We start from the raw sequence: 72,089 nt of genomic DNA, 5'->3' as shown, positions 1-72,089 counted from the left end.
ATTCATGCATCTATGTGCAACACTTTCTCTATCACACATCGTTCATACACTGGCGGCACAGCCATCAGGGATACTTTGGAGTATAATATATTGTATTAATAATGAATGACTACTCATATAATAGTGCAGTGATAACTACTGAGTGCTTATCTAAAACATAATGGTGACTACAGTGTACTCAAGTAATAATATAGCAGTGACAGTTGAACCCTTGTGTACTAACGTAGTAATGACTATTGACGACTCAGGTAATAATGTAGTAATGACAACTGAGTACACCTGTAATGACAAAGTAAGTACTACTGAGTAATCATGTCAGACAATACAGCAATGATGACTGATGACTACTCATGTAATAGTGCAGCGATGACTACTTCATACTCATTTAATAACACAGTAAAGACTACTGAGTACCCATGTCATAATGTGGTAATAACTATTTAGTACTCATGGATCAAAATGTCAACATGTTGTCGGGCGTTGTGGTGGGTGTGACTCCATCACAAGAGGATCGCTAGAGTCATGATGTGCACAGTGTGTGCAAAATAAAACAGAGCTGTGAGTAATCACAATTTGCTGCATGTGGTCCAGTTGGAGTCGCAATGTTTGATTTCGGTGTCAAAACACATTAAAGTGAGTGACAGTAAACAAGAATGCCTGGGCACTTTATTCTAATAAGTGATGTGTGAAAGCGCTGGGTGCATTGTAAATGACTGAATGGTGCAGGCGAGCTGATGAGCTAATTGTGATGGAGGGGAGGGCTGATGGTTTTAGATGGGAGGCTCAAGAAAAATAAGTGCTAAGGGACTTTGGATAATAGCCACTGTACGATGGAGCTGCATTTCTTTGGGTCCCATGTGGTCCAGACTCCCGTCACACCCAACCACACAGAAACACTGCACATTATGCATTATCTCTCCTATAGCTACAACTTTTTACTCGCTAACACTTTTATTCATTAAACCAGCAGCGTCACACAGATGGCTGCAAAAATATCTGACAACAATGTGAGCGTAGCGATGGGTGTCAACATTCATTAGTCTGGTTGTCAACACTGTTTGCCACCAACTGTCACAAAAAGGTTAGCGTGTGGGTTACAGTGTGTGTGTGCAGAGGAGGGGGATTGGGAAGTTTCAGCATTTGTTCAGAATTTATTGTTGGAGAGGTCAATTTGAACAATTCATTGTTACATTCAAACATCATTCAGAGGCTGTGGCTCAGGGGGTAGAGCGGGTCATCCTCTAACCAGAAAACTGGCAGTTTACCAATTCCTTATGCCGAAGTGTCCTTGGGCAAGATACTGACTAGACACAATATCTATCTTATTTAGACACATCATTTGGTATAAACAATGTCAGGGTGATGTCGTTATCAAATGGCATGAATGAAATAAAACACCCTCAACATCAGTACAAATCTGGAAATTAATGTACATATTTATTGTAGTGGAAAAATAACTAAGTGTGGTTGAAACCTAGTTGAAAAGTACGTTTTTGCAGACCTGTCTAAATACATATATAATCTGTCTAAATACTTTTATGACCTGAACTGTTTATGATCTGAACTTTTATGACCTGAAACCTTTATGACCTTTTTATCACTTATTTACTCTCCAAAGAACTGAATTTATGTCTGCTACAGAACCAGTCTGAACTGGCTCAGAGAGACAACCTTAGTTCTCCTATATAAGATCCTTGCATTTGACTGCATCTTCACTCTCAGATCCCTGTGACTCTCTGTGTTGATCCTTTCTGCAGAAAGCCTCTATTAAAATACACAAAGACAAATTTGGTGTTCTAGCCTCTAGTATTTTCAGATTTCCATCACATTATTCATTCAAATTTTTAAAAAATCTAGATTTATCACAAAATCCAACACAGTTAGCCCAAGGGCCCCCTAAAAAGACATTTTGCAAATGTGTTTGGTAGAATGCACCACTAAAGCACAGTTTAAGTGAAATGATAAGGGCCCATGATATATTTTCTTAAACACTAAATGTTACAAGACATTTCTATTAGTTTCAGAATTCCCTGCAGCATGAGCCATTTTTTTTTTGTTGTTTAGTTTTTACAAAACACTTGTTATTTTCTTGTTATTAAAATGTTATTTTCTGTTGTTGCTATGGACACCAGTGATAATAGTCAAAGGTTGTGTTTGTTTTCAAATGCAGAAATAAGACAGAGATTTGAAAAAAATTAAAAAAAGATTTGAAGATATTTGACTCAAACATTCCGAATGGCACTTCAACCTGTTTTAATAAAACTTCAAATAAGATGTCAATTGCGGAACACATGTGAGCTCCATATGAAAGAGCTGAATCAAACAGATTAGAAACAAAAATATATTCTTTAGTTTAATGTGAAATTAAAGGGGACCTGCTAAGTTCATTTTCAGTTCTCTGACACTCCACAAGAGCAGAGTCTAACGATTCACAGGTAAAGTAAATAGTCCTTATTCATCCCACACTGCTTGTTATGCAGCCGCTCAGTTAAGCCGAACACCTGGAAGCCTGCCGAGGAGCTGCGCACCTAGAGATTGTGAGCATCGTCCCTAGCAAACCATAAAACTAAGTAACTAAAACTAATTAACATAACATGATTAAATGGAAATAAAAACTTGTCAAATCCACCCATACAATTTTGTGCCTGAATCTACTTTGGTATGCGAGTGTGTAAAACATATGCATCCACAGCAACAAAGATTAAATCAGGATGTAAATATTACACCTGCTTATTGTGGTTACAACAGTGTTACATAAATATGGATTCTGGTGTTTTAATCACTGTGTGTGTATTTTTTTCTATGCAATTGTAAATAGTTGTATGTGTGAGAAATGTATTTGTTAAAGTGAAAACGTCTGCTGTCACAAAACAAAAGCAAATGTCGCAAGTAAAATGTTATTCTGCTGTCATGAAATATGTATTGTGTGCATATTGTTTGAATGCTGAAGAACATTAAATCACCTTAGAAAATAAGGATCATCATTATATTACTTATTTAATCTCAGATTGATTTTTTGTTTAAGAAAATACCCTAGAAAATGTGTAGAAATCGAATGGGAGATGTTTTATATACTTACCTGCACTGTTAAAGTGATTTTTCAGTGAGATAGTTAGTTATTATACCCATCAGTAATAGAGAACAGCAACATTTTTTTTTTTTACAAATAAAATCTTGTCTTGTCTTCATTTTGATCGCACCACAGTGTCAGTCCTCCCACGTTACACACTGCTTAAAGTACTGCATCATGATGGTTGCTACAAAAGCATAAGGATGCATACGCTTGGCGTGTGCTTTTATGAAGCAATATCTTGGCCTTTTATGGCTTTAAAGAAATATGTGCAATTTAAAGAGTTCCCATGTCGAGGCCGTTAGGGTAACCTTAATTAGTTAGGGTAACCTTAATTAGCAGCAGAGGCAAAAAGGAGCTGATGTGAAACACAATAAGGCAGAGCAGGCAAATGTATGTGGAGCAGTCAGAGGTCAAAATGAGACTCCTGGGTCCGTCTTCCTTCTTCTCGCTCTCGGTGATTTTTCTTTTTTTTGTTGAAATTCTCTTTTTATTATGATTTTACAGGACAGATACAATCATTGAAAATACATATTAATCTATTTCAGCCCCCAGTAATTTTGGTTATAGAATAAAACAATGTCTCACAGATTCTATGGGTAATACAGAGGCATGTGAAAACTTACTGGCCATTTAAACATAATAAAATAAAATGGGAACAAGAACAAAATCAGAACAAGACTGTTGGGGTGTAAGTAAATTATACTCAAAAGGGGGTATGTAATAACAGAAAAAGACGCAAAAATCCACTTTATACAAATGATGGTCATACTGGTTTGACATATATTATCCATCCTTCCATAGTAGGTTTTAATGGTTTTAACCAATTTCCAGTAAAGGCCTTCCTGCTAACAGCACTTAGAAATCCAGTCAATGTGAGGATGGCCACTTTCTCTCAAATGGTCCAATTTTACAGTGATGTTTTGAATGACTAATAAATGTGGAGAACCCAAATTGTTCATATAAAAGTTGTGCATAATTCCTATAAATGAATACACAATTCATATAGAAGCTCTGTATATATCCAGCTCTATGGCTCTTTGTAGAGTCTTATGCTGTGACAGAACCATGAGGCTAACAAGATATAGATAAGTTATTCTGAGAGTTATCCCTGTTTGAGTTGTGAACCCCTTCAATAGTTCAACGTGATATTAGGCAACTGGATACTGTTATATAAGTGTACTTTTTAGATAATAGTTAACAGGAGTTTTTATGGAGATCTATTCCAATTTCCCTGAATAAATGTTATTATAACATGGCACCAAGCTGTCCGTCAAGCTCACACCAGAGTCACCTGATGTCCCCATCCACCCCTTTAGTGGTTGATGTGTCCTCTGTCCCAGCCATGCAAGTCAGCCCTAGGCTAGGGTTGAGGTATTTAAATATATTCAAATGAAATTGAAATGTATTGAGATGAGCAGTTCTGCTGCCTGCGAGCCAAATCACATTGATTGCTCTGTGCATTCATGAAGAGATGTAATTTTTTCCCCCTGCACTCTCCGAGGAGATCTACACAGTCAGACACCTGCCACTGACTTATCGAACAGACTTTCATTATACTTTCTCACACTCTTCCGACAGTTCTGTCTCTGCTGAGATCACACAGACCTCTGAAACACTGATATATGAATGTTAGGATCAACATGGCTGCACATTTTACTGTTTATCATAATCATAATAATGACTTAGATATGGCATGAAGGCAGACAAAGCCAGTGGAAAGATGGGAACTGAGAAAGATCTTCAGTAGACTCCATGAGAGAAGGTGTTTCTGCTTCAGCTGTAAATGTTCAGCTCAAGCATGAACAAGGAAGAATAACTAAAGTAGAAGGTGTGGAGGGAAAGAAAAGGCACTGGAGTTGTGGGGAGAATGAATTACAAACTAGCGTGAATGTTTTCAGCAAAGAAACAACTATGGATGGGGAAACGTATAGAACGTATAGTGTATGATCCTACACTAAAAACAGTTCTTTGAATTTTTCTTGTGTAAATTGGTCTCACATGGTCAGAATGTGGCCAACTGACACAATTTCCCTCTTTTCCTCAATTAATTATTGGCTGTCAAACCAAAACATTTCATTCAAATTGGACTGTGTAAATGAATGTTTGTTCACCATGTACATGTATATGTGGCCATTGTTTCCATATTTAATTGTGTACAAATACAATATCAGTAAATATCAATGTTTTCTTCTTAAGATTTGTTGTATTTATTATTTTACAGAACACACAGAACATAAACAGCAACACAGTAACTAATGTAAATGCCAATAAAAATGAGCCACAATAAAAAACAGCCTATATGAGCCCATCGAAATAAAAAAAGGCTGAAAGTCGCGCCTCAGAAAATAACTGCCTAAAAACTACATTATATCAAACAATAAAAGAGTCTCCAACTGTCTTCTGCACAAACTTAGGTTAGGTGATTGTAACATGTAACACAAGTTATGTGAGGTATCTGTTTAGTAACTAGGGCACTCAGTAGCCCGCAAACCACTGCCAAGTCCCAACAGTCCCGTTATGACACTACATTCAAATTCAATAGATCCACATTTTTTGTTGGATCTGCACCATATTGCACACATATAAATCAGTCCCCTGAGTGAAAAACTTTCTTTCAGACAATTAGCAATTTTTTTGGGTCTTTGATACAAAGTTTATCTCTTGGACTGTGGCGGAGGCCGGTAGCTGAGGTTCAGTGCATACATCAGTCCAAACAGCATAGCAACAGCTAACACATACACATACATGCCTTCAAGAACAATTACGATATGATCGGGATCATCACTTGAAGCATGTCCTCTTAGAATATAAATTCCATAAATTACTGCATCCACGCCCTATGCAAAATAGAAAAATACAATAAGACCCATTAACGAGGCCCAAGACTGTGTGAATAAAAGTGAAAAAAAGCTATCAGTGGTAAAGTTACACAAAGGAAAAGTGGAAAAATGTACTTTTGTTTACAAAGATGTGAACTGTGTGTAAACCATAGCAGTCAACACTTATACTGTGATGCTGAAGTATGAATTTTGACCCCATCTTTAGTCCTGAATGCTATTCGACAATGACAATCCAATCATAGAAAACTCAGTCTGTTCCACTGTCTGAGAAATGTAGTAGATTTGGAAGATGGTCACACAGATACCCTTACCATTGATATCATTTGTTCACTAATATTATTAAGTCTTTTTTTTAAATTTATTTTATCTATGTTTTTTGTGGTGTCTTCTCTAGGGTTGGGCCATATGCAAACATTTTCCAATCTACCAACATTAGCTCAACAACCCCTATATGACGATATATTTGTTCCAATTGTCTGAAAGCTCTCATGCTTAGGGGAGCACGCCAGTATCCACGAATAAAATTATGGAAGAGCTGTGACCCCTTCTTGGATCTCACTTCACTGTCAACTGCCAACATCACACATGTTGTGACTAGGACAGTCTATGAAGGAGATAAAGCACAGACACATAATATACAATCAGGCATATTAGCAATTTGCCAATGTATCAAAGACATTTCTCTGATCAACAATAATCCAAGATGAAACATTTTACATGAGAGAGACACTTTGCTATGAAATCCTCCACCATTGGTGCATTAAGAACAGCTTCATGTCTTTAGTGTGTGAAAGTCTTTAACATCTTTTGTTTAACAACCTCTCCATCGTTCCTCTTCTTTACATCTAAGGGTAGAGCTCTCTGCATGGCTGCAATACTCTCCTTAGACTCTGTTGGTGGGTGTGTTGGGCAAAGAATCCATGCTCTCTTTTCCTTTTTGACTCCAAAGGTTGCACTGCGCCCTCCTGGAAGTTTGTCTTTTAAAGAGGTTGTTGGGGTCCTCTGAGTCAAGGTGTGAATGGCTGGTGATACCTGTAAGTCATAGACCCACCCTGCTGTTGTGTGAATCATTAGGGTCACAGGAGTTGGGTGGTTAAGTGTTGGAGCTTTATGGGGGGAGAACTTAGCATTGTAGGTGGCTGAAAGTTGGTGTCTTAAACCACCTCCTCTCTTAAGTGATGTTTTTTCCAGGTTGACAAAGATAGTTCATTTTACTCCTCTTTCAAACCATCTGTCTTATCTGGACAAAATATGAACATTACCATCTTTAAAAGAGTGATCTGTTTCCCTGAGTGGTAAGTGAACTGCTGAGTCCTGGCCGGAAGAAAGGGCTCTCCTATTCTGTCCTAATCTTTGTGTATAGGATGTTTTGTTTTCCCCATGTATGGGTCCGAGAAATCCTCGTTGCATTGGACTGCTCAGTTTGTGTCTGGCTGTTTCGTCTTTAAGGTGAGCAAGCTACTGCCGTTGTGTGTTGCTGGAATGTAAAGGTATACAGTGTTTAAAAAAAAATAATTATCCTGAGACTCCTGCAACATACAGAACCACAACGTTGTTCCATTTAAGTTGATCTGGTCTGAACAATCTTATAATCAGCTTTTATTTCATTTATTATTTATTTTGAATTCAGTGTATATTTAATAAAGTCTACCCCCCAACACACACACACTCACACATTATTGTACTTCTAGCTTAGTGAGGACAGTCATTGGCATAATGCATTTGCCAGCCCCTTACCCTAACATTAACCATCAGAACTAAATGCCTAACCCTAAAACCAAGTCTGAACTCTCAAACAAGCCTTTCCAAGTATGGACTAGCCAAAATGTCTTCACTTTCCAAAAATGTCTTCATTCCATAAGGTCTATGCTCAAAATGGTCCTCAGAAATATATAGTATATAGTACAAGTACACACAGACACATTTTTTTTTACCATATACCAATTATTTCAATATGCCTTTTCAGTGTCCCTATGTTGGCTGATCCATTCTTGTAATCCACTAGTGGACATGTATCAAGGGGTTCATTGAGTGCCACGTGAGAGAATGTTCTTGTGGGTGATGGGCTGAGTTTGAAGGCTATATAATGCTCGCTCTACCACAGAGCTCTTTGACAATGTAGAATACACTGTTATGTAAAATTGGTCAATTTCAATTTCAATTTCTATTTCTATCATTCCCCTCCTATAGGTTGTCCTTGGTTACCACACACTCTGCAAGGTGAACATCATGTGTGACAGGGAACTTTTGATGGTTTGTGCAATCTCCTCTTTGAGTAAATCTACTGGTAGTGTGGATACAGCTGGAATCTCTAGCTCAGAGTTGCCCAGACACTGAGAGCTTAGATGGTAAGCAATAATTAGCTGATGCTTTGAGACTAATGCGATTGTAGAAGCGCATAGTCCACTTCACAACAACTGGACCAAAGAGCTTAATCATCAGGGGGTAGTGCTCCAAATAATGATGTTTTGGTAGCAGCTTTATGTCAGGGGAAACCTCTTTGTATCTCTGCCTTTGCTCTATCATTTTACTTTCTACAAAGGGCACTGAGTCATCACTATGCACAGGGGCAACAACAAAATATGTAATGTCTTTCAGATCCATGAGAAGAAGCTTGTTTGACAGCGGCCTGATGAAGCTCAGCTTTTCAAACTGAAATTACCAGATGACATAGAATAAGTGAATATCGCTGCTCTTGCCACCTGCAATAATGTTTCAGCAGGAAAATACAGACTACTACATACTCATAACTGCATAAATCCTGCTCCACTTGATTTTTCAGATTTTGTAGACGAGACTCATAGTTTTTTCATAACCATATAATTGACAGGTACATAGAACATAATAGGGATTGAGATCCAGGCAAGTTACCTAATACCCAATATAGGAGCACGCAGCTTGTATGTTTTTCAGGAGGTGTCAAGGGGGTTACAGGTTTCATAGTCATTGGCTTTTCTCCAGCAAGGAAACAATTTTCTTTAAAAAGGGAATCATCTTTGGAGGACTTTGATATGACACTCTAGAATGTCCTCCTGTCTTTGATAGCCCCCATCAACTATGATATCCTGTATACCTAACAGCTGCTGAAGGGACTTCAAAATTGGCACATATTGGAAACTGCAAATATTTTTAGCTTTAAGAATGATGAAAGACTTCTGTCACAATATCAGAAGATAATTGAACAGGTGCAGTAGAAATCGAATGATAGAAATCCCCTGAAAACACATCAACAGCTGTGCTTGGCCCATCGACCAATTGCTCCAACTTACCCGAAGCATCTGCAAATCTTTGCTCTATGACCTTCTGCAAGAAGTATATTGACTGTGTTGAAGGAAATGCAAATCTGACTGCTCTACACACTTGTTTGCTTCCAATTTATTCACAGATGATACCCTAGATAAAACTAATTCTGGTTTAAAATTAACCAATGACTGATGGCAGTGTTTTCATTTTTTGTGTCCCACCTAAAAAACATATGAGCATCTGTCTAATTTATTTTGGGATGTGTACTTGTATAAGAAAAATAATCCCTTTCTGATTCCAAATCACTACAAGCACAAAAGTGCCAACTGAATATTGCACTGTATCACTTTTAGTGATAAAAAAGCAGGGACTTAATGGGTGTCAATTAAACACTTACAGCTGCACATTCTACCATGGAAACTTAGTTACGTGTTTAATTCTCCAATCTGCATTCTCCAACACACAAAATGGTCTGCTGTGCCACCAAAATTCAAATTACATGATAAAAAAAAATCAACTATCACTTCCAAATTAATTGACAGGTCTTTGCATACAAGCACAAACATCAAACATCTAAGGCTAAAGAAGCAAGTCTTTCAATTAAAAGAGGTTCAATTGTAATCAACATTAATATGTATACACAGTCATATTTAAGAGTTTGAATTATATATACTTTTGGAAATGTGCCTCAAAAAGGTACTAAAACAGATGTAGAAGAAACATGAGGTGCGTGTGTGTCAGGGTTTGGTGAGCAGGTGGACCCAAATGCAGGAGTGAGGAAGATCAAATCTACAAAACTAAAATTATTCAAAACAAATACAAAGGAAAGGCAGGCAGAGAAGGAAACAAACAAGCGAAAATCAAACAGTTCAGGGAAAGACAAAGCAGGGTAAGGAACACGAAGCAGGCAGAGACGCAGACAAAGCATAAAACTCAACAAAGACTAATGCTCCATTCACACCGAATGCGGAGTGAATTTTTGTGACGCCCTAAACACTTGATCCGCGTAATGGGATCATTTGTGTTCATTCGTGTTAATCCTGTGAATCGCCCTGAACGCAAGAAAAAACCCAACCGGTGAGTATTAGCCGGTTCTTGTCCGGAAGAGAGGAGGACGACTGGCTGGAGCAACCCCAGTTGCTGTGTTGTACATGTGGAAACACAGGGAGAAGCCAGCGGAAGAGAAGAGAGGAGAAGTACTGCCTGAAGGGACAGCAGCGTTGTACGTGGGTCCTCAAGCCCGTCTGGAAGAGCTCACAGCTCTGGTATTTCACTGGCTCCCCTAGGAGCTGTGTCTGGATGACTGTCATTTCCAGCACTACCTGAGGCTGACCAGTGACCAGTTTGATCACCCTCCACGCTCTGGTTGGTGCCAGGACTGAGTCCGGTGAGTTACATTGACAGGGCTGATTGGCTGCCGCAAGAAAATTTTTTGCCCAAATTCGAATATTTGAACGCATCTGTTGGACACGATAGAAGCAAAATTCACATCATTGACGGTGCGTCAAGCGAGCCATTCGCAATGCCCGGGGAGAGACGCGATACTTGCTCCTAATCTCTTATTTGCATTGACTTTGTATGTAATCTTGGACAGGACAAAAGCAGGAAATAAAGCTAGAGACACACAATTTCAAAATAAAACAGGTATACCACCAAACAAAACACAAATCAAACACTCCTTCACAAAGACAGACAGGGGAAAACAGACGGGAGGGGGAGAGCCCACAGAGCACACTGGGAAACTGAGGCTGAAAGCCAGAACCATGAGAGTTACATTCCAGAACAATGCCTGCATTACAGCTCATGCCAAACCATCTCGCAGTCCATCTTCCCCTCAATCGTGAACAAGACCACAAGACAGTTAAACTGCTTCACTTGGGGCAGCAACTCACCCCGAACCTGGAGAGACAAAAAGCTGGCTCTGATCCATTTTCCAATGTTGCCTTTTTAAGTTTAATGGAGAGTTATGGTGCACATTTTGACCAACCTCGGCTCCACACTAAATATTTCATCATGGATAACATGTCTGACTTTGCAGGTGAGAACCCAGCTTGCAATTTCTCCTCACAAAATAACTGAAAGAAAGTGTGGCATAATAATAATGTCCGACTGTCACATGTGTGTTTAATTTTTATCGAAAACGAATTGCTGATGAACCTAAAAGCAAAGGATCAGTTGCATGATACACTACTTCATCCAAAAGGACAGTTGGACGGACTTTTCAAGTAATGCAATTATCAACAGTTAAGTTATTTAAAATCTTATAGGCTGCTGTGCCAACTGGTTTAAATCTATCTGACCGTTTTTTTTCAATTGAATTAAATTTGTTAATTTGTTTAGCGTCAAATCATAACACACATTATGTCAAGGCACTGTAAGATTTAGACCTTCTAAAGAAGTTCCAGACCGGTTGGGGTGAGCACATATAAATAGGGAAGAGATGAGAGGTGGGTGGAAAACAGGGACGAGAAGGGGAGTGTTAATGATTGCAGCACCGGTTTATAATAATACAGTGGAAACCACTAATACTGATCATGGATATAGTAATCAACAGTTTATATGGATCAAAAAGCAGAATCGTTCCTATAAAAATGCTGTTTAAATAATTTGGTTATAGTGATGAGGTAATCCACTTGCAGTGTTAAGTTTTGGTCTTTTCATCCATGTTTGGACAGGAAAAAGTAATTTTTTACAGCTTTTACTGGCTCTGTCAGTAATGTACTGCTCCTCTCTGTGTCTCTATCACTCGCGCTGTGCACTGCCAACCGAATCGAGCCAAACCGAATCGAGCGCCCTGCCATTTCCTCCGGCTCTCCATACATTGGCGAAGTTTGCAAATTCTGTTGTTTAACTTAATTTGAGTTTACACGTGTCGGATGACACTCTTTGTGTGTGTGTCAGTGAGAGAGAGGAAGGGAGCGAGCGGCAGGCTGATGAATGTGCAGCTATGAAGAAAGATTTGACTTATTAAGAAATGTATCAATCATTATGTGTTGATCAGTGTTGATACTGTGGCATCATTTTAAACAACTCAACGTTTAACCTGTGACGAGTCAGAGACTTCAGCTGAGTCTGTGTCGGTGTGAGATAGACAGAGAGAGAGAGAGAGAGAAGTGAGCAGCAGAGTCAGTGTGTGTGTGTTGGTGAACGTGCATATGCAAGTGTTCAATGTTACCTTTCCTTGAAGTTCTTTTTGTTTCACAGGTGGACTCATCAAAGGTTACTTTTGCAGTAGTAAAGGACACAGTAAGCTAGACTGGGTGATTGTTTTTTCCCTGCCAAAGGAAGCAAGGGTCAAGGGGCCAGGTTCACTTGTGCTGTACAGTATAAACAGTAGGCTACACAATCGATGTATTCCACTGGGCAAAATAGAATGATTCAGAAAGTAGAAGTGGAAATTATCACTGAGAACTGAGAGTGAAAGAGTGCAGCATCATTTTGTGGCTATAATTCAAAAAGCAGAATTATAACAAATTGTTTAGAGGATAATAATACAGTATATCATCCTCCTCTTAGCTTCTTTGTATGTTTGATGCTATTGTAACTCAGGTATGACACTAGTAATTTGGCAGCATTGTGTGGAACCCAACTGAGATCCAATGTTGCCTCATAATGATTAAAAAAAGGGGTTCATCTTTTATATTGGTTAATGAATCTTTGTGCTCTTTTGGGAGCCTTTCATCGACCCTAACATTCAACTAGTTGTAAACACATAGATACCAACAAGTTTAAAGCGGGAACAGTAAATATGCCATTTGCTTGTAAGGAGGTCCATTTTTTCTTTTACACACTTTGGAGATGAAACTTAGTGAAAGGAAGCAGACGATGTGGTATCAGCACTTTAAAACAAACCAAGTCAATGCTGCACAGTCATTTCAATGAGTTAAACTTCAAGTTATGTGTTTGTGGTCTTGTTGTCTGTATGGCTTCATAGAGTTTGCCTGCCTAACCAATCGTAAATAGTTTCCTGCCCAACAGCTTAACTAACTGTTAGCTGTAGAAAGAAAGCTGCCAGGTGCAGACATTACCAAGGATTCATCAGACAATCACTACACTAGACCAGTTATATGAAAAGTACATGGCATTACCTCACACAGGCCAAGCCAGTACACTTACTTCATCTGTCCCAATCTGACAAGATGTATCAATTCTCACTATGCAGGGCTGAAAGTTTAATCAAACTACATCTTACCCAGACTTTTGTTTTAAACCTTGTAAACACTTTCTTTCACTGCAGAGGACCAGAGCAAAGGGTTTGAGAGCCACCAGGGACAACTGCTGTGGATGTAGTGTCTTTCACATCATCGCGTCTTTTTATTCATTGACTCGCTGAACTCTATGATCCATAGACATCAAAAGACACGTGGTGTCTCCCCTTGTGATACTCTGACTTGCCTCAACTGCAAATCAACCTTTTGCCTTTGGTCATATTTTTAGTCAGTGACTCCCCTGCTCAGCTGGACCGAGGTCAACTGACTGACTTTGGCAGTCAAGACCATCCCACTACTGGGCCATGAAAAGCTCCCTGGCCACCTGGCTGCATTTTCAAGATGATAATCTTCTGCACTGTCCTATTATTGGCAGAGTATATTGAAAAGGAACCTGCTGTGATTTCACTGTTCACTTAGTTGGTAAATGATATTGAACTGCATTAACTTGAGTCAATGCTATAATCTCAGTGATTGTTTAATTTTAAATCAAAGCAGGGACACACACACAATCCAAACATTCACAGGAAGTGAATCAAAAAGACCAAATCTCCCTAACATGGGTTGAACGTGGCTCATAATACCACCCCAGTGTTTCAACCCGTCTGTAACTTTGCAAGGTCAATGCTGACAAAGAGTCAACCATTTGGGACCTCTATGTCATGAAACATATTACAGTTAACAGCCTCTAACCAAGTGTGGTTACCCCATTTCCATTAGCTGCCACCCATGACTGGAAATCTGTGACATTTACCCCTCTCACTTTCAAATCTCTGCTGATCGAGGTCAGCGTCACACATCTTGCATTGTATATTCTATTAATTTGCCAAGCCTTGGTGCAATGGATAAGACTTTGGAGTAAGGTCTGTAAATGTTTTTGTGGGCAAGCTGCTCCAAATGATTTTCCCCCAGTGGGATTAGTTCAGTTGTTAGAATTGCAATAATAAATAAAATTCCCTGCACACAATAGCAACACCACTGCTATGTACAATTGCAACATGGCTTCGGGTTTTTCACGAGAGCCATTTTCCAACTAAAATGGAGTGAGTTCGAACTGATGGAGCTACCATCATGGTCCTCCACCACTCTGATGTCCTCTTCATTGGATTCTGAAGGGGAAAAGGTCCCCACTTCAAAAGAGCCCTCAGTGACATCGCTGCCTTTCGAATCTGTGTTTCACTTCATTTGTTTTGGCCTGATGATGTCAGTAACTGACAATGTCTGTCTCACACTGACACGTACATCACTACAGCCTTGTTAGTCGTTGCATCCTTATACAGTGAAAACCAGATATAGTGATCATGGATATCGTGATCAACCATTTATATGGATCGAAAAGTTTGGGAGAGGATCGTGTTTAAATAATTTGGTTGTAGTGATCAAGTAGTCCTCTTACAGTGTTCATTTTGGTTCTTTTCATACATGTTTGGTTTTAACTGGCTCTGTCAGTAATTTACTGCTCCTCTCGTTGTCTCTCGTTGCGACTTTACATGTGTCTCCTATGACACTGTTTGTGTGTGTGTGTGTGTGTGTGTGTGTGTGTGTGTGTGTGTGTGTGTGTGTCGGTGTGTCGGTGCTATGAAGTAAGATTTTAAGTAAAGTGTTGATCATTATGTGGTGATCAGTGTTGATATTGTGGCGGTCATTTCAAACAAATCAACGTTTAAACTGTAGCGGTTCGGAGACATCAGCTGAGTTGGTGTGTGTGTCTCTGTGTGTGTCTACCAGTCAGCGCAAGAGAGAGAGAGAGAGAGAGAGAGAGAGAGAGAGAGAGAGAGAGAGAGAAACATGAGCAGCAGGGTCAGTGTGTGTACGTGTGCGCATACGCAAGTGCCCAACATGATAGTGTTCCTAAAACCTTTCCCTCATTCTGGGACCATACTGAAGCAGCACAATTTGGTCCTAGTAACCAATCGCTTATAGTGATCAATTTGGCCAGGGACAAACATGATCACTATAGGTGGTTTCCACTGTAACAAACAGCAAAAACTAAAAAACACAAAAAAAACTAAAAACATTCCCTCATCCAGCTTATTATTAGCGAGATCTATGCATATAAAACATCTTTCAAAGCATCTTTTTTTTTCATCTCATGCCCTTAGTTCACACATTTTTTGTTGTCATTAAAATGTTCCCTCCAAATTCATGCGCCAAAGAGAGACAGTGTGTTTGTGTGAGCGAGTGAGTTACTTTAAAAATATATATTTTAACACATTTTTAAGGATTAGTTTGTCCAAGAAGCTAAAACAACCTCTCGCTAAGTCATTTTCGGGTGACTCAAACAACTGACCAAGACACTGCACCTTAGTGAAAATAAATAAAATGTTTGCAACCTCAGAAATGAACTTTTGAGCAAGTTTATTTAACTGAATTTCAAATAAATGAAATGAAATGCTGTACAAGCGTTAGACATTGTACACACCAGGTGCCTTTATGTAGCCTGATAATTGTACTATAATTGACTAGTAACCTATAACCTTCATTGTCAGGATTGGTAAGCACACTTTATAGTGTAAAGAAGTATTTAATTAATAGCACGCATTAAGTCTACAGGGAGATTAGTGTGAAATCATATAATATTGACAGTCTGGCAGGGTGCAATTTGGATGTAAGGAGGCAGATCACGGCTCCGGTGGGCTCTGGTCCAATTTACTCCTTGTTTCAATGTAGAGGGAAGCACACAACATGCAGATTATTTACTGTTATGAGTAAGGGACTCAGTGTTACACACAGCTTCAGTGTCAATCCAACAGCTGCTCACCTCATAGTTGACCAATTCATCGATTGGCTGATATTCCGACAAGGGTGTTCTTTTGTGCCCCAAGGCAGCAAACAGACCAGATCCTTTAAATATGAAAAGTAGTGAACCATACTGGTTGACCTATAATTTTTTACTTCTAAATTCAGACAGAACTAAAGTTATTATATTTGCCTTTAAACACCTCTGAGAAACATTGTCTGGCCAAATAGTTACCTTGAAGGGCATAGCCTTAGCCCCCAGCTGGATAAAACAATTCTCCTTCCTCCACATCTACACTATTATCAAAAATAAAATACTGTTAAGCCCTCATATAGCTTTATACTGTAAATACAGATTAATTACCATTTTTTCATTAAAAAAGCATTTTAGCACTGTCCAAAGATCACCCAGAATCCTGCTGGCCCATTGACCCAAACTGTTTTGGTGGATGGAGTGTTTTCATCAAAGATTTGTGAAATATATTACGCATATTAGCTACGGCTTTATTGGCTTAAAATATGTTTTTTCATTTTCCTCACTTGTTTTGCAGTGTGTATTTCCTGTTTGTTACTTTTCCACCCACCAAATGATATCAGATCAATTAGGGCATGGGCATGTTGATTATGTGGTAAAAACAAATGTATTTATACTTTTACATTTGACCTAACACCCTCAATTATACTGGTTCTGCTGGCTCAACATTGTAAAATTGTGTATTGCATATAAAATAAAGCACTCAAATGCACTTGTGCAGATGTGACAAGGGCTTGTTTCTCATAATTTTGTTGTGGTTGAGTGTCCTTGTGCTTTTTATGGAAAGTGCACACACTCAGTGTTTTTGCCTGTGCATAATTTCTGTGGGACTAAGGATTTCAGCATGGTAATAATCTTTGTGCTAGCCTCTCAAAGCCAGTCTGCAATTACAGCTGTTTACTTGAAACAAATGTAATTTTCCATTAGGCTGAACGGAGGTAATTGATAGTCATCTCCTCTTTGCCAAAATCAACCTGAACTATTCTTATCTGAAATAAAATTCTACAAATGGGCTGTAAGTGGCATCGAGCCATATTATAATTGCAAACCACTCTTGCTTTCTTTGGCACTTGTGCATAAATCACTAGTTAATGTTCGCTTCACAAATTCATCAAATCCTGAACTTATATTAACGCATACTCTGTAGCTGACATGAACTTCGATGGCATTAAACAGTTTCCAAGATTAAATTGCTTGTGTGTGCAATCGTTGTAGATAACTGCTGTGAAAAGCAATATTAGCTTTATCGATTTCTTTTCTGAGCTTTTCAAACTTGGGTTCAGGTGCAAAAAGCTGCACCAACCACAGAGACAGCCCTGTTTATGGAAGTAGGCAATTACATTTTGTCAGTGTCATGCATTCAAATGTGCACAGTCTGCAATGGCTTACAAGACACTACATGACAATAAGTGCAGTAAAGAAATCACAGCCAATACTTCACCTCCAGATATTGTAGACTGATAAAAAAGAGTCCAATCCTTCTCCTTAGACATTACACATGTAAAACATAACTTTGGCATTGATTGTGATTTCAACACATCAAACGTAATGCACCTAGTAGTTATGTTTAAAAATCCATCTCACTGTGTAGCTCCACTGCCACAGTTAAACATTGGTGGCCACACATTGATAGACACCCTGTTATCTGCTTGTATGTGTTGCACTAGCTCTCCTAATGGTAGGAGCAGATGCAGTTTCACGTATTGCATTAGTAAAGTCCTCCAACAGAGACAGAGCAGCCGTCCTTTTTCATGACTGTTTGACATGATTATAGCATGAATAATATCAATATTTCATTAGTTAATTAGTAAACTATCTCTGACAATGAAAATGTTGTATGTATGTATATGATTTAATCTAATGAGGCATCTACCTCTACCTCTGGCCTTAAAGTCTATCTCATATTCAGATTGTATCTGCATATGATTATACCTGATTGCAATTTAAAGCTTGTGTCACCAGTATCTACATTGTGATCCAAGTGAGATCTGATCGCTCTGTCCACTCATATCACCTACTCCTGTCTGGTCTGGTCTTCACGTCATCCACACGTCTTGAATAATGTCCATATTTGAGGACAGCTTCGTGATTTAACTGTGTAATGGCTGCTAGCCACCTGGCTGCTGTTACTAAGCTGGTTAGGAACAATCATGCATGCAAATTACTTGCTCTTTGGTGCCCCCTGCTTTTTTAACATCGATTTAGGAGACTTGGGTAATTCGTGGAGATCCGATGAGTTTTTTCTTCGTGGGGGTATATATATATATATATATATACAGACATGTATATTTCTCTCTCAAATAATCATGAGTGAACTGCATTGAGCAAAAGAAATTGCTGATGGTCTTCACAAGTGACTGACCAAAGCAAGCCTGACCCCCCATCTCTCTCTCTCTCTCTCTCTCTCTCTCTCTGTCTATCTGCTTCTGCGCTTGTGTGTGTCTGTCTGACACAACTGACAAATGTGTAATTACATAATTTAAAAAACAATTACAGTGGATGGGCAGATGGGTAAATGTCATTATGTGCTGGAAAAAAATCGGGGAAATTTCAACTCCAGGAGAACAGCAGGAAAATCCAAAGTATTTGTTCATTTATATCATATACTGTATATGTTTTCTGGCCCATATAATAGAACAGACATTATTCACACACACGTTCCTGACAGAGAACCTCGTAGTTAACTACTCCCCAACACTCTAATTCTGAAAAATATAAACCATAATTTACTAGTTAACATCCCTTATTGATCTGTGTACATTAGATATAATTTAGCAGATCGTCAGATGGTATATTACGCAGTTCTTTCCTACTTCGACGAGCTCTCTCTTTTTTCACCATACATGTGTTTGCATCCCTGACAATATTTCTGCTCACATTCGAGTTGTATGTGGAGTGATAACACAGTTACATTAACACTTGAGTTAAATGTGGTTACAATGCATCCCTGACCGGATTCCGATTCACAAGGTTTCGATACGTTTCGATTTCTGATCAATTCAATATGGGTTCAGTGAGGGATATCTCAGTGTACAATACCAATTTTGCTTGGATATAAAAGGAATTCTCAGAGAACTAAAGCTGGAAACTGTGCAGGAAAACCTCTAACTTGCTGCATTATTAAAAACATTGGATGATATATTGTCCAATAAATTATTGTGATAAATGATATTATTGTCATCATTTTTAAACAATTTTATACCACTGAAATAATGATAATAGTAGAGCACGATCCTGCAAATACACCCTTTCAAAGAGCAATGAATTCTTACGAATTTTCAGTCTGACATTTGAATTAGAATAAAAAATATTATAATATAATATATCGCTCCTGTCACTTTAACACTGAATCCCGGCTGTGTGTTCGTCTTGTGTTGTACTGAGCGCGCACAAAATTTTGACTCACTTTTCATTATTGTTTAAATGCAGCCTCATAAACTCTGGAGTGAATCAAACCAACACTAAGTAAACTTCATGTACTGATCAGGTCCTGATAACTTGGTGTTGATTAGTTAAAGTGAGAGCAGGTCAGCAGGAGAGTGGAGGAGGACACAGGAAACTCCAGCACGGTACAAACCCACCGCTGCTTCTGTCCTGAATGAAGCAGTGGCAGCGGCAGAACGTAGTGGAAACCCTGTACTTTTACTTTTGTTGCCATTGTTCAACAAAGTGGACTTACCGACTGGTTCACGTTAACAGGCTCTGCTCCTCTCATCTCGGCGTTACTGACTCTCTGTGTATGTCAAGTGAGCTAGGGCGGGACCTTGGGGCCTGTGTGTATGTGTGTTTAAACTCCACCTCGCTCCCTGTCTGAGGAGTCTGCGAGCATACACACACACACATTCTCACTCGCTCCTGGTATTTCACGTGATACGATGATTAATTTTTTTTAACGTTGGGCATATTTGCTCTCCAAAAAATAGTGCAAAATGAGACTAAATGGTCGCAATCTGGAGCCATGGTGAAGGATAAATGAGCGGTACAGGGTGGCATGATGACACAAGGGAGTACAACAAAAGGAAAATAGATGAAAAGAATATAAAACTGCCACAAAAATCAATACATCCAAAAGTATGTTGTGCATTTAATGAGATGTAAATTAGTGGTGCGTTAACTTCACACAAGACTAAAGGTACTAGACTGAAGAACACTATTGAGCGGATGGAGCAATGTGTCTCAGTTCAGTAACTTGATGGAGCCATCATCCATCCCACCCTCAAAAAAAGAGGGATAAATAGAGGGAGAGACAGAGACCGAGTGTCACAAGTGGAAAGCAGGAGCACCCAAACGCAGGAGCCAGGTGAAGGTGAAACAACAGAAAATGTCCTTTAGTAATTACTCCCTCCAGACGAGGGGTAGGAACTGGAGCCCTCCGGACAGAATCATGACACAGGATCTCAATTACAAGAGCAAGTAGTCATAGAGGTGAACAGGCCTTTGTGTCAGCAGGTTAATATCCTGTCAGGCATTCGCCAGCATGTGATCCACATCCACCGGTGTATGTGTGCATGTACAGTTCATGCTTTCCCCAGCATACAGGGCCTGAAACAGCTCTATTTACTGGTCATGGCTTTGGTCATTATAAGTTATGCCTTGTACTTAAAAAGTTATTAGTTCAGTTTTAGAAAATGTCTGGTTGAAGGGATTTGCTTTGTGTGCTAATGTATTATTTATCAGGGCTTGTTGATTTCTTACATGAAGATTTGACGTTTCGATGGTATTAAGAAGGGATAAACTTTGCAGCCCCCCAAATAACAGTGCCATAGCCTCGTGTGCTTCATCCTGCAGGACGTGCTTCAAGAATACAAAGCATATTGATTTCAAGCTAGTTTGCAAAAAACCAACTACGTGCACATGTCACAATTTTTCCAACCGTCGCTTTTCTTTTAAATTCACTTTAAGAGTAATGTGGGGACAAATATTTTTTATCTGCATGCTTTAATTTAAAATGAACTACTATTTTGACAACTTCTGTTAAAAGGGCACTATTTTGACCCTTAGTTTTGAAACCACTGAATACATTCAGCATAAATAACCTGGTAAACTCAATCAGTTTCATCTCAACTACAGTAAAAAGACCTCAACAAATAACCATCTTTGATCGTTGATAACAGATATAAACCATAGATTCTATAGTGCAAGTCATTCTTTATGCTTTGAACTCAACACCATCTACCCTGACCTCCTCCTACATTTTTGCAGTGATATATTATTGCCATGCTACCTCCGCCTTTGCAATTAATAGAGGACAGAAGAGAGGACAGCTTTTTGTTTTCCACATTTGCTTTATGGTATGAACTTCCTCTTGGCAACAAAATGTGTTTTCTCTGCTCATTTCATCACTGTAAACAAAAACACATAGATTCCTGTTGGCACATGAAGTTTATACAGAGGATTCTTCCAGCAAAACTCGTACATCCTCGGCTCAAATAAGCTCATATGTTTATGCTTGTATTTGAAAGTTTGCTGCAGCAGTTTGCTGAATTCTGTGGTGACTTGCTATTTATGACAAAAAGACTTTGAGCTTGATTTTGTATATCAGCTGCTGCGCCGAGTATAAATAACCGAGCACTGGCTGATCATAGCCCCAGTTTGTGCCTCTCACAGATAGCTGCCACTGGAAGAACAAGATTTATTTTTCTTCTGCAGCCATAAACACAACACATGAGCCCTGACAATAGTCTACTCATGTTCTATGGTACATGTAAGGGGAAGAATTAACATATGTCCTTTGATTCATAATAAATCCAACACTGTATCATTACATTTATGTAACAATTCAGTTTTTATATATTTTAAGCCACTCATTTGGTCATTTTCTGAAATCATAACTTCTGTGACCTCCAATTATGTTACAGTATAATGGCTGTGTATTGTAACTGGACTGGACCAACACATTAGCTGCTCCAACGGGTCAGGGGTCATGCAAAAAATATTGCAAAGGAACACCAAATTAAAGTGAGCAACAATCCAAGGGAATCCAAAAGAATATATGAAAAAACATCTGTTTTCCTTCTTCAAAAAATACACAGTTTGATGTGTGCTCTCTCATGATAGCACAATCGTTCCCTAACCTTAAAATAGGTGTTTTATGAATGAAACCTACCAAATGTTGGACTATAGACATAACTGATTGGATAATTCACCTAAAAACACCTAAAAACTTTACAGTTCTTAGTTTTAAATTAAGATAATAAAAACATTGTATCTTGTGTTTTGGTAAAGTCCATGCTTTCATCAGTTCAAAGACAAGCATACAAACTATTCCATCAGCAGGACTCAAAAACCTACCATTATCCTACAGAAACCTATTTTTCTTATGTGCAAGAAGCCTTTATTTTGAGGTATGAGTTTTCTACCTGTCAATATTATCTTGCTGTTTTAGAAGTTCTCTCAGCACAGGCAAAATAAACACCTGAAAAGAAAAAAATATGCATATGGTTTCAAAACCAGCACGAAATAGGGTAGCGCCAGCATGCTGAGTCGTAATAAAGCTTGTTTGAATACCTACCGTTCCTGTAATATGCAGCTTGATATCATTCCTCAATCATTTTCAACCTGGGGCTGTTTAGAGGAGAAAGGAGGAGGAAAGGTTGTAATTTGTTTGCGCCTCAGGTTTGAATCCTGCAATTGTATGTCTACGTGTGATTGCCACACATTTCCAACTGTATTTTTTTATCAGCGACTATTGAATTCAGAAAGGTTATCATAAAAGGGGCGAGGGAGAAATATGCAGGGACATAATGGGCTATTTGAATGAAAAAAAGATACATTTCTTTTATGAAGCAGACTGGTAGGGTGCTGTGTGTTTCACAGGACTAAATTACATCAGCCAGCAATGTATATCAGCTGTGAAAGTAACAGCATTAGCAAACAAATCACTACCTAAAAAAAATCCCTGCATTTCCCCCCATTTTGTTTCCATTACCCAGCATTACTTAAGGGAGAGGTAGATGAATAATAGGGAACAGGGACAGTCCAGTGAGATTTAAATGTAAGACTTTCTGACAGTTGCAAAGTTTGGGTAAAAATAGAGAGAAAGTTTGGAGTTTTTGTTGTTCTGCGTACTACCTCTTAACTCCTGTTGGAACACAGTGGAAAACAGAAAATTGGATCTTGACAACCATCTTCTGCTCTGGGGACAAGCGCTGTATGGTGTTGACACGTGTCTCCACATCCCTAATCACTCCAACTCCTGGACTTGATTATTTATGAGGGACAACCAATTGGTGGATGCATTTCTAAGCCATAATTGTGTTTGCCGTTTTAAACTGGTTGCCTGCTAGATTAAATTTAAAAGTCAAATGGTTTTATGTAGCGTAATGTAGGCACGCTAAATAGTTTTGTGTTTACAGTTTCACAGACAGAGCTTCTGAGGCTGTTTGCCAACACTGAAGACTTCTTGAACTTATAATGAAAAAGTATGTTGCAATTTATGTGATTGGCATATAGTTTGTTGGTTTTCGTCTGCCCTGGGAAGATTAAAGGTGCACAGCGTCTTTTGCGACATGCTCCCTTTGTCTTCTTGACCACACAATAAGCCACGGTGAGTAATGGGCCCCAGGCAAATTAAGCAGCTTGATTAACTCTCCAATATACATCGTGTCTTCACAAATGGTGTCTTTCTTTGCTCTAATGGAGTCCCTAAAGAGCTTATGTGGATGACGTTTGTGGTGAGTGTAGCCTAAAGCATAGAGAGGCGGCTGCCACTGAGAGAAAGCTCGGTGGTGAAGATGCCAGACCTGAGATGCAGCTAATGGCTCGGAAGGCAAGCTCGTTTAGTCGTATCTCCAGCTTCCATGCTTAATGATGATTACACTGTCAGTCCTGGTCTTACTGCAGGCATCAGAGCTACACTCAGCATCCTGAGAGGGAGGCGTTGTACGCATCAGATCGCACTCACTTCATGAGCACTGTAAGAAATCAATTGAATAGCTAAGAGCACAAATGTAAAAAAAAACAAAACCCAAAGGGGGATATTAGTGTTGTCAAGCTACAATAACTTAAGTGGTTCAAAGTAGCCGATGCAACAGTAAGGTTGGGACAACTGTTGATACAAACACAAGTAATTTGGCCTATTACTAACTGCTCAAAAGAATATTTTCTTACAACAACACAGTGTGATTTTATACAAACCAAATTGTGATGGGAATTCACCAGAAACATATCAGTATATTGAAATAAGAGAAGGTCAAAGAATCACTGGACTGGCAGGTCTTTGCTTTGTTTTGACGGATCAACACGCATTAGAGAAGCTGTAAACTCACAGCAAAGAGGTGAGTTGCAACAGTGTGAGACTCAGGCCCCACTGTGAATGTTCCCCATGTGTGTTAATGGCTCTCCTCCTATGGAGATGATAAACTGCTCATACAGCCTGTCCATAGAGTACCGTGCTGCTTAATCAATGCAGGCTGGGATAGGCTGTTGCCTGTTGCCTGTTGTCAATATTTTCTACTGCTGTACACAGAATAAAAGGAAATTGTTGTTTTGTTCCCGAAAGAAGACGGATTAAAAGTCTTGTTTTGTCTTTATCTTGATTCCATATCACTAAAAATTACAAATTAAGCCAGAAAGGTTGGACTCGAGCCTACATTTCAACAGTCAAATACAATGTCCTATTTCTTTAGAAATTGCAAGAATTCATTATTTCTGGCTCAATAAGATTTATTACATATTTACACAGTTGTAGTTGCATTCAATCAAGTGGCAATAAACAGCCTCACAGTGACCTAGAAAAATCTGAAGCTCCCAAATGTCTTTCCCATGCTTTCCTCATTCATACGGTTATTGACTGAAATCATCTAGCCCTATCCTGGGCAACCCAGTCTCATCAGAAAACGTACACCACCTACGTTGGTCCACTTGGAAAACGTAGTATTCTCACAATTTGGCCTCTCAGATTGTGAGATACCTACGTTTTTGTCTGCCCATTGTTTTGCATTGGCCTGTGCCCACGTCACGTGACTCTCAAGATCCTGCCTGAAAACGAAAACATGGCGGACATTCCTTGTATTTTCAGATAAAATGTCATTTTATAATATAGTTTGGGCATTAAAATACATTCTGACACCATTTCTAGCGAGAAATATGCTCTTTGCTTCCACAATCTTCAGCCAGTTCATGCTTACGATCTATATTTTATTAGTTATCACGAATATTTTTCAGATCTCGCCAGAAAAATCGTAGTAATGTCACGTTTTTATCGTTGCTATGGTGGTTGCTGTGAACGCTGCCATGCCGTAAACCACGCCGTAGCGTGCTGTTTGAATCATCGTCCGTGCGTCGTGTTCAGTGAGCGTGAACGTTATTCACGTTATTTGATATTAATATTTGATGATAGATTACACCTCTAATTCGAAGGATCTAAGAAGTCCCGCAACTACATTCATACCGAGGCGGGCCCGAGTGCGCATGCGTGAGCGGACCCGTCATCTTGGACGGCTTAGTATAAGTGCACATTTTTACAGTATATATGCCTATTGTGTATTTGATAAATTTGATATGGACTGATGATGAACATTAAGATTATTTTTCGTATATCATTAATACATTTTTTATCTTTACTTTTTTCTTATAACTTTGTATTTGTATTTCTGCTATGTAAAGAGTTGTTTGTACATACTGTTAATCTTCATGTGCTCTGTAATAGCGATGAATAATAACAAATCTGCTGTCTACTTGAATTTTAATTTTTTTATTTTGTATTACTGTATAGAGATGATAGACATACTGTATAAGGCAATATATCAATTATATAATTTATATATAAAATTCAGCAAACAATTCCAGCAGCAAATGGTTTTAGCAGTTCACACAAGGCGTTGGGGTTTGAAGGGTTTTTAATGTACCATACATACAAAACAAATTTGACAACATTCCTAAAATATAAATTAACAGTAAGCTAAAGAAACAGCAAGATAGTCTTTTCAATTAAACAAATACAAATAATAGTAATATTACATTATTAATATATACTGTATATACAGTATATATTGTATATACAGTATATATACTGTATATATATTGACATGCTCTGTTGTAATACATCTATATATCTATCTATATATGTGTATATATATATACATATATATACATAGATATATATATATATATGTATATATATATATATATATATATATAAGTAATATTAACAAAAACTTCTTGAAAAATAAACACTTAACATTGAACCTTTTATGTCACATTTGTGTGTGTGTATGCGTTTTGTGTATATTCATGTTGTGTGTATGTATGTCAACTCCCGGTGTTCTCCTTTGGCACACACTGCAAGCGCCACGTCTTCCCACTGTAATTAACCAAGAATTTTTTTGACATTAGCATTGAATGGAATTCAAAACTTGACAAGGAAGAAGGGCAACGAGACACAGCGAGCTATAAATGCCATATGCATTTAACATGCACACAGTAAGCTGATTAGTGTAAATGACCTGATTATTGTAAGAGTCAATTGTCAAGACAATAGTTTATACTTGTCTTTTTAAAAATATTTTTCAAATAAATAAATAGCACCACATTAGCAGCAACAATTTACATAAAAGTAAAGAAATGCATAATGTTATATAAGAAAAACTAACGATATATAATACTAATTTCTTAATTGTAATATTGCAGTAAACATTAAGTAATTTTAGGGACAATCAAATCCAATTAAGAGACATTGTACATACCACATGGAACAGGGCTCCCGCTCCACCAGTTCCATTACGTTCCCCTGAAACACATTAAAACATGTTTACCATTAAAAGCAAACCTATGGTCAGATGACTTTACAGTTTGAAGTTGTGGTGATTGTAAATCCAGTTAGTATCTCTGTAGTACAACATTTTTTTGTATATTACAACTACATTTTTTGACCTCAAATTACAACAAATAAAACCTTCAACCTTTTGCTTTTCAGTACCTTCTTCACTACTTCATCTACTTTTCATCTACTTCTCTCCTCCAGTGATTGAATGGTTGCTTCTGAAAGAGCAAAACAAGAGTACACTTACTCTCAATCTGACCTCATATATTTTAATATTAGCATTGTTGCACAATTTGATAATCAATTGTCAGTGAACATCCTAATACTCCTACCAGAGCTATGCATTTAGCACATGCATCATGGAGATCATGGGAACCTACTGAAATGCTAAAAACTGGGTGTGTCAATCTAGGCTGCAACAACTAATCGATTAACAGTCGACTTCCACTCCAACAAAAACAATAGTGTTTGGGGTTCCACAGGGTTCCTTCCTGTGCACTTTTAACTTGACATGATTCCTTGGCTTTATCATCAGCAAAATAACATGATTACGTTGACCAGCAACATTTCATCTCATTATCCGCTGATGACTTCAAACCCATTAACTATTCAGCTGGTTGGAAAGAAATAACCACTAGATGGCAGCAAACCTTATTTGGCTTTAGAACAGGGAAAAACAGATCATGCTTATGGGTTTTAAATCATAGACACTAGGGCTGTACAAGATATCTAAAATTACGGTCATCGCACTATCAACATGGGCGATGTACATATCACAAAAGACTGCTTGGACTGCGATAAATGGTGTTCAATGTGCCATGTATTCACGCTCTGCATGTCAATATATTTGGCCAATTAGATGGAGCCCTGCTGCCCTAGATAATAAATTAAAGATATTCAGTTCATTGTGCGCTGCTCTGTCAAATTTCGTACTGCCTCCTTAAAAATTGTTAGTAATCACGCTTGTCCCGGCCAAATTGATGTCTATAAATGGATGATTATATAAAAGAATTGCACAGCTTAATATAGTCCCAGAATCTGAGGGAAAGGTAACGGCGCACAAACACAGACTCCGCTGCTCACTTTTCTCACTTTAGTCGCCTACTACGACATATGTTTGTGAGTCCAAATCCACTAAAAATATGTGAAAAGATAAAAAATCTAAAGAGTAAACATGAATGATGAGCTCAGTTTTAGGGATCATATCCATTCACACACTCAGATATATATATATATATGAATATAATACTCCAATGTATTACCACAATATCACAACTCTAGCAAAACAAAACAAATTTCCATTTACATAATGTAGTGTCATGACAATTGTAGAAACAAAGTTCACAAACATCAGTCATCTTTAGGAAGATTTCAAAGGTTAGTTACTCTGACCTACATGTGTGTATTATTTACTTGTGTAACACTTTAGTAAAAATACGTTATTGTGTTCGTTTTCTAAAAATGTCACCACAACATACCCTGATTCAACATGGCACTGGGAGGCTGCATGGCAGGACTGGTGGAGGGTTGTTTGAGAGGACAAGCGGCCAGTTGGCTGATGGGTGGCTGGTTGGCAGGGATGATGGAGGGTTGGTGAGTGGAGGGATGCTGGTTACTCCAACCTCAATGGAACAAAAACACATTAATATCAGAGTAATGTTTTGTGGTGCATACTAGCATATTCATTATTTTCAATACATATAAATAAAATACATCCATACAACTTAATTTGATCTATGCTTTAAATGTGGTGTTTATGACTTTTGCAGTAGACTGAGCTATATGTTGAGATTTCACATTCAAGTTAGTATACACATACACACTACACTATACTATACATTCCTAGCATTTCACACCAAACTGAAACGTTAGGAACCAATATAAACTCTGCTCCATGGTAATTATTAACAAATGCCTAATACTTTTCAATACTGAAATATTAAAATTCATAATTGCTCGTCCCATACCTGTCCAGGAGCATCAGCTGTTGTGGAGCGTGTCAGGATTCCCGCGATGATGACAATGCCCGCCCCCTACTCTGGTTCTGATTGGCTAACCCCTGACCCTAACTCTGACGGTCCTCATTCCTAAACACCAATACATAGCTCTGGCGCCAATCAGGATTACTAGCCAATCAGAGGGAGAGTAGGGCGGGTGATGACTTCGTCATCCCACAGGCCCCCCCCACCACCACCACCATCCCTAACTTGCAGCCACCCCTCCCCCACACACACTGTGTACATACTCTCTGGACTACTTATGTATTCTCTCACAACAATATTTATACTTGTGTCCATATATTATGTCCATATACTTACACCAATACTCTTCTGCATGATATATTTTGAATACTTCTGAACATTTTTTATGTGTTCATACTGTATGTATCTTAGTGTATTCATTTTCTACTTTCACTACCAATGACATTGACTCTGTATAAATCTATGGTATCCATCTGACTTGATACATATATCTGCATTCAATTTGGGCAAGTGTAGACCTAATTTTCCTTGTGAAACACTTTTCATATCACAGTCTTCCCTTTGATTTTTAACATTGCTACTCCCTTCCCCTAGACCCCAATGCAGCATGGTCCCTGGTTTTCAGGATTACAGTATAGAGTACCTAGTGGGTGCATGTTTTAAGAGGACCCAAATATGAACTACTAAGACGTCACATTGTTTCTCTTGAGCTCATGGAAATGACCTTCACCTTCCACCTACTGTCACCTGAACCATACCGTACTGGGTGTGATTTGAGGTTTTGACTGTTCATACCTGGACTATATCTTCACTCCAAGTGGTGGGACAGCCTCACACTTGGATGTAAACCAATTTTAGAACATATTTGCTTATACTGGAGATCTTTTAAAGTAATGTCCCAGAAATGATTTCTGATAGAAACCCCTGCCTCATTACCGCTTACCAGCTACTGATTGAAGTGAAACATCTATTGCTGTACTGCTGTGTTCATTTCTTTGATGTTAAGAATGTTTCTCATATGACCTTATCAGATTGCATTGTGAAACATCTGGGTCACCTAATTTTAGTGTAAACAAGAGGGTGGACTCTGACTTATGACTGGATGTATTTAGCACTGATACACAAGCTTGATGTTACACATCTTAAACAATATGATATGGGCGCCACTTAGACAACCAGACCTGTGTGCTTTGCTGTGACTATAAATGACTGAAACCTCAGATAAAGAAAGTAATTTTCTGACTTCAGTAGCTGAGGTACTCTCTACAGAATGTAATGTGCCCATTCTACTTCAAATCCATTTGATCCTTTTGTGTTTATTTTGCTTAAAGCAGAGCATTCACTGCTTTAACTCAATCAGCATCTTATCTGCCAATAACATGGTGTAGAAGTGCAAGGAAATCCCAATATGTTATGATCAATGTCATTTATTATGCACAGAAATTACATTAAGGCAGTTGCTGGAAATGATATGATCAACAATTCTCATGCAAAAAAATACAAAAATAGTGTTTGGGAGAGGGGGTTTCAGAGGGAGGGGGCAGCTATGGAGAAGGTTCTGTCACTCCAGGTTTGCTGCTTGGTGTGATGGAGACAGGAGGTTAGCATCAGGAGCGGAGGCTGCAGGAGGGAGTGTGGAGCTGGAGCACAGTGGTACAGCTTCACTTGAGAAGAACTGAAGGACACAAACAAACCATAGTGTTAAATTCTGAAGATGTCCCTCTGATGATTGCTATGCTAAAGCTAACAGCTACCCAACACAAAGCTAAGGCCTTCCTAAGGCTGCCAGGAGTAGCAACAGTAGCAGTGCAGCAACAGAGTTATTCACACATTTACCTAATCACAGCACTCGCAGTTCTTGAGCAGCGAAGAAGTAACTCTCCATGTTTTCCTCTTCAGAGGAGGAGTCATCCAAAGACATTGTTGCTGCCCAGAATATGTCGGACCCACTGCAGCCTGCTGAGCTTGAACTTTGTGCAATCTTCTCTTGAGCACGCAGAGTAGACCCTCATGTCCCGTCTCCGTAAATGCCTCAGTACTGCCTGAGAATATATGATAAAAACAAAACGTTTTAATAGTGCGTTTGTGTGTATGTATATATACACACATACAAGGCTTTTTTTTTACAGAAATCTTTTCCTGAGTTGATGTCTCTGCTTATTGCCATCTAGAATGTGAAACCAAACACTAACATTTTAATGCCTCTGCACAGCCAGTTGCCGGAGGCATAACTGTATGTTTTCGGGTTGTCCATCTGACTATTTGCCTTAAAGTCAAAAGGTCAAGGCCACAATGACCTCATCTTACGGTTTCAGTTGTCGAGGTTACAGTGACATTTATATGAGAAAAGTATGTAGAGATATGTACACAGAAACTGCACTGGTGAGCTGCAAGCAACCGCAGTGCGGTAATTCTAGTTTTGTTTTTTTTATAAATGGGTTAGCTATTTTTACAATCTACAAATAGTAATCAATACATTTTGTCACAGTATGTTACACAAAGAAATTGGCATTAAAGTTGGCATCTTGTTGTCTCACCAGCCTGACGATACAGCTGAAATCTTTGCTGCTTAATGCTCAAATAGAGTCCTCAATGGCGTTCTGCAAGTCATTTTGATTGGTTGGTCCTTGTGAAGAGGAGAATAAAATGAATTAGTGCCAATATCAGTTTACAATCAAACCTTTTTGTGTAGACCTTGTGTAAACAGAGTCAAAGGACATTGTGCAACAATGACATACATTTTTTCCACAGTACCTGTCGTCCACTGCTGAACATCTGACACCCATTACTGGACTGTGTCTTCCTGTAGAGTGGTGATGTTCTCAAGGTCCTTTGCACAGTCTGTCAAAACAAAATCAGAGTTACAAAATGTTAATGCTGCACAACCCTTTGCAGATACGGCTAGTATTTGCACACCACATCGGAGCAAAACAAAACTGCAGTCTGTGAAGCAAGCAGTTTTTGTAGATATAAGGGAAGTGCAAATATTTCTGCACGGAACATATTCAGTCCCTTAAGCAAAAAAACAATGGCCGACAGCAACCTCAACGCCTTCGTCTACTTACAGACTAGTGAGTCTCGTGCTGCTGCTGCCCACTGACCGATACAACATCGCTCTTTTCTAAAACTAATGAAGGCAAATACACACATGTAGACAGAAATAAACAGTATAAATTAAAAAGGTGTAAATATTGCTAACATGATGTTTGATGGGGTCATCATTATACATAACAGAGGAAATCTTTGCACATCTATTTCGTGAGACAGGCGACAGGTGCGTAGGAGAAGGATAAATTCAGAAGGTGGTGGGGTTTTTGTTTTCTACTTTCCAAACATCATTATTCATAAATAAAATTGGTAGGGTACAAGAAAATGCTAGTCGTAAAATAAGGGACAATGTAATATAACTTTACGTGTTTTGTCGTCTCATGGATGTAGTCAACCAAGGAAGACACCTCAGAATCCTTGGCCAGAACAACAAAAAATCAATCAAGTCTCAAACATATAAAAATATATACATATTTACAAATGTACTGTTTATGGCACTCTAAATTTTTTACCCTGGTTGGCTCTTAAAGCCGTATAGTTTACGGATCCCATCCACTGCAAAAGCCAACATGGAGGGTGTGCACGCAGGGCACTGAATGCTGCACCTGAGACAGCCTCTCAACTTCAAATTTGGCATAGGTCTATTCCAGTAATGCATTCTGCATGGTATCCCCACATATCTTAATCTGCTAGAAAAAGACAAAAATCCAACACTATATTATAGTAAATATATGGGAAACATATTGCAAGCAGTCGGTAATTAGTTCCATTTTATACTCACCGACCTAAGACTTTTGTGCGATGTTCAGGCATGCTAACAAAAGCTTGCCGTGACATTCCCAGAGCCGCAATCTTGAGATCCTCATATTTAGTGAACCAATCCACTGCATACAAGGTTTTAAAATTGACTGTTGCTGGCCAGTACCCACTTTCAACTAGATCAGCAATGTCCACTGAAAAAGTCTTTGAGTGTATCGCCCTGAAATTCAAAGACAAAAAGCAATTATTTCAATGCACAAGCAATCTTAAATGACATTACTGCATACATTTTTTCCCCAAAAACATTTAGATTCCTTCCAATCAAATTTACTTGCCTTCCTGTGGAAAAAGTTGTTTTCCCAGTTGAACAATCACAGCAGGGAAGCATGCTTGGTCAAAATCAACCATTCTAGGAAGCAAGGAAAAATAATTTGATGTACTAAATTCCAGTAACATCAACGTTAGTCAGCGGAGGTATTCTTTCAGTGTGCTATTAACTTATATTTCACCCAGCGTACTTTGGGGATTTAATAAAAATTATATTTAGTATATTATATAAAATGGTGTTCGTGGTATGTAACTTAAAAGTACCTCTTTAATGGTAGGAGAATTTCTCTCCCTCATCTTCCTCGATGTATTGGGATGGTGGCAGTGGCTTAAACCCGGCTTCTGTTTCTCTCCAGGTCTCCTTCTCTTTGGGAGAGGCTGCCCTTCCTGTTCCTCATCAAGCAAAACAAACTGTTCGGTCCCAGTTTTTGACGTTGCTGAAACTCCTGTAGCTTCACTTGGATCCTCCTTGATTAAAAACAGAACATACCAATTGTTACTTAAAATGTATCGCATCGCCAAACATCTTGTTTTGAAAACATTATTGTCATATTGCATACTATAAATTAAACCAAATTGATCTGATATTGTGGAGTAATGGTAGACAAATACATCCCTTGTTAATCTAAAGCATTCATAAATCAAAGTTCAAATCATAAACCACCCTTAATTTGAAAGACGAAATCAAACTATCACACTCCAAAAATAGGGAAGCTCTCAAAACTTAGAATGACTGTATAGTGAAGGCCCCACAATGGGCCTTTCACCTGCACCCTACACTGTATCATGTAGAACTATTTTATGGGCTGATTCGTGGTTTCTGTTAGTTTCCTTATACCATTACATTATCTGTTTATGTTTATATTTATATTGTAGGCCCCTCAATGATGAGCTAAGCGTCTGGAACTGGTCTCACCAACCATGTATTCACATCCCAGGTAACACAGGCTACAATGGGCCGTAGCCTGAGTACAAACAATAGAATATTAGCAAATGAATAGCATCCATTGTCTGTATCGACAGACTCCACATTCGCTGTGTCAGCACTCGGACTGTAAACCCAGATCGTTACAATATTTAAAACAAAACAAAATAAACTACTTACCTGACAGAAGGATTATAACATCGTCGTCTTCCAAGCGCTCCATGTTTATGACGTAGCTTTGTGTTAAATGGACCGGAAAGTTAAAAACTTTATTTACGACAGTCACACGACAGGTCCGCTCACGCATGCGCACTCGGGCCCGCCTCGCATGAATGTAGTTGCGGGACTTCTTAGATCCTTCAATTAGAGGTGTAATCTATCATCAAATATTAATATCAAATAACGTGAATAACGTTCACGCTCACTGAACGACGCAACGCACGGACGATGATTCAAACAGCACGCCACGTCGTGGTTTACGGCATGGCAGCGTTCACAGCAACCACCATAGCAACGATAAAACGTGACATTACTACGATTTTTCTGGCGAGATCTGAAAAATATTCGTGATAACTAATAAAATATAGATCGTAAGCATGAACTGGCTGAAGATTGTGGAAGCAAAGAGCATATTTCTCGCTAGAAATGGTGTCAGAATGTATTTTAATGCCCAAACTATATTATAAAATGACATTTTAATCTGAAAATACAAGGAATGTCCGCCATGTTTTCGTGGACGGGATCTTGAGAGTCACGTGACGTGGGCACAGGCCAATGCAAAACAATGGGCAGACAAAAACGTAGGTATCTCACAATCTGAGAGGCCAAATTGTGAGAATACTACGTTTTTCCAAGTGGACCAACGTAGGTGGTGTACGTTTTCTGATGAGACTGGGTTGTCCTGGGTGGTTGTTGATGCCCTTGGTCATAACTCTTTCTTCATTATTTGTTGTTTATGAAGGGAAAAGCAACAATACTGATTAAGCTGGTCTGCAGTGTTGAGTGTATTTCAGTACATCCACAAACAAATCTAGACTCCACAGAGCGGCTGAGCTCATCCTCTAACCAGAAGGTCGGTGGTTTGATCCCAGTCTTCCCCATCTGCATGCCGAAGTGTCCTACGACAAGAGGCTGAACCCCGAATGGCTCCTCATAGAAAAAGAAGGGCTGCCCATAGATGCACTGTATGAATGTGTGTGATGGGTAAATGTAAGATTGTAATGTAAAGCACGTTGAGTGGTCATCAAGACTAGAAAAGCTCTGTATAAATACAAACCATTTACCATTTACATCTAGTAGTGTCACAAAAATTATTAAAGTTTCAACTCTCAAAGTTTTACGTCATTTGAATTAGTTCTTATCTTGATGGACGTCCAAGTGCTCATTAGTCCGGTGAGTTTGGCTTTGATTAATTATGTGATGCTATAGACGCAGGATAAAACATCATGAATGACGGATGAAACTTACTCACGATTAGTCGAGTGCAGTGTTGTGCGTTCAACGAACACGTTCATATTTTCTGTGAACGCTGAACTGAATGGATCAGTTTACAAATGATGAACGTGAGCGCCGTTCACAACGATTTACGACACCGTATTTTAAATCATTATTGTATAGGCCATCACGTGAAATAACTGGAGCGTGCGAAAATGTGTGTGAGTATGTGTGTGTGTGTGTGTGCACTCCCAGACTCCTCAGACTGGGAGCGCACACACACACAGGCCCTGGGGACCCGCCCCCTATCACTGACACACACAATGAGAGGAGCAGAGCCGGTTAAGGGAAACCAGCCGGTAAGTTACTTTGTTGAAGAACAGTGGGATCAAACTGTGAAAGCACAGAGTTTCACTACGGTCCATAGCTGCACAATGATCAGAAGGTTGGTTCGTACCATGCTGGAGTTTCCTGTGTCTCCCTCCACACTCCTGCTGACACAATCGATTAATAACTATATACATGATCGTAAGTTTTTCATCTAAACCACAAACATTTTGGAAACTTGGATGCTTTTGCAATAAAGATTAGGGCATGTGAAATACAAATATTTGTTCAGCCAGGGATTTGCGTGGTAAAGATGGGCAGTAAACAAAATGAAAGTTTCATATATACAAGCAGGGAAAGATAACATTAAAAACTCATTAAACATAGCAAACAGACTAAAGCAAAGAACAGACCCAGAGACATTAGGGAATCAATGGCACAAGTGAATAATGAAAAATAAAAAGAGACAGGTGAAAAGCAATTCACTGTTTTATTAATACTGATTTCAGAAGAAGGAGCTGCTAACGGCCGGGCCACACTGGCTGCGGTTGCGGCCGCTGTCCGTGTGCAGTTCACAGCAGAACAGACAGAGAAAATGATCTTTCACCACAGTTTCCATGTTTATCTGTCGAATATATCACAAACATAAATATTTGCAACACTTCCTGTACTGGTATTTATTTGAATACACAGGACTACTTTTATACAAGGAAATACTGTAGTTATACCAGAAACCTCAGAAAGGCAGTATTTATATCAAAAGTTAACAGAACTTCAGGTGATGGGTAGTGGTCTCTTTTTCTCTCTCTCTCTCTCTCTCTCTCTCTCTCTCTCTCTCTCTCTCTCTCTCTCTCTCTCTCTCTCTCTCTCTCTCTCTCTCTCTCTCACAAACACACACTCACTAACACATTAATGGTCACTTTTAAGGCTAACCCTGCGTAAAAACACACCACTGGCAGTAGCAGCTTCCCTGCAGAACCGCGGCTGAACCGCAGCCATTGTGAACAACTGACAACTGCGACATGCAGAAGAACCGGGCGTTAAGGAGCGTAACAATTCCAAGTTTAGAACGTGCTCTTTCCAAGCATGTGAGGCATTAAGCAAAAGGCAGATTTACCCATCTCTGTTCAGGAAGTTGGCAAGCCTAAGGATAATAGAATAGTAGAATAGAATAGAATATATAATTATTGTTCATCAAGGCAAAAATTTTTCTTCGGCTCACCAAACACAATAGAACAACATAAAAACAAACAAGCAGTTAATAAAACAAATACATGGACAAGGTCATATGATACATAGAAAACTAATCCTCTGATGATTCATTATTTTAGCTACAGAGACAGGACAACTATCAACCAACTTAATAAGTATTGTGGTAACTTTCCCAATAACGTTTTTCAATGTATGTGAAGGCATGTGTGGACAGGCATGTTCTGTTCACTTGTCAGGATGCCAAGGGGCGGGCAGAGGTGACAGGTTGAGATGAAACTGATTTGACTCACTGAATACTGTCTAGATTTTATATTGTTAATGATGGCTGACAAGTTTAGCCTCAACTCATGGATACTATCTTCTCTCACAATGTTCCAGTTTTTCAGATAATGAACAATGAGCTTTGTTTACCTTATTTTATGCAAAATTAGTAGCTCTTACAGAATTTGATACCACTGTGGTGAATTTCTTAAAGAGCACAGTGTAAATATTTGATGCAGTTACCCCCATGCTGTGACAGAGTGAAATCTGGTCGCTAGACAGGTTGTAAACACAACCACTGGGTCCTCATTTGAAAGAAATTAGTAGGTAAAAACTTGTTTCCAAACTGTCAACTTACACCGTGTTTTTAAACTAAAACACCACTGCCGGAAGTAGCGATGAAAGCGGACGTAGCGCCTCCGAGGAGAATATCAGAAGACATTAAGGCGTAAAACATGGTGTAAATGATTGAATATGAATGTCGGGGCTTACAGACACTTGGATGACACCACAGGAGCAGTATGGAGGCATGTTATGTTTTGTTTCTGTTGTTGTATTACGTCTGAAGAAGGGGTCCCATTTACTTCAATTGTATTGGATTCGGCTGCAACACTGTTCAACCCTGAAACTCTAAAAGTGTTTTGTGGACTCAAACACTTCACCCACCCTGACATCGGCTTAGTGGTGGGTGGATAATGAGTGAATTTTCATTTTACGGTGAACTATCCCTTTAAATTAAACACTGACATTCTCATTGTACTCACAGATACTCCTTATATACTTTGGGGATGTTTATTATGAGAATGATCATCTGATCGCTCTGTTTGTAGCAATGTTAACTTTTCCCAGTCATAGTAATTATGGTCAAAATTTCAAAAATTAGGCCTAATTGGTATTGAAGTGGATTTATCCTTTAAATCTAGAATCAACACTCCAACATAGCCTACCACCCATGATGACATCAAAATGTTGTGTTTTCATCAACCTGAACAAAAATTCTGTTCACAGTGTGACACAATATGAAACCAAGGAAAAATGCAAATATTCAGGATTCCCATGGAGGATAATTTGTACTGACCTCCTGACCTTTCCCTCTGGCGTTAGGACCATGGCACAACTACCTGACCAAAGATTCTGATTACAAAACAAAACTGACTAGTGACTAGATGTTGTTTTTATCCAGCCTCTCCATCTTTTCCTCCCACTGTGTCTAGATACTGTAAATATACTGTATCCACAATCAGCGGGGCCACCACGGCTTTGAATTCCCTCCCTTTGTGAGCTTCCGGATTACAGAGCACAAATAATTGCACTAATTTCATCCTAGAGGAAGCCTATTAAAAAACAGAACAAAGGCTGGTGAAAGGATGCCAATTATCAGATGGAAAACTCCTGCTGAAATAAATGGTCTTAATTTGATGCAATTACGAAGTTCATCAGCAAACACAAAAACTGAAATTTGTTTGACTTAAAGGCTCATCAAAGGCCGCTTCACAGCAGTCTGCAACGCCTCCATCATTTTGTCCATTATCCTCGTCATCAACTTAATTTATCCAGAAGCAAACAGATGTCAGCACACATTGTCACACAGAAACACACAGAGAACAATTTCAACGTCTTATTTTCTGATATATCGGACTCAATTTTCTTCGTATCTGCTTTGTTCTAACTTACATCTCATTTCTGTCCCATTTTTTAATTCACCCTTCTCCTTCCTGCTCTTCCTCACTCTTGCCTCCCCTCATCCTCCTCTCCTTGTCACTTCCCTCTCAGCCTCAACCTGGAAATGTATATTTAAGCTATTCGTGAAACTCAAAGCCGGGAAAACTAGCAGCATAACAAGTATTCTGATGAAGAATTAATGTTGCCGCCAGCCTCAGGGCATCAACAGAAGAGCCTTCACTTAAAATCGTTAAAAGCATCAGCGGGATGGGGAGTGAAGTGTGCGGCTGCTTAGGCATACATAGTGCGTCTTTGGTTTTAGGCTCCAGTGAATCTAAGGTGATATCCACAAGTCATTTTTTTTGTATGTCTTCTTCAGTTCTTAACAGCAACAAGTGGCTTCGCGTTACCCAACACTGAGGAGAGTTTCTGTAGGGAGAGCTTCTTGCCCTCTCAGCAGAAGGTAAAAGACAGACACATCAGTCCCATTCCTGTATGGTACAAACAATCAGAAGCAGCAGGCTAGTTGATGCCACAACCTTTCACCCATTTTCTATGAAGCGCAGTACATCACTTGCATGGAGTGTGGCAGGGACAGGAGGGCGAGTGGTAGGTCGGTGGTGTGCTGTGACCTGGAGGAGGCAGAAATGTGAGGCACGTTAACAATCTGGACTGTAATTAATGTAACTAAATGTAGATGCCATGATGTCAATGGTTAAGACACAGCTCTTGTAGACAACAAAGGAAGTTGTTTTGACAAGATGATGGATCCTCTTCGAAGCAGCTGACTGGATGTCATCGGGGGTCAGGGGCCATAATACTTCATCTGTGAGCTAGAGCTGGTGGTTGATCACCTGATTTCAAAAGGGGAATTTGTTTGTCTGTTATTTGAATTCGGTAATGTTCATCAGCCATCTGTGAAAGCACAGTCTATTAGTCTGCAGGACGTTACAGCGTGAGAGGTAGAACTGCTGACGGCTGCTTGCCTGTCTGATCTGCATTTCTCCTTGGGACGTTTCTGCGCTCGTCTGCAGTGTAGAAATTTTAGCAAAAGGTGTGCTAATGCATTTACTCATTACTGTTTCCCTTGATACCTCTAGATCAATCATGATCAATCAAAATACTATTTGTAGAAGGCTTTTCATGGTGTGTAAATAAAGCATGCAGTGTGATTTTAAAGTGCTTTCTGAAACATTATGCTGAGGGATTCTTTTCATATTCTGAGCTAATTTGACACGTTTGTCTCCAATCTAATCAGTGGATTTTGAAATAAACTGATACCACTGTGAAAGTCTTTTGTTGTGTCATTTTCTGCCATTTTCTTTCAAAATCACAAGAGAAGAATCATAATTTCGAATCCACACACATCACCTACACAGGAGCCAGTATCAGATACCACTATACAGAGTTAAGGGTAACTATCTTCTCTGTCTTGATTCTCATCAGATTTACAGAAGTTTAAGCTCTAATGTGTAAATCAAATCGGCAGTCCATGGAAGTCTGCAACAGAGATAAGCCTGAAATCCTTGGAAATAAAACAAAGAAGGAAAGAAAGTTGACGTTAATCAGCTGTGTGACTTGTAATACTGGCCCTGAACACCTCTGAGATGCATTATCTGCTAGTTACGCTGGATGGCATCGCCCTTGCTTCCAGCAGAACCTTCATGAAGTTATCTATGATCCAGATTTGTCCTTTGACTCACAATTAAAACAAATTTCAAGGACTGCCATTTTTCACCTACGTAACATTGCAAAAATCAGGCAGATCCTGTCTTAAAAAGATGCAGAAAATGTTGTCCACGCCTTAATTACCTCAAGACTTGATAATTGAAAATGTCCCTATTCAGCTTCACCAATAAGTTTGTAAAGACTCTGCGGCTTGTCCAAAAAGGTGAAGCGCATGTACTTCTCTTTCCTCCTGTCGCATTTCATCACGTTTATGTCTCATCAGTACATGTTACTGACTTCCCCAGAGTCCTTGTGCTGTATCGTTATAGATCCAGGATCGCTGCTGCAGCCACATCGTGGATCGTGATCATGGATTGTGACTGTGTTGGGGGATCATGGATAGTAGATTATGAATCATGAGTTTGGATCGTGGATTAGGTTTACAGCTAGATTGCTTAGATATACAATATGCCTAATCACATATACTACTGTTACTGGCAATATCGCTAGCATTTCAATAGGCAATACTGCTCCCTTGATCTCTATCAGACTTTTTCTTTTGTATTTTAATCAGCCTTACATATATTGGCACACTATCAAATGTTAGTCATATTTTCAGTGTTGCATATGATTATTACTATAAAGATAACCTTTACAATAACCTTACGGTACACAGCCCGGTGCAGTTGGTTTTAGTCTCCCTATTCCCCTCTCAGCATTGAGCCTTCTACTGATGGTCATGGCTGTTGGTGCCCAGGATCACATGGCACAGACAGCAGACATGGCTGACACGACCAACTGAGCCTGGTGACTCTCTCTGGGAGAGGGCATATCCTGCAAGGCCCATCCATGTGAGGCACATTCAGCCTGAGGCTGCCGTTATAGAGACCTTGTGATGTAATGTTATGTAAGGCAGGGCTGCCCTGTAGGCATAGCCTCCAAGGCAGTCTCCTGAGGTGTCGCCAGCTGTTGGAGCACCTGAGGTTCATTTCCTCACACCACTATTTAAGAATTTGAGAGAAAGGTTACGAAAATGAAATAATATGAAAAAAGTCAGATCAAGTTACCGAAATGAACTTTTCACAAAAAAGTGTATTTGTAAGTTATACTTTACATTGTTTAGACAGTGAAGTTGTTTCTTTTTTGGATCTCCGCTGGTTTGCTGAGAGGTATTTGCATTCCTTTGGCTATTATTTCTGTATCAGCTTTCAATGTCATTCCATTGGTAAATAGACTGTATTTACATAGTGCTTCTCTTGTCTTGATGACCACTTAATGCACTTTAGAGTAACGTTTTTGCCATTCACACACATATTCATACAGTGCATCTATGTGCAGTGCTTTCTCAATGAGAAGGGGTCAATTTTGGTGTTCAGTATCTTACCCAAGGACACTTTGGCATGCAGAATGGGGAAGACTGGGGTCAAATAGCCAGAGTTTCAATGTGATGGATAATATGTTGTACTTACTGTAACTGTACTCACTTTGTACTTTACCATTGTGCCATTTAGGCAAACACAAGCAAAACAGGTGATAAAATAGTTAAAGCATCTATCTTTGTCTTTCAGTCAGATTAATCCTTATTACATCCATATCCCCAACCAAAAGCCCAAGCAGTTCTTTGAACAGCACATAAGGTAGGAGACATGGGTGGAGACATTGCTGGATCTGTTCTTTGATGGCATTGGAGAGACCATGTCTTGCCCTGTGTGGAGAGGATGGGGGAGGCCAGCAAAAGAAAATGAATTAGTATGCAGGGGTGGTTAGGAGTGCTGAAGAAGGGGGTGAACTTCATGGTGCAGGCCCACTGAAGTAGGAGGATTGTGCTTCACAGGAAAATCCCTATGCAAAGCCTGCACCCCCTGGGCATCACCAGAAAAGGAAAGTCATCACCAGAGCTTCAGAGACAGATGACGGTTGATCAGGAGGGACAAGCCTTGGACTACTGTCTCTAGGACACAGGCTGGTAACCACTTGCTTCTAGGCGGGTCGCCTGGAATATTGTGTGTGAAGTTGAAAGACCTGAAACACCTGATGACCCCAGCTACTATCACTGATGGTTCGAATGTACAAAATAGATGATTGCAAGACAGAGTCAGGCTCTACTGCCATTCGTACACCAATCCACCTGTTGATCTCATCCTCCATTCACCGTCACTCATGAACAAGACCAAACATCAAGAAGATCATAGGCAAAGACATCATTAATCTGGACAGTTCTCTTGATATGTCATATAATATAAACAGTTCTTTCATAACTATAAACCTCACAACATCAAAATGTTTATTATCACCCAAAGACTAAATGCATTTTTGTCCACCTTTATTCCTCAATACCTCACTAGAACTGCTTCAGCTCAGTCTGCAGATTGCTTTAACCTTTAGAGTTCTTCGATTAGCATTGTGCATTTTATTCAGTGACACTAATGCGAACTTGCTAATTAAGCTTTTTGAGGTCTGAATAATACTGATTGCACTACATGCATAAACCTGCTCATGTATAGTGTGAGGTGTGGTGCTGTGTAATAGCTCACGCTTTCCTCATGTTACGCAGCTTTAAAATGTCCTGAGGGTGTTTCACAATAAAAGCTTCTCAAAAAAGAGGGGAATATGCCCCCTGATATGGTGATTTAATTTACATTAACTTGAACAACACTAACAACAGCAGCAGCAAATTCAAATAACAAAGGGATCAGAAAAGAAAACAGGGAAAACTGAAATCAAGTATGCATGAAAGGTTTTATACATATGCATAGTTCACATAATGATATCCCTGTCTCAAATAAGGTTTTAGTTGAGGTGAATGCAGGCCACGAATACTATTTGAAAACTTCATGTAGAAATTCCTAGCATTTTTTTAAACTTCTCTAACTGCATCCAAGTTAATTCTCACTTTTACAACAATTCTCAGCGTGTGTGTTGTAGTACTTGCAAATCCAGCTGAATTTTGCTTCTGGGAGAGTCTGTGAACCGAATAGAGTCTTGTTCTTGTGAAATCATTATCTGGCTGAAATTCTGTCTACTTTTCTGGGAGATCCTGGGTCCCTTAGGAGAAGTGTTCCACCTCTAATGTGATAGTTGACAATAATCCAGGGGCCATTAGAATTCCTGATCCTCTTCCTGGTCCCTCTACGGGAATACAACACATTCTATTACCTAAGAAGCAGCTACCAAGAACCCTTCACAGCTTTTCTGAGCGTTTTGATCAATGTTGCATTCCCTTGCTGATTTTTTACTTCAAGTAAAAACCAAAGAACCCCCCCCCCCACTCAAGAAAAGTGCTTAGATTAATGTTGGAGAAACTTTGGTGAAGCCTTCAGACATGTTCATATGCTAACTTCATGAGCCGAATCTCTATTTTTTTGAAACATTGGTTTAATCTATTTTTGTGACTCTGTATCTCATGTAAGATCACTTCCATTCATTTTTTAACCTTCCGAGGCACTTCAATATATCGTGATGAAAATATATAATCAGGTACTTTGTTCTGTTCTGTAACCCAATGAAAACCATTTCTTTATAGTGCGTTTCATGTTGACAACAGAATGTAGTTAAACCTGTATCAGTTAAGTTTGGTCTTATTTATTGACTATTGTTATTTGTGGCTTCCATAATAGTACTATGTCTAGATAAATTGTATGTTTCCAACAACACGTCTTGCACTGATTAACTGTTGTTTGTAATAATGGAGCACTCTGGCAATTTAATACTGCACCTCCATTAGGTCGGAATAATCCAATTCTATGCAGCAGAGATTACTTGACTTAAAGGTTTAATATGGGTAAAGCATCATAACCTCCGGACCCCACAAGTCGTGGCATATTTTTTGGAAAGGGTGCTATAGGTAAATGACCTCATTTATTTATCTCTAAACAATTTCAGATCGGGTGACCGATCTGAAATGGCTTGGGGCCATTGTTGTCAGTACGTCTTAAAACTGTTATGATCGTTTTCTTGTCTGTAAACACGGGTAAAGAGAACTTAGTCATGACTAAATGGAATATTGACAGCAGTCTGCTGTGTCTAAGTTATCTGCTTTGATGACCCAACCTTTGACCCTGACATCATACATTAGAGGTTACATAAGTCATCTAACTACTAATTCCACAAATATCTGTCTGTATGTGGAACGCATATCTAGCGTCGGTGTACCAGGTGCTTATCTTCATCATAATGTTAATTCCAGAAATATCTGTCTCTGTGTGTGTGTGTGTGTGTGTGTGTGTGTGTGTGTGTGTGTGCGTGTGTGTGTGTTTGAGCAATTAGACTCATGACCATGGAATGGATACATGAGTATGACCAAAATTCTCATTTTGATCAGAAAAATGTCAATGGATTTGTTTTCAGCTCAAAATTTATAATAAGCCATGTATGATAAATTATTAGTATTCTACTGTGGGTTTGAATAAATGTACATATGTTTTTAACATTTTCAACACAACTACCAGAATTGAGTTGTAGACTATTTAGTTTGTAGATGGCAAAGGGCCCCTTGACTTGTCTGATGATAAATACTTTCAAATTGTAAAAACATGTATTTTCATCACTAAATGTATGTTATATTCTGATGGTGCAAAGGTGGGGTAACTACTCCTTATAACCACAATGTCTCAAACCAACTGCATACTCTTTTATGTGAGAGAGGAAAGTATTTTCTCTGCTCTTCTGCTCCACTTTACTAAACATATCCCAAACTTACTGGGATAAGATTGATATTGATTTCATCATCTGTCTCTAAAAAGTCCGAGAGCTGTTTTAACACACATCTGAACACAGTGTTTTTCAATGGGCAGACTCTAGGGGCAGTAGTGTGTCAATACATGTGAAAGTCTCAAACACAAAACCCCCAAAAAATTGTGCAACACAAATAACGCCAATGCAAGGAAAGTACAAAACTTTCTAAAACATGTTAGACCTCTTTCTGAACTTACAGTCTTTGAGATGTGTTCCTGTTTAAATCTGTGAGGATTCAGGGCTTGAGTCCTTTGGTAAAAACACAAATGTGGAATTATTGCAGATATTGATTTGGCTGTACAACACCCAATAGGACACAATGTGCATCATGCCCCCTATCGTGAAGTTGACAGCAACTAGCAGCTGAACAGCTAAAGTCATGACAAGAGCCTGGTCTCTATTGTCGTGGAATTTTCTCCCCCACCTTTGCATATACCTACAGATTTCACCAATGAATTGAACAGCATAGGCCTCTTAGAGCCAGTCGCTGACTGGCAGAATATATAATCGTAGGGGAGGAGTTAAAAATTCATTGGATGCAGAATGAGTAAATGCTCCAAGAGCAAGATGAGACATCAAACGGTTGAATCTGATTTACAGGAAGGGACAGTGACATTGATGGAAAATACTATAGCTGTTCTCAGACATGAACTCAGGAGGATGTCTGCAGAATATGGTTTTGGACTTTCTGCTTAGGTTTTTCTTTATGTACAATGCAGAGATTCTCCGTTCAGACGCATTCACAACCACACAGCAATCTCTGGAGCCTTTAGGTGAGGGGTGGTACAGCAGGCAGAGGCAGGAAGTAATGTATTCATTCTGCTGCTCATATAATGTATTTTTTGTTTACAGCCCATCAACACAAGTGTCGGGCCTTGTCACCAAAAGCTCTTTTGTTTTATTCATCTGTGTTTTTTACGGGTATGGCACGCATTTTCAACAAGAGATATTTGCATTCTATTTTTCTTCTTTTTTTGCATCTGTAGTCTGTTGAAATGGCATCAACAGCCCCAACCACTTGCTGTGAATCCTGCAGAGAATATCCTGATTTGATTGATTTGACATATATATGGCAAATAAAAGAAATTAAAGATCAGCAAACTGAAGGACACAGGATTTAAATTGTAAACGTGTATTTTTCAATTCATGGGGCTTGAAAAGGACAATACATGTAGGTCATTGGTAGCAGAGAAACTGACTTTCACCACACATGTGGACCCGTATGGTTCAGACACACAAAAAGCTGAAGCTTTTTTTATGCTGCAAGGAAAACACGGACAATTACTCTTAAATTACTTTTTAAAACATAAAACCTTGCCCATTTTGAAGCAAATTCCATGTTGTCCACTTGTCCCTGTGCAGAGTGACATATGGCCAGGAGCAGCTCACCTCACAGCCACAGCAAATGTCTCAAACAGTAATGTGAACGGATTTCTTTGGAAGCGTCTGAGAGCTGACCAGAGTGACTCATTTTTCAAACTGAGGGAGATTTATAGATTGTCACCTCAGCATTTTTATCCTCCATGTTTCTGCTCCCCTCAATCGCTCATTGCAGACCAGACACCAGATGGGGCAAAATACAAACCACCAGGAGCCGTTTTGTCAAGCGTCACAAACTGCCATCTCCGGAACAAATGATGGCTTCAGGTGTGTTATTAAATAGGAAATACACAAGGCAACAAGACTTTTTTTTCTTTTTTTTATTAATGCTGTGGATCAGACGGGGGACAATATTAAAGCCTGAAATCCTGGTGCTTTTTTTCTCAGGAACAAATAGTTGCTGATATGCCTTCAGGCTGCCCTAAGGGGGACATGTCAAACAAGCCCTTGGAATCACTTCACAAAGCCTGATCTTCCCAACACTACACTGCTTTCATTCTCACCTTGCGGTTATCTGTTTGGACCACTCCATTTTTTGTTCCTTTTCTAATGTCTGACACAAGGACTGCCTTACCCTAAAGCTCATTCTTTCTTAGCTTGTTCTAACACATGGTTTGGTTGAAGTCAAAGTAAGATATTCTAAGGACTATGTTGCGCTGCCTTATTGTAAAAATGCTGTTCATGCTCAAAAATGTCCATCCAGCACATGTTGTCAGTGTTGTTATATGCTTTACATTGCATTTATACATTCCTCTCTTTCAGTTGTCAACGATTGGAATGGATAGAGTTAATCATGGCTCATATGTTGCTCATTAGCCGACAGAAATCATTAATCATGTGATATGTCAGTGGGACATAGATTAAGGTTTGAAGGGCTGCTACTGCATTAATCACATGTTTTAAAACCATTTGGGCTAATTAATCCTTGTAAGAAGAATGTAGTACACATATACTGACCAACTCTCAGTTGAATGAATCCCTTTGATTGTGCAAAGAAGTAAGTCACCGGCCTGATATCAGTGCATTAGACAAAGGCTCACTCTGCAGACGTTTACACCATATGTGCCACGCGAGGTTGATGGTTTGTCATGCAGACGCAGGGGAACAGTAGATTCCATTTACCAAAATACAAGAACTAATAAGTCACTGACTGATTGATCATAGAATCACATCAAATCCACAAATTAAATACCTTTAATGCTGACTGAAATAATACATTCAAATAATAATACACACTACATAGAGTACAAGTTTCTGGAGAGTGTATTCTATTATGTGTTCACTGTGCTCAGGCAGGTATAACTGTTCATTTGTCAGTGGATGCTCATTATTTCCTTCAAGTTCTGCCACCGATCTCATTTTTACTGCAGGCGCAGAACAAAGCTGTGCTTTCTCTCCTGTCAGTTTTTCTTATTGTTGAAGTTTTGGGTAAATAAAACATCCAATTCTGTACTTTGTGTCTCCTGTGTCTACCTGCTTGTCCTCATGCAGACTTGTTATGCAACATCCGTTGCTAGCTGGGAGAATGTTCTCAGCTCTTTGATGGACACTGAGACTGAAGCTTGCAGCAAATATGAGGATGCGTGAGGAGCATTGTGGGGTTTTGCTGTTCCCTGACAAGGCTTATTGCTTTGACAAGTCTCCGTCTCTAAGGTCTCAGGCTTTCTAACTGCTTTAACCCTGTGATCCGGAAAAGCAGCTGTTCCTATGGCTGACAGTAGTCCCTGTACATCTCGCAAAAAGGCTAGAGAGACAAAGGAAAAGCTAGCAATTGGGCAGGGGCTGGTGTGATGTGATGTCCTTATCTAAAAGTTCAGCACCCGTCTTCTTGGAAGCATTTACCACAAATATTGATTCCTGGCCCTTTGCCCCTTCCCGTCCCCCTCCTTGACTCTTTTGTTTAATCATATCAGATTCAGAGGCCTGTTCAACATTGATAGAATTGATTGCCTGAGACAAAGCTGCCAATTTCTATCTAATGCATTTTCTTTTTTAGATCCAATGTTTGTATGTTAGAGCCCTTGAGTTTAAATTGATCCGACAGAATCAATGGACTTTTAGGGGACGAATCTGAAAAGAAAATGGAAAATACTTTGATTAGCTCTGACTTGAGATTGTAGTAGGTTCACAGTGACTGACCTCTTTAATATGAGCACTCATTATTCAGCTTTTTTCCCCTAGCCTTGTTGTTTGCCATGAAAAAGCAATTTATGAATTTGCTTGTCAAATATCAATTTGGTTCTCCATCATAGCTTACTTAATTCCTGGCACGTGACAGAACTGGCTCACAAAGAGTTGTCCCCATCTTGGCAAAAGATTCAGTATGCATAGGTCTGTCAGCTTTGTTGAACGTACCTGAAACTGCATTACAGGCATGACGTGATGATCACGGTCCTCTCAGAGAAAAATGAAAATGAGTGAATGATGAAGAAACATCAGCACTTACACAGTTTGGATGGATTTCTTTAATTCATAATCATATGAAAACTCACTGATCTTTATGTATTGTTTGGTTAAGGTACAGCTGTAATGAAAATCTGGGGAGCAATTTCACTACTTGGTGAAAAAATTATTTCCATCTATCTTATTGCTGCATATTGTGGCATTATCATTAATATAAAAAAGTGCATAGGTCCGTGGTTAACAAATTCATTGAGTGTGACACTGAAGTCATTATCTGCTTTACCTGTGCTTTACTTTCTAATTTCATCTTAAACTGTTGTTCTCTATTGGCCCTCTTTAGACTTTATGCATTTTTTAGCTCATAAAGCATATGTAAATAAAGTGGCAATACTTTGGACACATGAAAAGAAAACACTCAATCATAAAAGTGTTCTTATGTTAATCTTCAACGTGTAGAAGTGCATTATTAAAGCCCTTGCTCCCATCTTTGGTTTTCAAAAAGCCCTAGCGTGATCCTATTGAGATGGGGATTTGAAGAGAGTCACATTTACTACCCTTGATTTTATCCTCCCTTCTCTGCTCTCTCCATCCAGACAATGTCGGCCAGTGCTGAAATGTCACAGTGTATCTCCCCGGCTTTTTTTCCCTTTGGATTCTGGATTGGCTCAAGGTGGCTTAAGACCGTCTAATCCTACCTGACAGTTAAGTAATTATTGTGGAGGCAGGCTTTGCCCGAGACACTGGGTATTGAATGAGGGCTGTGGTGTCTATTGACAGGAAGACGGGGAATTCTATTTTTAACAGTGCGAGTCGGCTCTGGTAGCGTGAGAAATTGGACACTTTAGGCTTATTCCACCTTTGCCGATTGGAAGTTTGCCGATTTGTTGTGTATCAAGTATCATAATGTGCCACATGTTTGGTTCTGTGGAAAAAACCAAGCACTAAAGGCAGAAACAGTAACTATATGGATGGAGGCAAAAACAGTAACTACATGGATCTGACTGATCAGATTGACCTAACCATGGATCTCTCCTTTGGTGTGTGGACGGGGGCTTATAATATCGGTTGAGGAGTCCTGATAAGTAAATGGACTTTAAGCAGTCATTGCACCTCCAGGCTGCTCTTTATTATTTTTTTATACATTTCATCCCAGATTGTCACATGCAGTTATTCATCATTAACTGTTTCCAGTCGCTGTCAGAGTTCAGTGTCAGTGCCGTTTAGTCAAGTAATTAATGTGTTTTCCCCCAGTGTTCCGTCACAGCAGCTAAAGCATTTGTATGCTTTTATTTTTGACAACTCAAATTGCTTGGTTATTTTCAGGAAAGAAAACAGTGGTTCATTATGAATCCCCAAAAAACCGTCCTCTGCCTAACAAACTGTTTTTTGTATACACTAAACTTAACAACACATGGGACATGGGATGTATATCTCACTCTGAAGGTCACAAATGTACTTGTAGATAGAGCTTGACCACATGAAAGTACAGGTGTAAGTGTACCCAAGATGCATTAAGGAAGGATGGAGATCCAAACGCCCAAACCACCTACAGAGATGGTCAGGGATGCATTGTGACCACAGAGAGCACATATGGAAATACAGCTATAGTGTCAATCCACATCAAACAAAGACATAGGCAGAGATAATGATCCCACTTGACTGTTCCAAACCAGCGAGGTAGCAGCAGCGAGGCAACGAGCAGCCATTAACTAGTTAACACAGGAAGCAGTCCTCTACTCAGTCCTCATGTTAGTTAACACACCTGCAGATGTAATGAAGATGAGAAAAATCCAAAAATCAGAAATCACAGAAACACATGTTTTTGGGACCTTCACAGGCAAGAGGAGGAGGAAACGTGGGGAACAGAGCGATCAGATTTCAATATGGACAGTGGAGACACATTCATATATCTGGTGTCAATTTAAAGAGGTCAAAATAGGTCTGGATGCAGTCTGAATATTTAAAAACACATTTTAATATATAGAGTCACAGTGTCCTGGGGAGTCCTACTTGCTTGATTTTAAATGCAGCAGGTGGACAAAACCCAGGCAGTGATTATTTTGCCTTGAAAAATGGATTTGGCAAAGTAGATTAGATTATAAACACTTTGTATCAGACACAGTTGGATGTTGATCTTGTGCAGTGTGCAGCTAAAGAGGTGGATGGGTTTGTAATTGTATGTAATACTTCCATGGCCATAAACTTTCGCTAACCCTACAAGTCAGGGTCCTGTTTCCTAACCCTCCACCACGCTCTAATAACATCAGGGAGGCATTAAATGTGTTCTGCCAAAGGGAAGCAGTCACATCCTGCTGTGATTTAAAGCAGATATGGTTCCTGGAACAGGTCTCAGGTCAGTATTACTGAATTACAGTTTAAGAGGTGAACGCGCTGTGTAGGAGCACTGCCTATAGATGATGAAATGTTTCAGATGCAAACTCGGACAAAATGAAAGGAAGAGAGGACCTTGTATTGGACCACTGCTTCCTGTCAATGTAATATTAATATCAGATCTCCTGTGGAATATTTAAATATGACTCTGTTCCATTTAAATGCAGATAACAGGTAATCACATTACACTCACCAGCTGCTCTAGCTGCTTCCAGACCTGCGTTCTGGGTCGACTTTGCTCTTTGCACACATTGTGTTTTCATCAAGAATAGCAGGTCCTCATGTTGGTTTTATTGGGCGAATATGGAGTAGCTTGTGCATAATTTCAAGCACTGCAGCTCCTCCTAATAAGATTATTTATCCTCTGCTTTTGTCTGGATTTCAGGCAGTGATATTTCAGTCGTAAATTATGAATACACGCCGAGCCACTGAATCATTTGCACTCCAACAGAGGAGCTATGTATTTATAATGGTGCATAACACCACTCCTGCTTGCCCTTGTATTCAGCTAAAGGTTATCCCCATATCATAGATCACTGTATATACTATACACACACACACGGGAGCTAAGCAGCTTTGACTCCTCCCACAGGCGTCTTCTTCTTGTGAGTGCAGAGGTGTCAGTTAACCCTGAAAAACTGCATTGAAGCAATTTGATTTTGGAAACATTGTGTCTCCCGAGGTGAGACATGCTGCCAGTTGCTGGTGGACTTTAGCTTTAGTTGAAAGCTCGTCTTAAGGAGATAAAGCTTAACTTTCCTCATGTTGTATTTTATTATATCCTCTGGGTGTAGTTGGGACATTTCCTGAATTTAACTGAATTGATCCGTCCTACTCGCTGCTGTCAAGCCCCTCATATTCTCATAGTGTGTCTCTTATTTGGCTAATCACTGCCAATCAGAAATAAAGGCTACTCAACCACAGGCAAAGAAATCCTATCTCCTCAAACAATGGCCCTCTGATTTAGAAAACAGAGTCTTGCACATCGGCACAATGCCTGTCAGATCATAATAGAGCGTATTAAAATGAGATTCAGATTCTATTTTCTTCCTCCTCAGTTCATTCCCACCCCTGTTGTTTTTTATGATGCCAAGGATGATGTATGTTTTAGACTGGGGATGTTCAAGTGAGGAGACGTTTTTGAGCTTGAGGCAGACTCAAGTCTTTGTTCTTTTGAAAGGAACATGATGGGGAGCACTTATGCTTCTCCCATTCTCTCTGTGCTGCCTGTCAGCATTGACTGGTGGCTGCTGGCTGAGTTTAGTGGAGACTAACTTTTTTCCCCCATTGGCAGACAACACACCTGCCTCTTCACTACCCCTCGTCCATGCAGCCCCACAAATTAAGAACAGCTCAAATGCCTTGCAAGTGATTCTCTTCCTTTATCCATCTTTCTGAGTAAAACCGTAATCAGGCCTATTGTCATCTGTGTGGTGGTTGGCTTGCATGCTACCTTGATGGTTGTCAAAGAGAATAAAGAAGAAAAGTTTTGAAACATTTTAATTTTCTTTTCTTATTATTCTTAAGGATTTTTTTTTTTATTCTGGTCCATATTGCACTGCATACAGTACAGCAGTGGTTTTAGTCAATATCCTATGTATGCTTCAACCACATCCAGGGACAGTGGGAGACAGACTGGGATGAAATTATAACATAACTGACCTTGAGCTTGGGACATTTTCAATCTTAGCAGAGTGAAATCAGACACTGAGGGGGACCAAGTGACCAGTAACCCTATTAATACCTGCAGTGCATCAGCATCGAAAGGTGTGTAGAAAGCCTGGGAATGTTCCTGGCAAAGGACCAGTTGCCTCACTGGTCAGTCAGGTCCTGGTCTGCATTGGTTACTCATGGACACACAACTGTGTCAGACATGCTGGTGAATACAAGCATGTTTGCTTTTAGACCAGCATGGCCCTTTGATAACAGTTAGCAGGTCAGTTAACAGTAACATGGTTAATTGACCCTGATCATGACATCAGATTTAAAACTGTTGTTTTCTTTCTCTCAACGTTTAGAGGAATTTGATGACGTGCCTGCTCAGTTGTAATTGTCAAACACATATTGTCCATATTTTCTTTGGGATCTTAGACCACTAGGACACAGTTTCAAGGCCAGTTTTATTTTAAATAATTTAACGGATACACTGTATGTACAACTTCAACTTAATTTATATGGTCCTCCATATAAAATCTGATGCATCTATATCTTTATGGATAAATGGTCTCAGTCATGGTCACATCAAGGCCGCATTCAGACTGCATCCGGAGAAACTGATAAAGAAGGAAAGACAAGAGCCTGGATTTACATTTCCTCTTAAAAACAATATACTCAATATACTCAATATAAAACTAAACCCTGTCTCCTAGAAATTAAAATGTTTCTATACACCTACACTCCAAATATGCTTTGCATGAAACATAATCTCTGGCTGATTGTGTTCAGTGGTAACATAATTTTGGAATAAACGAAGCAGAGCATTTATCAATGGTGGCAGCGTCTCTATATTCTGTGTTCACTATTATGAACAAACATTCTGTACAAATATAAACATTTGTCACTCTTCAGTCTTCCTGAGCGATCTCATTATCTATTTGATTGATTTTCTGCAGTAGAGATTCCCTGCTATATCTGCTAGCAGGGAGAGGTTGATGACGTTTCTAACACACAGCAGACGCAAAAATGAAAAATAACAGAAAGAAAACAAATATCTCCCGGTGGAAAAGCAGTAACACACACGTAGACGACACAGACGAAGAAGTCAAGAGAGTTTGTGGTGATAGGAGCCGACGCAGGTGTCTGTGTGTTGTCAAGAAAATCACATGATCTCCGCAGCAGATATAATACATCACTTCCTGCCTCTGCCTGCTGCACCCAGCTGCCCCACCTCTCGCCTGAATAATGCGGAGGATTTGTTGCTGTTGTGAACGTGTCTATGATGAGAACCTCTGTAGAAACTCTGGAGCCAATTCTCTGGATTTTACCTGTGGGTCATGTCTGAAAACGGCTTATTTGCAGTTTGTTTGTGTAGAAACATAATTTCTCAGAAACAGGTTGTCTAATTTAGCATTTTGCATTACAGCAGTGTTATTTTACTTGGTGATGAATTAAGGTAGAAATCAGAAAAGACGTCACTCACCTGCTGTCCCACCTTAACTCTGAGCTTCTGTGACTATACTGCATAGTGGAAGAAAATGACGAGAATACGGTGTCATTGCAAGGGTCCCATTGCAAGTTAATATGCTAGCCCACATTCTCCCACGCAGAGTGTGTGTGTGTGTGTGTGTGTGTGTGTGTGTGTGTGTGCCAACTGAATAGGGGACATTAAAGAGCCCAGCACCTGCAGGAAGCCTCACCACTGGAGGGATTAAATACATTTTCTCACTTCTTTGTTATTTGCTCTGAAGACAGGGAACATATGGTCTTGTCTGAGAAGATATGATGAATTTTCTGACTGATTAAAAAGAGCCACTCCACTGATATAAAATGAACCCACAATGAGGAGGATTTATCAACCACACATTATCACCTTTTTTAAGCCTCTCATGGATTCCACACAATATGAAAATATATGAAAAAACTGTAATCATCACATCATTAATGTAGGAGGTGTTTGAAAATCCAAATTATAAACCACAGCGTTGGACAAATTAAACATTTGATCTGATAATGACAAATCAGCGGATAGCAAGAAGGATTTGAATAAATATACAGACAGGTTAGAATTGGTGTTCCGAATTTCGAAATGGAAGTCCACCTGCTCACATAGAAACCATAAATGTCTGTACATCCAGTTGTTGTTGAGATTATGTCAGTGCAGACCAGTCCAATTTCTCTGCCGGTTTTTAACACCATCAACACATTCAGCCACAAATACACAAGTACACACAGACCATGCTCCTTGTCACACACCACAGCTCTTAATTAGACAGTGTTATTTCATGCTGACAGAGATCTCAGTGGTGTGTGTGTGTGTGTGTGTGTGTGTGTGTGTGTGTGTGTGTGTGTGTGTGTGTGTGTGTGTGTGTGTGTGTGTGTGTGCATGTGTGTGTGTGTTTAAGGGGCATGGGGGGTGGTAGTGATTGTTTGTGTATGTGAGAACAAAGCCTCAAATCTCCGCCAACAATGATGTCTGAGCAATATTGCTGTGGTGGCACTGACGACCCAGTTGATTCCATTAAGCACAACATAAAAACCTTTTTTTTTCCTCTCGGTATCTCAGCATGACTGAAAGACTTATATTAAATTCTTAAATATTTTATGAGTATAAGTAACTCATAGGCTCTGATTAGAAAAAAAGAGTGAGCTGGATCTACTGTGTGGCTTTACTTATAAATGAAAGAAAATACGTTTTTTTTTAATTGTTGCAATATGATGCCATTGAGGCAGTGGATGTTCTCCCTCCACTATTAGGCACATAACGGACCCAAATCATAGATGTGTAGCCCCAACTTTACTGTACCCATCTGCTATTTATTTGGCTGAGGAGTCTGTGCAGATAAATGCCCATGTCAGTAGCCGAGTGTCATTTCCCAGGGCATGATGGGGTGATGGGGGCCATTTCAGGGCAGCTGTAATCAGGCTGAAAGAGCCAGTTGTTGCAGCAGCAGTGATGGATCTCTTTGTTTTGGCCGTGCAGGATTTGGAGCTGCCAAGGGAAAGGGCATTTTGATTCATTTGAGGGCCTGCTGCCTTCATCACAGCCTTTTATACTGTGAGTGTCTGTGAGAGACACATGTGTATGTGGTTTTGTCAGTCTCTTCACTCTTAGTTATTGTAGCAATGAGAACCTTCTCAAAACAAACAAAGGTTTTACAGTGTGTACATTTCACAACTTTCTGTTTAAAAGGGATAGTTTGCAAGATTTGAGGCCAGGGTTGAATGAGATACTTAACAAGAATCAGTTTATTACCTGCAGTGCATTTGGGTTGATGGAGACAGGAGTTCTGGCACAGAAGCTGCCGTGGACAGGGTCAGAAGCAAAAACATATTTGAGCAACTCAAAAAAACGAATGAAAAGCTATGTTTTGGATGTTTTCACAGATTTTTCTTGCAATCAGCCACCCGTCGCCTTTAGCACCACATTTCATCAATCTTATGCATAAGCACAAGATCACCCTCTTCTGTCAGGATTCCAGTGGTTTGTGAAAGAGACATCAGAGAAATGATTTTGTTCATTGTGAAGAAGATAACTCCTTTATGAAGCAGAGTGGATAGAGGAAGAACCTCTGCAGAGGGAGACCGCTGTGGCTGAAAGAGGGAGCACTGTGGAAACTGAGTCCAAGAAAGAGCCCAAACTACCTGCTGGTGCATTTGTATGAGCAGTGAGCCCATGATATGTGTCTGAAGCATTAGCATTATGCCTGCAAATGCACCAACTATCTCCATATAAATGAAAGCATAAACAAACTGTTAAGGAATAAGATACATGAGACTGAGAGAATAAATAGAATTAGAGACAAAGTAAATGTTCCCTTTGAAAGCCTTGCATTTTGAGTTCTGTTAACATTTAAGTAGAGTTAACCATCGATGGCAAATCAAATTAATTTGATAGCATTATTAAGCCTCATGATGCCACATACACGTCCTTAACATTTGGAAGACATCATAATGTCGACATCCAGCAGTCATTTGACAGCATACTGTGAAGGGTTTACACCAAATGGCCCAAAACAAAACGTGTGCGTTCAACCAAGCCCTCTAAAGGCTGTAGTGGGTAATTATGATGGAGAGCATTGGAGAAAGTATCTTAGATGTTGACATATATAGCCTCAAAAGGCTTAGTTGAAAAAAATTGAGATGACAACATTTTTTTATAAAGATTGTAAAAGTATTTACTTCAAATTGTTTATGAAAATAAAATCTTTGGAAAAACATGCTGTAATTCCCAAGAATATTAAAAATGGTGCTTTTTGGAATGCAAGAAAATACTATAACTATATGAATAGAAAACTACCATGGATATAAAGAATATCCTAAAATAAGATTAATTGTTTTACACGTGTGAAGTTCACTAGAAGCTTCGGCTCACATTGACAGTGAAACTGTGCAGATATTCATAATTTATTGCGAAAGGCTGCATGAAACAATGTCACCTCTCATCCTGCCTTTTAATCTGAGACACATTTGGTGTCAAATTTTGATGCAAATCTATAATTGTTACATTAGATTGAATTACTCTAGCTGCCAGTTTATATTCACAGCACTCATAGAAAAGAGTAATAACAATAAAAAAAAAATGCTCAAGGTTGCTTGTCTATTTTTTATCATGTGCTCCAATTGTGGGCACACCCATTATTTATTTATCTTCCTCCATTTCACAAAGCATAATGAAAAAGGGGGAAGGGGGGACAAGGACTGTTGAGTAAGAGGGGAGGCTAGCATCTGGTTTATGTTCCATATACACAAATCCATAGTATTTTCGAACTACCGAAATTATACGCTGTAAAATTATGCTAATGGTGCTATATAGGCATCCAATTAATGTACTTAATGTACTATTTTCCAGTAACAACAGAACATTTGGATGTATTCACTACAGGTAAGAGATGAAAGCACATTGTAGATGACAGATGACAGAAGAGACCACATAAAAACTTGTTTCGGTAAGAAATACATCTGTGATTGAAAAACACAGTATACACACCATTAAAGGTTCGGTGTGTAGAATTTAGTGACATCTATGGAGTTTCATGTTGTATACCCCTCACATCACCCTTTCCTTCCAAACATGAAAGAGAACCTGTGGTCGCCTTCAGTCTTCATAAAAACTCAAAAGGTGAGAGGACCCGCTCTTGATGTGAATATAAAATGTTTAAACAAGAAGGGCCCATTCTAGGGTCAAGAAAACACCAATATATACAAGATGAAACACACTAGTGAAAATATCACTAGGATTATTTTATATTCAATTTCTGCCAAAAGATCCCTTTCACCTAAATCTAAGCTAATCTATCACATCATATACTGTATATATCCATACAAGTATTATATTGTTAACATTAGCAGACATTATACAGGATTAGTATTAGCATCAACACCACATTCCAACTTGGTGCAATTGTATTCTGAACGTGAATTTTGTATTATGAGGTCTATCTGGTCATTTTCCCATGTGAACAGCCCACAGAGTCAAACTACATTAGAATTAGTGTGTAGTGTGAAATTGGTGTGATACAGATGGGACAGAGAGGAGGAGGGAGGTCAGGCTTGGATTTTTCCGGCTCAGGTAAAGTCAATGTTACAGTGTAAAAAACACAGTGTGGGGTACGGATGTGTGGGTGTGGGGAGGGTACAGGGACAGATGTTTTCTCAAAGAAATGATTGCATTTGCAATGTAAAACCAATCTGCGATGCCTTGTTCTTATTACATGCACCACGACCCCGGGAGTGAATTAGCCGAAAGCAGTCAAATAACTGTTGTGACAGATAATAATGGGATATGAGCAGATGGTTTTCACACTATATGTAAATGCTTCAGCTCTTCAATCTCATCCCTCAAACCCCCCGACTGGAGCAGCCGGCCGGAGACAGAGGAGAGAGCCTGTTCCGAGCTGAAGATGAGATTGGCCCAGGCAGAGACATATGGAACACCCCCTCTTACTCACACAGTTGTGTGTATGAAATCAACCACCCCTGGCACGCTAAAGACACAGGCCATTTGGGACCCCGCACAAAAAAGGTGTGTTAGTGTGTGTTTGTGTGTAGATACACACTGAAAGGTGCTGTGTGTGTTGGCATAGAGTGAAAGGAGAGAGGGATTGGCACCTTATGAAAGATTAGTATGTTTAATAGGATGAGATGATGAATAGGTTTGGGTATAGTCTTCTTTCTGATTGGGTTTGGACCTGCAACCATTGATGGCAAAGCTTGTCTGAAGTCCTGCCTCTTTTGAATTACCTTTACATTAGATAATTCTTCGGTATTGACTTATGTTCAGTTCCAATGGTTTATTACAGTGCAGAAAGCATTGTGATGTACATATAGTTAGTAAAAGTTTGGCAACAAAACTTTATACCTGATCAATAAAAGAACATGTTGGTCAGTGTCCTTTAAAATGTCCCATGTGACTTGTACAAGGAAGGACTGGGACTAAAAAATTAAACTCTAATCGGACCCAATAATCGGTGTCCGGAAACACAAGAGCAGCGGTGTCATGATGCCTTAATCTTAATTTATGATATTATCCAGGATATCATTAAACCACTGATGTCGATTGACTGTCGTTCACAGCGACGGAGAAAGCCAGTGGCCAGAGGCATTATGTGTTCAGCTTGTCCGTCCGTCTGTCCGTCCCATTCCTGTGAACGCGATACCTCAAGAATGCCTTGAGGGAATTTCTTCAAAGGCATTCTTGGTGGTCAAAGGTCAAGGTCATGGTGACCTCACAAAGCAAAATGTTCATCTTGTGAAGGTGAAATCCCTGAAATGCCGCGAACGAATCTGAGTGTGTCTGTGAGTTTCAGGTCCGGCTGGGGATTGGAGTGGAGGCTGATGGAGGTGACTTTAAAAAGCTCACCTGCCGATGCCGGATGCCTTCGCCTTTTTCCTGGCTCCCAACACGGCCGTGCGTACCACGCCGTAACCTGTCAGATCTGTGCTGTTCTGTAATCGCCATATATTGTTAGAGCAGGGGTCGCAAACTCAAATAAGCTTGGGGCGACTAATGGTAGTGTCATCTCAAGGGAGGGCCACTTCAATGTTCAAGGAGTACTAGAAAGTGCAATATTTCTAAAAATGTACATTTTTATTTCCATTAAACAGAAAATTATGCAAAATTAGAACAGCTGTCTTAAATAGAAAGTGCCAATCTTTTGTCCTTACTCTTAGTAAGTGATGTAGCAGAAAGTAACTTAAACTAAAACGTTGCACTTACTGAACTAACAAAATGAAATCCCTGAATAGATTTGTATTTTCCTGCACTAGCGCTACCAGTCCGTTTTTTTCCCCTGTCATGGAGTGGAAATGCCCACCAGTTTGTTCCACTGCAAACCAGCACGCTCAATCACGCCACAGAGATGCTGAGATATATCCCTGGCTGTGGTACAGCCGTGCATTAGACACAAACTCAGCAACTCCTCTGTCACCTCGAATTCCTCATTAATACCTCTGATGAAAATGGCCAGCTGAGCGCTGTCTGTTTGGTCTGTACTTTCGTCAAGCACCACAGAATATGCGGTTAAGTGTCCGGCTTTGTCACATAACTGTTCATAAATGTTACTTGATAACTCGTTAATCCGCTCCGCCACATTATTTGCTGACAGCGAGATATTATTGAACAAGCTCTTCTTTTCTGGACATAGAATATCAGCAACTTGCAACATGCAGTCCTTCAGAAACTGTTTAGTAGAGTAGTGACACTTGAGATTATATTCCTACAGAACAGAGACTTTTTCCTTGTATATCAGGCAGGTAGCATTCCCACTAAACTCCACGATAAAATACTGCAATGTCCATCTTTCTTGAAACTGTCAAACAACACATGTAGCTCCGAACCTGCTCTCTCTTCTTCACCTTTGAACTTTGCCATTATTTTACGCAAAACTAAATACATTTTGAATAAAATTGGTTTTATTTAAATTGCATTTGAAGGTTAGAAGGTTGGTGTGGAACAACTAGGAAAAATATTAATAGTTAAAAAACAAATAACGGCCGGGATTGTATTATATTTTGGACATCAGATCACGGGCCAAATAGAGGGGGTCAGGAGTTTGAGACCCCTGTGTTAGAGTATCTTCTGTTAAAAGCTTGTGAATAATAATCTGAGCAGTCCTGGTAATTGTTGGGGTGAGAAGCCCTTTTGTTTTGGTAAATCTTTTTCTCCTGTTTTCGTTAGGGAGGCAGGTAAGATCCCTGTATTTTAGTTAATTGATATTTTAGATTGTTTTGTTTGTCGTTATGGGTGTGCTCTTCCTGACGCATTTTCTGCATTTTAGAAATAAATCCCTTTTGTTTTGGACTGCTAATCTGCTGTGGCACTGGTCTACCTTGGGAGTGGGGAAAGAGGGGAGCAACACTTTTGTTATGCTCAGGTTTCTCCGAGGCCGCGGATAACGGTGCCAGGTCCAAATACGTCAATGAAGAACCCTTTGATTGGAAAGGCAAGAAGTGCAGGTGAGAGTGGCTGAGTCAGAAATGATCAGTGGAAATGGAAAAGCAGGCAGAGAATGAATAAATGACTGTATAAATGAATGAATCTAACTTTACTGTGAAAAAAATCTCAGTTGTTGATAGTGCTATAGAAGAGAAGTTGGACTTATTTTCTTGATACCCAAGCCATACAGTAGTGAGTAAGTTGTAGAGTGAGGTTAATGTGTTTGTTGAGGGACATTATTCATCCAGCAACAAAGTAAACAAGTTCTGTCTGCATCTCTGCACTCACCAGTCCCGGTCTGCCTCATCATTCATGTGGGCAAGCTCCATCACCACAGGAGCACAAGGGGAAGAAAGATTTCAGCTCATGTGATAGCTGATTTCATTCAAGTGTGGCTGAAGACACACACACATGCAGGAGGGAAAAAAAACAACTGATCATTTGTGCCACTGTTTGTGGCTCTTGAGATGAATGGCTCCCAGACGAGGCCACTGTGGCATGAAATGCTAAGATGTAATCATCTTCTCGCAACAGGATGCTGTTTCATGAGAGGGGAATGAACTCTAATGTCTCTCTAACTTTTTTAGCTTTAATGGATGCCGCCTTGATATTTTTATTTTCAAGCATAATAACACCACCTCGTTCATCTTTGATTTGTGAAGGAAATATTTTAAAGTTTTAACTTCTAGTTTTTACTGGTTCACAATCATGAATTGAAATATTCTGGTGTCAAAGGGATGTTGTCCATTGTAAGCTAAAGGACAATTTGGATCAACTGTATTTAATCGTTTTTTTTGTCTTGATCGAAAATAACCCCAAAAACAATCAGGTCATTCATGGCTCTCTTCAAATCAGAATTTCAGATTCAACCCAGGACTTATTAATGGGAGTGGATGGGGGCACCTTCTCTATATTAAGATCAGAGGAGTAGCCCAACACATAAACGTCCATATCAGCCGGTTTGACACTCATGTTTTACCTGTGAGACCAATCTTTAAATTGCCTTCATCTATCATATGAGAGCATAACATTAACACAGTGACATTAAGTAAAGGTTTGTGTCTTACTGGGGAGATGCTGTGTGGAAAATAATACTGTATGATTTAGTGGCATCTAAAGAAAGCAATATTGAAATGTGCTATTATTTAAAACGGTTTAAACAGAATAGAGTAGTGTTAAAACCTTATATTCTGGAAAATTGTTGAAATAAGTTGCTTGTATTTGAAAAACATTAAAATAAATATATGAATATAAATTCATATTGACTGTTATATATATTTTTTTGCTTGTTTGAAGAAAATACGATTTTTAGAGCTCAGAAAAAGACAAAATGACTTGAGAAGATAGAAACGGCACAACAGAGTGTGGCCCGTTGTTTTCCCCATCGTTCATTTCTACTGTCAAATGATCGGAGCTAAATACAGAGCTGACTCTGACACCCAGACAGGCTGTTGTCTCAGACTGAATGGCCTATTCTGCATAACTGGTGATATATATGCTAATATCAAAATAGCACCTAGCTCACTCTGTGGCCCTGTCGGAGAAAATTGTTTCACAGGTTAGGTGAGAAAAGGAAAAAAAGCAGAAAAGAGTAATCTTTACCTGGATATGATTTTCTTGGGCTGGGGAGGTGGTGAGAAGTGATGATGGGAGATTAGTTGTGACAGCTCCCAGGTTACAGACAATACATTAAAGGAGAACTCTCGGCGGGAGGGGGGCAACTGCTCTCTGCAGTTCTCCACTCCTGCTACAAATAATAATATCACACAAATCAACATCACTGGAGGATTGGTGGTGAAAAAAAAACTGTTTTGGATGATGACGCAAATGCTCAATTTTGCCTGCTGAAGAATAACAATGGAGCGTTTCAGATTGTATTTATGTGTTTATTGACGGATGTCTGATGAGAATTAGAGCCATGCAAATTACAGTCGTCACCTCCTGCTAACAAATAACAAAGAGTAATCTCAATAAATCTAATCACACCTAATGTGACAGGCAGAGAGGAAAACAAGTGTAAAAATGTTTTATTCTCGGCAGATGAAGAAGTAATTGTGCAAGAGCCAATTTCAAAAGAGAGATAGAACATAAAGATGAATGTGAAGATCAGGTCGAGTGCTTTTTCTACCTTTTCAAAGATAATTCAAACTGTTTGATATTGTAATAATGTTTTCAGGTGTGTTGATGTTGCATTCAATTTAGTAAAATTACATGTATATTTAGAAATAGAAACCCACCTTATGTCCAAGTGTGAAAATGCGATGATCTCAGCCTTACCTTTGCTTTCAAATCAGTTTCTTCAAGCTTGCTGTCCTCATTTAAACCCAAGGGAAAGTTTCTAATGTCGATTTCTTCCTCTTCTGTCGGCTGGCAAACAGCAAAAAGTGCATTACACCACCATTATTACCTCTGTGATTCTTTTCTTAGATTACATTCACTGGCAACATTTTACTCGAAGGCTGGGAAGCATGACGCTCCTTGTAATGAACACAAGTGGAAAGATGATGCTTTTGGTTTTATATTGAAAAAGTCGGTGCCTCTCTTCTTCTGCTTCATACACTTTTTCAATATTTGAAATAATCATCTTTCCATGTTAAAGTTGTCTGATTTTAGGGTTGTTTGGGGGCTGGGAATTTGTCATGGGAATTTCTGGGGAAACAGAGAAATCAACAACAGTCTTTCTCATTTATTCATCACCTGCAGGTGGACGCTCTCCGGCCGAGAAGAAGTTCCTCATTGGGAGCGTAAAGCTACTCAGTGCAGCTCTGCTTGTTAACTTATTCACAACTACTTGGAAAGCTGCAATGCATAAATACTAAAGGAAGCACTTTTGTCCAACTGAGACCTGTTTCCTTCACCAGTTGTTTCTTTAATTATTACGCTGCTCCATCACTGGCTGAGTGAAAATCACAGTGTGTTCTCATACCAATACCCAATACTCAATGCTGTCAGTGCAGCATTGACACTTTTGATTTGGACACCGGAGATGCTTCTACCCACCTAATGAGCATGACTACAACCACAAGACATTATTTATAACATATTCACTCAATATCAACTCAATGAAATCCATCTGTAGATGATCAAAGGCACATTGGGTGGTGGATGTGCACTCATAGGCTTTTATTGATCCATATCAATGTTATGCGTGGCAAAAATAAGACATTTATTGACGTACACTTGTACATGAGAGCACATGTATAATACCCTTAGGTTTGCCTGCATCTGCCCATTTGTTGCATGGTCTTGACTGTGCGTCAACTTAGCATAAACATAAAATATGGGGAAACTAGGTTTGTCAACAGGTCCATACCAGCTTATGTCCATACTTAACATAAGCTTGGGATTTCTTCCACAAAGCCCTTTCTTCCTTTGTGGCTCTGCTCTGTAACTCATGCAGATCAGCTGTTGCTGACAACTAAATCTTGAGGAACAAACAGAAGTTGTGGTGTAACAAGAGGTGATCCGGCTGCTCTTTTAGCCGATGCATCTGCTTTGGCATTTTTCTGTGAAACAGGATCAATATAGTATAAGCATCACATTTACAAATAGTCAATTTGTTAAAAGAATAGCCTCTAGCAAATCAGCCACTAGCTTATGATGTGCAATTGGCTTTCCTGTTAATGTAAGAAAAAAAGCCACACCAAAAGCATATCTACTATCTATGTAGATCTTAATTATCTTTCCTGCTGCATTTTTACATGCCTCAGCTGCTTGTGCATAAGAGCTAAGAGATATTGGCTCTGCAAATATGGTGTTAACTGTTGCATTACAACAGCAAAACCTCCTAAAACCTTGCCTGTGGCTGGGCCACATCAGGCTGATCCGTCAACAAAGAGTTCCAACTCAGCTTTGGGGAGTGATGTATCCTGAAGGTGTAATCTATGAGAACAAACTTCAGTTATAACTGCAACACAATCATGTGTTTTTTCCCTCCTCTGCTGTGGGAAACTGCATGTGATACCAAAAGAGTTCAATCTAGATATCCGTCCAAATCGTGTGATGCAAGCACAGACTTTTCTGCTACTGCTACTGCTCTAAGACACCTAGGTAGTCCAGCTACCCTGGCATCCAATTTAGAAGAGAAATGAGCTAATGGTCTCAACTAACTTCCATGTTCCTGAAGCACAAATGTCATATACCATTTCTTTCCATCAGCAGTTTGTATAAATGGTTTGGTCATGTGCATATCCTAAAGTCGGTGTCGATTGCAAAGCCATTTTTAAGTCTGCAAAGACTTTCTCAGCTCTTGTCAGTCCAAGTCACTTTTTGATGCACAGTCTGTCAAGGGGTGAGGTATGCAGGTGGACCCAAAAATGCAGGAGCCAAGTTAGAAAACAAAAGGTGTCCTTTAATGAAAAACAAGGTCCAAAAAAACGAAAAAAACACTGGAAACTAGAAGATTACTCAAACAAGGCTAAACAAAAAAAAACATAGAAAACACTAGGAAACAAGAAGACACTTGAAACATTGAGAAGATAGAGAGCAAAAAACCATGACAAACAATCAGTGTGGGAAAGGCAAATGATGACAAACTGACAATACAAAGGGAAGCACAGAGACTTAAATACACAGGGAGGGCAGGGTTGATTGAACACAGGTGAAACGCATGAGGAGCACAGGGGCTTGGCCCGGAGGCCGGGCAGAGGCAGAGCACAGGGGCTCTGGAGGAGGCGGTTCAGCGGCTGCAGCTCAGACACGGGGTGCTATGGAGGAGGCGGCTGCAGCTCAGACACGGGGTGCTATGGAGGAGGCGGGTGCAGCTCAGACACGGGGTGCTATGGAGGAGGCGGCTGCAGCTCAGACACGGGGTGCTATGGAGGAGGCGGCTGCAGCTCAGACACGGGGTGCTATGGAGGAGGCGGGTGCAGCTCAGACACGGGGTGCTATGGAAGAGGCGGGTGCAGCTCAGACACGGGGTGCTATGGAGGAGGCGGCTGCAGCTCAGACATGGGGGCCTCTGGAGAAGGTAGCAGCTGCTGCAGCTCAGACATGGGGGGAACAGGAAGGGGCGTCGGCCGGACCACCGTGCATGGAGCAGGAACAGGAGAGGCGTCTGCCGGGATACCATGTATTATAATAGATAGTTTTACCTTTAAAGGAAAACACAAACTAAAACTGCAATCCTGTATGTGCTGTAACATTGAAGAATGCATTATGCAGAGTCTTGTGCAACTACAAGTAGGACTACGCAAAGTCATTTGATCCTGTGTTAATATAAAAATATTGATATATTAGTAGCACATGTACAAAAACAAATAAAACACATTGTCAGTGAAGAAGCTGAAAGGTACCTAAAATAAAAAAAAAATACAATATGGCTTGTTTGACATACAAGGAAAAGAGACAGTATCTTACTTGCTGGCTTCACTGCATTGGCTTTCGGCTAGGTACAGGATGGATTTGAATGTTCTTTTAACAGTTTTTAAAGCATGACATGGCCTGGCGTCCCACTACATCATAGAGCTCCTCTGGACCCTTTCCATTCCCAGATCTCTTAGATCCTCAGAGCTCCAACTGCTCCTGGCTGTTCCTCGTCCGGGGCTAAGGGGTGGTGTATGGGGTGTTCGCCTCTTCCCTGTAGCCTCCCCAAAGATTTGGAACAGACTACCTTGCTCTATTAAGTGTTCACCCTATGTTGAGACTTTTAAAGCTATAGACTGAAGTCCCACATGTTTTCTCCGGCTTTTAACTGCCCTTGACTAAGTCTCATTTACTTATTTATATGCCTACTTGTTTTCAGCCTGTTTAGTATTTTTGTATGCCAAAGGGTTTGAATTGTGGACCATCTAAGCTCACTGGGTGGCTCTTAGTGTTCTATGACTTTATTTTTATCTTCTCTCCTTCTATTGTTTGTTATTTTTGGCTCTTAATACTTTGATGTTGTTTTTAATTTTCTCCTATTCTATTTTTATTTTTTTTATTGTACAGCACTTTGGTCAACCTCAGTTGTTTTTAAATGTGCTTCTTAATAAACTTTGATTTGATTTGAATATACATTTGAGGTGACAGTGTTGAGTTGTGACTCAACAAGGCTCATTCATGCTGAGTGCTGAGGTAAACAGTAAGTTCTGGGTCTCTTTCATGGTTTCTGTTTATCATTAGGATTGTATGGAGTGAGACTCATAAGGTATTGTCACATGAACAACTAATAAGCTGGCAATTATACATCAGCTTCACGACAGTCTGAATCATTCACTCTGAAGAATATATCAGAGGTCAGACCCCCAGCTTAGTGTGTAGTACATGGAGAGTCAGATTTTGAAGTAGTTAAGCCAAAATGAAGAGAAAAATCACTGTTGATTGCTGAGGTTTTACCACTTGAAGCCTGTAGGGATTGAGTAAATGGAGACACTGTCATTGACTGTCTTTAGTAAATAGTGAGGCTTTCCTGAATCCTGTTACAAATGCAGGCATGTTTAACATTTGTTTATGGATAGATAGAATTTACAGTTATAGCTATAAGACTTGTGCAGTGCCAATTCAAAGTGTGCCTGTTGGCAGCTTGATGGGAGTAATGGCTTCTGTTCACATTCTCACGAAACAACATTGATGACATCTTAGTTTACGCAACAAAATTATTTATGGTGCTCATCTGTGTAAAATGTGTTCTTCACGTCACGTAACACGTAGAACATCGAATTTTGAAATAATTTCAAGAGAGATCAAGAGCACATCCAAAAAACTTCAAAACGTCAAAATATACTCCTATATACTCCTTATGTACTATTTGCCAAGTATGACGTGGATGTGTTTATGGATACAACATGAAGTTGAGATATAGCATAACTTTTGTTAAGGTATGTAATCTATCAAATTGTGTATATACACTAACATAATGTATATCCCTTCACAAAATAAATGTCAAACAAAGGAGGCAGAGAAACAGACAAGGTTTTTTTTTTTAATTGGAGGGAAGAGGTGATGTGCGGTAGCTCATCTGAAATTAAAATATTTCAATGAATTATTTATGTAAATATTTCTGAATTCCCAGCTCTTTTCTAATTACCTCGTTTTGCTCCCACCAGGATAGCCCTGAAGCCGGACAAACTGTGAAGGTGAGAACTTAATAATTAACTGCTTTTAAATATGTCATGAGGCCTCTGCAACAGTTATACACTATTAAATAATCATTGTATTTCTTTTGCAGTGTTAAACTTTTGGAAGGGATAAATTATTTATGGATCTGTTCTAAAAGGTTTCAATCCGTAGGTTTGGTTGGGGGCTGTGTGGAAAGATTCAAGTGGCTGACTGGGGACCCTCTGGGGTCCATATAGGTTAAAGTGAGAGAGGCAGAATCATTACAATTCATGGCAGCTCACAGCTTCATACACAATTCACTAGTCCGCTATATATGCTTTGTTCACAGTGGATTACATTACCTGGCAGTAGCTTTGCAGACATTTTTGTTCATAATCACTTACAGTAGCACTGTTTTACTGAGAGAACATTAGGCCATTAGAACATTAGGCCTCATTCACCAATATCTTCTTGAGATTTTTAAAAAACTTGCTCTGAAGAAGGTTCCTAAGAAAACCATCAGCTGAACACCTGGGGATACCTGACCCGATCCTGGTGGTACCCATTGGGACCGGACATGCCGGGCTGGGTTAGGACAAAATGTTTTTCAATAATATTCGGGTTTGGGTCGGTCACGTGGACTGGGCAGATTTTTTACACAGCACATGTTTGAAATGTGGTAAAACAAACACTAACCATCTGTCTCAGGGACAGACTAACACAAACTTAGTGCAGCTGCATTGTGCTTGGGTCTAGTTCGCACACAACAAAATCGAATGTAGAGTTCGGGTTCACACTGCACCCACAGACCTGTCTGTAGTGCACACTGTTACCATTGCATTTCCTGAGCCATCTTTCATGTCAGCATTAGATAATAGTATTATCTTATTATACAACTGGAGAATTAAAAAAAAACAACTGATTATTTTACAAAAGCATCTCAGTAGTCAAGTGTGCGAATGAGCACTCTTCAGTGTGCATATATTCTGCACTTACCTATGAACAAATCCCAGATAAGAAAACATTGGTAAATATCAGAATCCTAGAAAAACTGTTAAAGGTTTAGTGGTGAAGTTGCATGTGGCAGCTGAATACCCCTCACCTCACCCTCCCCTTCCAAACATGAAAGAGAACCTGTGGTAACACCTGTGGTAACACAAAAGGTGTTTAGTTTGTCCAGTCTGGGCTACTGTAAAAAACATGGCGGCCTCCGTAGAGAGGACCCCCCGATGTAAATATAAAGTATTTAAATTTAAAGATCCTGTTCTAGGGTAAAGAAAAAAACAGTTCGTACAATTTAGATGAAACACACTAGTGAAAACATCACTAGGATTATTTTGTATTCTATTTCTGCCAATAGATCCCTTTCACCTAAATCTTACACACTGAACCTTTAAGTGAGTTAGGGAATAAAATTCTTCTAAAGAAGAGTTGTCGAATGAGGTCCATGGCGGGGTATGTTAATACATATTTTCTCATTTAGGAACACTCTGATTAAAGACCACCTTATTCATAACTCTCTACAGATGTCAAAATAATATTTTTATTTTTTTAATAATTATTTTTTTCCTAATGATAAAATGTGTTTTCATATTTAAATATTGATTTGTTGGCCCTGTGATGTACTGGCGACCTCTCCAGGGTCATGTATCTCACCCAATGTCGGCTGGGATGACTCTAGTTGACATTGTATTGTTTGTATTGTATTATTTATATTGATAATTATGTTAAGAAATAGGAAATACTGACACTAATCTCATATCTGTATGCACATATGAAGCTGAAGTCAGCCGGGGATTAGTTTAGTTCAGCAAAAAGACTGACAGCAGGGTGGTTACAACTAGACCAGCTGTTTTCCAATATTTCTTTGTTGTGTGCCCTGCACAGGTTTTGCCTGCTCAGAGTTTATTTTACTACGGCCCAGGTCTGATATGAACATGTTTGCCCAGGACGGGTCCAGATACTGATTCTTGCCTTTTTACACTGCAAATAAAGCTAATTCTCCTTATGTATAGCAACAGTCCTTGCACTGGATCTCTATAGGTAATAATGTCCACTCCCCTCTCTTAAAAGGGTTTTTTAGTAGTTTTTCCTTACTCTTGTTGAGGGTTAAGGACAGAGGATGTCACACCTTGTTAAGCCCTATGAGACAAATTGTGATTTGTGAATATGGGCTATACAAATTAAATTTGATTGATTGAGAAGGTGTTTCATTCACTTCATTCCACCTTTATATTTTCTTCAGGGGAACATTTGGGGTAACCCTCTTTTCAGTGGACTTATTGCAGGAAAACATTAGTCAGTTACAACCTAATAATGAAATAATAAAACATGAAGATAGAGAAAAGAAATTTGTGAGGTTTGTGATCATGGTTTTAAAATATCCTTAACATAAAGAAGAAGTTATTTTGACAGCATTGAAGAGATATATGCATTTCAATCAAAGGACTAGCATAAATCAGTCATTTTGCAGAGTTTCAATCCATCATCATTACAATACAAAAAGGTAACTTTCGACAGATGGCCTCATAAATACACAAACTAATTTTTGTTTCACGAGAAGATGCCAAGTAGATATGTGTAATGTACAGTAGTTCAATCAACTAATTAGCTTACTTAATTTTATTTAAATGAAGTACCTGATAAAGTTCAATAAGAGCTTCCTGGAGATCAGGATCTCAATATTAATGTTGGACAGTCAGCAGCTATTCAACGAAGAAACGGCTTTGTTAATATAAATGATGAAGTCAACCAGACATTTTCTGACTGGCAAAACTCTTAACTTTACACATTGTAGCCTTGCAGATCATTTTAAAAACAAGACATTACAATTTGACCAATAGTATATTATCTAAGAAAATAGACTGTAGTGTCAGTAGAACCCATATCAACAGAGTTAGGCCTCAACTGTTTCACACCAACTGTAACATTCTTCTGGTACACCACTACATTGTGTTTCAGGTGGAGGAACCAAGGACCCTGTCCAGAAATAGAGATGGGGTTCCATGTATCTGCAGAGGAATAATAAAAAAATATTAAAATAACAGATAACATTAACAGATAATAAGAGTATGACAACATGTATTGCAAATTAAAATATAAATATCATTAACATTCAGATTACACCACTATTGATAATCTATATTTTACAGCCACAGACTTCTTAAAAATCAATTATATGACTCCTTGCATTGAGACAACAGAGACACACCAAAGACAGAGCAGAGACCCAAGATTTTAGATGTGTAATATTTAACTGTTATACAGCAAAGAAGTGCTAATATTATCTACCAAGACCACTGTAAGTCACTCAAAATATATACAGTATACACATCAATCGATTAGTTTTAGAACTCTGAGCGTTTTCTCTTTGGTTTCTTTTCAAGCAAAGAAAAAGCCAAGCTGATCAAAATGCACCACTAAAAATCCATGAGAGATGTTCACTTTGCCTATTGTTCAGATTTGTTGGGGGCAGGAGCAAGAAAGTAAGTACAGGAATACACGCCTGTGTTCTGGAATAGTGTGTATCATTGTAATATTGAAGAACTTCAGCTACTACTACTC

At 39.3% G+C, this 72,089-nt stretch overlaps 3 long non-coding RNA genes across 6 annotated transcripts; all 3 read right to left on the bottom strand.

Annotated features, from left to right (window-relative positions):
* Positions 1-27,054: 27,054 nt before the first annotated feature.
* LOC124851331 lies at positions 27,055-29,062 on the bottom strand. Its single transcript, XR_007032378.1, has 3 exons — positions 28,867-29,062; positions 28,378-28,521; positions 27,055-27,117 (listed from the first exon to the last, which is right to left on the bottom strand). It is a non-coding gene; the product is annotated as an uncharacterized LOC124851331 (long non-coding RNA).
* Positions 29,063-30,288: 1,226 nt separating this feature from the next.
* LOC124851330 lies at positions 30,289-30,808 on the bottom strand. The gene is made up of 2 exons (XR_007032377.1): positions 30,718-30,808; positions 30,289-30,556 (listed from the first exon to the last, which is right to left on the bottom strand). It is a non-coding gene; the product is annotated as an uncharacterized LOC124851330 (long non-coding RNA).
* Positions 30,809-30,811: 3 nt separating this feature from the next.
* LOC118102924 lies at positions 30,812-32,908 on the bottom strand. Of its 4 annotated transcripts, none has more exons than XR_007032372.1 (6): positions 32,711-32,908; positions 32,442-32,618; positions 32,295-32,345; positions 31,636-31,722; positions 31,419-31,507; positions 30,812-30,923 (listed from the first exon to the last, which is right to left on the bottom strand). It is a non-coding gene; the product is annotated as an uncharacterized LOC118102924 (long non-coding RNA). The 4 variants fall into 4 exon arrangements; XR_007032375.1 differs by having other exon boundaries at positions 32,442-32,615; XR_007032373.1 differs by having other exon boundaries at positions 32,715-32,908.
* Positions 32,909-72,089: the final 39,181 nt, after the last annotated feature.

Source organism: Hippoglossus stenolepis, chromosome 3 (genome assembly GCF_022539355.2).
Source record: "Hippoglossus stenolepis isolate QCI-W04-F060 chromosome 3, HSTE1.2, whole genome shotgun sequence".
In the NCBI taxonomy this organism is placed as follows: domain Eukaryota; kingdom Metazoa; phylum Chordata; class Actinopteri; order Pleuronectiformes; family Pleuronectidae; genus Hippoglossus; species Hippoglossus stenolepis.
This window is presented reverse-complemented; position numbering and strand designations above follow the sequence as displayed.